Source organism: Suncus etruscus, chromosome 15 (assembly GCF_024139225.1).
Source record: "Suncus etruscus isolate mSunEtr1 chromosome 15, mSunEtr1.pri.cur, whole genome shotgun sequence".
NCBI classification, from domain to species: domain Eukaryota; kingdom Metazoa; phylum Chordata; class Mammalia; order Eulipotyphla; family Soricidae; genus Suncus; species Suncus etruscus.
The window spans coordinates 42,171,418-42,243,506 of record NC_064862.1 but is presented as its reverse complement, the minus strand read 5'-3'; positions in this window follow the sequence as shown (position 1 = coordinate 42,243,506).

Here is a 72,089-nt window from a genome sequence, read left to right as displayed (position 1 = left end):
GAAAGAGAAGGTGCAGAGAAGGTTAGATACTTTAATTAAGAATTAGACTGTGGGGCCAGAGAGATAGCATGGAGGTAGTGCATTTGCCTTGCATGCAGAAGGACGGTGGCTCAAATCCTGACATCCCGTATGGTCCCCTGAGCCTCCCAGGAGCGATTTCTGTGCATAGAGCCAGGAGTAACCCCTGAATGCTGCTTGGTGTGACCAAAAAAAAAAAAAAGAATTAGACTGAAAGAGGTTGTCCTATAACAGCAGTGAAAGAGAAAACATTTCTTCTCCTTGCTAACAAATCACTCATTAAATCCTAGTTGCATAATTACTATTACATTAAAATCTTCACAAAGGTCCAATAAGGAAGATGACTGTGTTAGTATTTCAAAAGAAGGACACAACACTAAGACTCACAAGATTCTAAACCTGAGAGAGGTTACACAACCTAACCCCCCCCCCCCCATGGCCTTTCCTACTGCCAGAGACAAGGTGAAAAGCAAATAGAGGGAGAGAAATTGAGGCACAGATTAGCATAGAAACTTGACTGGCCTTCTAGTTCTCATGAAAAAAGGTTTATATCAAAAAAGCGTTCCATCCACTGGAAATTGGAAGAATTAAACTATGCTTCTGCTAATACGATTATCCCATATTAGTGATTATATGTATCTTTTGAATAATGCCATTCCAGCATTTCTGGAGAAGAGGAGTGAAACAACAGGCCCCTAAAAACAACACTGGGTAGAGTCTGAGTAATTCAGTGCATCTGAATCACCAGAAAGAGACAAGTTTCAATTTGGAATCAGAAAATAAATGATGCAAACATTTCTGAGTCCTAGAAGGGAGGGAATGTGGGCAGGACCTGATCTGACTCCAAGAGCTGGCAGCTTCTTTCCTGTTTGCTTTTCCTTTGACCCACTGTGGCGTGCCCTCCCAGACCCACCCTGTGTTTCAGAAATTAAATGTGTGGTTGACAAGTCAGGAGGACTGTGAGTGGAAACCGAGATTTGGTGCAGAGCTGGCTCCAAGCAGGGCTATGATTCCAAGCAGAAGAAACTGACATGGCTGCTTTGGATGATGATTAAAAATCTCAATTATTGGATATGTCGAGGATAGAGTGTATATGTTCCTCCCCTACCCAAGTACTTTAGTTGCGATTTGTTTTTCCTACCTAGATCATATATTGCCTCCATGATGTGAGACATCCTTCCTTTTGAGAATTTCCAGGAAACATGGTTGCCTCCTACGTTTTTAGCTTTTATGTAATCAAAACTAAAATTTGAGCTATTTTTTCTGATCCAGGAAAAGTTGTGAGCTTGGCAACCTAAATGGAAGGAGACAAGAAAAACAAAACAAAATAAAAGCCAACCTCAACCCAACCCAACCAAAAACAGGTAGCATTTTGGGGAGAGGATGCTTTTGTGTGCATGTTTCATGAATGCATGGGAGAATTAAACTCAAAGGCAACTGCTTTGAGAGATAGAAACTCTTGTAATCCATGTTGTGCATAATGGATTTGGCAGGCCCAAGCACAGAATTTTCCAGAAGTGTTTGCGTGGCAGCAGTTCTTAGCCAATTCACATTTTTTAGCTGTCCTGGCCAGTTGCCCAGCCTACAGAAAAAGTCTTGTATCTCCACAAGTTTGGCTGGCCTCTCTGATGAGTTTCCAAACTGCATGGCAACATTGGATGAACTTATTTTCAAGTGCCAAAAAAACTCCTGCTACTTACATTGTTACTAAATACCAGATGTGCTTAATAAAGATCAAGCAGAGCCAAACCTAGGGTAATCAAATAACCTATCATTAACATTTTCTAAAAACAAAAAATGCAATTGGAACACCAGATTACTGTTTTTCTTTGTTTGCTCTACGCCCTATTACTGGAACCCCTAGGATGATGGGAACAGGACTTGGGTGGAGGGGCCACTCTGGCAGAGATGAAGATGCTGTTTACAATCATACCCTTGCACATCTGAAACATGTGTGAGAAACTCAAGGCCCTAAAGATTTCCTCTAGCCCCTTTGTGCACAAGCTACCCCACCCCCAAGTTCATCCCCACCTTCCCACCTCAACACAGACACATAGGGAAGGGACTGCTTGCTGATGTTCTTACCATGTTGTAAAAAAAAAAAAAATAGAAGGCTGAGCTATACTGGGATCTAACCTTGAAGGGAGAATGTAGAAGGAAATGAGAAGGTTGAGCTGGGACTTGACAAGTTAGAGAATATGGTAGAGTTAGTTGTGGGCTGCTGCTGCTGCTGCTGCTGCTGCTGCTGCTGCTGCTGCTGCTGCTGCTGCTGCTGCTGCTGCTGCTGCTGCTGCTGCTGCTGAAAAAGATGCAGAGAAATTCTGAAAGGCTTAAGGAGATGGGAATGCTGTATGACATTTTCAGAAATCCTGTCTGACTTTAATTGGCAAGTCTTCAGTCCTTCTTAATACAAAAGTCTCCAATCCTATCCCCAACTTCATTGCTATAAATTCCTCTCTTCTCTTCCTTTCTTTCCATTCCTTTCCCCTCTTTCATTCAATCTTTCTTTCCTTTCTTCCTTCCTTCCTTCTTTCTTTCCTTTCTTCCTTTTTTCTTCCTTCCTTCTTTCCACTCTTCCTTTCTTCCTCTCTTTCTTCGTTCCTCTCTTCCTCCTTTTCTTTCTTCCTTCCTTTCTCTTCATCCTTTCCTCCTTTTTTTCTTTTCTCCCTTCTTTCCCCCCTTTCCCCCTCAACATTTCTTCTGTTCTTTTGTCTCTTATTTTCTGGATCTCTCTATCCAGTGAGAAGGACTTGTGGCTGCTAGAGTCTCTTATTCATTCAAAGGCATTCCTGCTCCCTGGCTCCTTCCTGCCTGCCTCCTATCCTAGGTACTTCAATTGCCAGATCAATCTGCCTTTCACCTGTCTTGTCTCCCAAACTCAGAGCTCTAAAGAGATGAACATTTTCACTAGAAGTGGTTGACCCCTAGAGGTGGCTACAGGAGTAAAGGAGCTAAGTAGAAGAGTTGGGATATCAAAATTTAAAATTTTATAGAATGAAATTGAATTTTGCCATAAGAAATTTGATATGTAATAACTATTCTGGCAGTATTTTGTTATCTGCATTAAGATAACCATATAATGGGATGAAGGATGGGAGCAGGGATGGAGGGAGGACAAATTTGGTGATGGGAATTCCCCTGATTCAATGTAATATGTACCTAAGATACTGTGAAAAATATGTAAGCCAATATGGTCAAAATAAAAATTATATATAATAAAAAAGATAACCATATAAATGGAATATATGGAATAAGAAACTTGCTACTAAAAAGTATCATAATCCAAATGTGCTTTGAACATCTTTGTATCTAACCAAACTGAGCCAGAGATAATTGGTATTTCACATGTGTCATGAAACACCATGTATCTTCACATGAAGATACATCGTTGTGTAGAGTCATTAGGGGGATAAATCCTGAGCTGGGTGGAACTAGAAATGTAATGTTTTGAAAATACTTTATTTATGTCTGTTAATAGTACTGTAAAATAATATGGAGCTGATAGCAATAATATCTTCTGAACTTTCTTTTTAGTTATTTGTGTTTAACATAGCAGCTGTGGTTGTGAAAAGTTGGGTGTAAATTCATGTGCCAAGTGGAATTATGCTTTATGTTCCAGGTCTACTCATGACATGAAGGAATCAGGTGTCAATGAAGAAATCTCAGAGAAAGTTAATATCCACAATGAACTGGTCTCTGTTCCATTGAATTCCTCTACCCTGGCCCCTAATCAACTGCTGAGGACATAGCTTAGCTTCCCTAGCTTCTCACTTGCATTCTAAGGCCATGGGGAGGAAAGGACTGGTCCGAGAGAAAGGTCAGAGGGCTGTTTTGTTCTCCAGCAGCAAAAAATAAGATATTGGAGTAAACCACCCAAGTGACAAGCTCTGTAGAGGAGCAAGTGAAGTCTAAATCTAAAATCAAAAGGGAAGGAGTCCATCTCCTTGGAACTGTTTATATTATATAACTCAAATAAACACAGCCAAACTAGAATGATTCCCTAGTGTAGGTCAGGAATAAGAGGCAAAGTTTGTCTTCTCCAGTTCTGGTCAGAATTGGCTTTTCTAAAAATGACAATAACAAAAACAAAATCACGACAACAGTAATAATAATAATAATAATAATAATAACAATAAATAATAATACTCAGGGACACCCAGTATCCCTCAACAGGATATCCTGGATAAGTCAGAGAGGGGTGGTTCTAATAAAGGTATGTAAAGTGATTTTCTTTTTTAGCTAAGGAAACAGAACCTAATCAGAGCAAAAAAAAAGAAAGAAAGAAAGAAAGAAAGAAAGAAAGAAAGAAAGAAAGAAAGAAAGAAAGAAAGAAAGAAAGAAAGAGAAAGACAGAAAGAAATAAGAAAGAAAGAAAGAAAGAAAGAAAGAGAAAGAAAGAAAGAAAAAAAAAAAGAATAAGAAAGAAAAAAAAGAAAGAAAAAAAGAAAGAAAGAAAATTGGGGTCAGAATGGTTGTGTTTGTTTACAAAGGAAGAAGTAATAATAGTCCTCCCAAGCTATCTTGTCCTCAGCACTTGATGCTGCTGTAAAATCAAAAGGGAGCACAGTCATAGCTTTGGAGAAGCAGCACCTTCCACTGACGTCAGCCCTTCTCTGCCTAGGGTCATGCAGGGACTGCAATCTCTAAGAAACATCAGGCAGATGTAATGGGTTCCATAAAGAATTTTTTTTTTTTTAAAAAAGAAGAGTAACAACTTGGTAAGTGAGCACAGACCCACAGGTCCAACATTTGAATTAAATCAGAAAGTCTTGAAATTGAGAGCAGAAATTGAGAACCTCCCCAAAGCTTTCCATCAGTTGTGAAGTCTCCTGGGAGAGCAATCCCTGTCATATGACAAAGGACAGGAATAGAAATATAAATTGAGAACATGATCCTTAGCATGAGTTGATGGTATTGGTTGCCAACATTTGCCCCATTAGTAGTCCATGGGGACAGGCTTGGGAACATTTTCTCTACAAGCTGTGTATTTAAAAATATATCTGGCTTCAAAGCTGGCCTGGAAGAGTGGCTGGGGAATAAGAGGCTTCTTTGTGCTGAACAGGTGCTCAACACTCCACAATTTCCTGTAGATCACTTATATACTACGTGACACTGACTGAGACATCAGTGTGATTCCTAGCAAGTTAATGATTTAGATAATTCCTGGATCAGAACCATGCACCATAACTGTCTTCCCTAGCATGCTTGCTGGGTGCATGGAGATTGAGAGGGAAGGAAGAGATGGCCAGGACTGATAGAGTATGATATCCAAGGATAATTATTCAACCATGAACAATTCTTCCTCCTTCTCACTCCATGGATGAAAATATTCCTATTCCCTTTTCTTGTTTCTAAAGGAAAACAAACTTTCTTACCCTTAAGTGTGTTTAAGAGTAATAGCTAACAGCAATTACGCAAAAGTGGTTGGCAACTATAAAGTTCTGAACCAAGTGCTGAATGATCACTTCCCTCACCTACCCTACCTAATGCATTACCTATGTGCCCCCATTAAAATGCTTTACTGACAGATTGCCCTGTGGGCTGTGAAGCTAGCCTCGTACATAAGTCTCCAGCTACTCTAAAATAGTTTGCCTTTGCAATACCTACTGAAATCCTTACATGTCCAAGCACATGTTCTGAGTAAAAGAAAAAGCTAAACGCCAAACAACCAAGTTATGAGCTATAAAGGTTGCCAGAATCTTCCCATGGGTGTCCAGATACCTCTATCCCAGAGGGGGATGAAAGTGAACAAATCAACATGGCTGGGTCAAGTTCAAGTCAGCCTCAATGAAACTCTGGGGACCTCGTTCTTGAAAAACAACTGGGACAGTGTGACAGCTGTTTAAAAATGCCAAAGAAAAGGGGCCCCAGGGAAATCCCCCCAGGGAATGATTTGCTGGCAGGAGACTATTATGAATGACACAGAAGACAGATAGCAGGGGAGGCCCTGCCTGGCCAAATGAACTCTCTAATGAACTCCTGATCAGAAGAACCAAAGCAAGGTACAATCTGGGAGTAATGATGACAACAGCAATGCAAATAGTAATAATCATCATTGGTGTTCAAGTGTATTAAAAATAGGATCTCTGAAGTTGGGATCCCTGGGATCCCTTCTTATCATGAAGGGTTTACTAGATAGAAGTCCTCACAGCTTTTTTACTCATTGGGCATGGTGTCTTCATGAAAACCAAACACAAATCAGATTTTATGGTTGACAGATATTTGTAACTATTTTAAAATCTTGCTCATGATATGAGTTGCTCATATCATGGGTCATTGGACATAAAAATGGGTCATTGGACATAAAAAAAATTGGGAATGAAATCACCTGGATAGTTTTCCCACTTCTCACTGGAATGAAAGGTAACCATAGGGCATGTCTCCTTTGGGACTTGCCTTGCCTGTGTATGTTGCAGGCAGTTGGGATTCCTCTTTCAGAAGTCTCAGGACTTTGCTTTTGGTGCTGAAATAAGAGGTCACATCCCATCTCCTGCAGAAACCATGCACGCGCAGCTGGCTTCTGGGAGTGCGACATTGGCTCTTGCATGTTCTGCTGCCACACAGGTTTCTTGGTGGCTCTATTTTTGGCAGATTAAAAAAAAAATCCTTCCTCTTTATCACAAGCCCATTGGGCAAATGACAGAGGAATTGCAAGCTTGAATGGGCTTGTTTGACAGGCCAACTTTCATTCCAGGCACTGCTTCTTGACTCTTAAAAAGGAAAACTCTGAGCAGAGGATAGCAATTTCACACTGATTCCTGGCTGTAATTTGCTTGGGGGTTTAAAATGTCACATTTCGATCATCCTCACCATGTGGTGTAAGGGAGTGCTTGCAGCTAACAAGTATGTGTGTAATAGACACACATACAAAGGCACTGCAACAGACAAGGAAACATGACTGGCCAGCCCAGGAATAAGCATTTGCAAAGGTATTTGTATTAAATCACCAGTTCCCATGCTCATAGCGAGTTTCACATTAGAAAACTCCACCATCCTTTCCATAAAGGTTGAACTAGATGGCATTCCCACCAGCAGTGAATAAGAATTCTTTTCTCTTCACATACCCACCAGCACTGCTTGTTCTCATTCTTTGTGATGTGTGCCAATCTCTGTGGTGTGAGATGGTACCTCATAGTTGTTTTGATTTGCATCTCCCTGATGATTAGTGATGTGAAGCATTTTTTCATGTGCCTTTTGGCCATTTGTAGTTCTTCTCTGACAAACTGTCTGTTTCTTCTCCCCATTTTTGATAGGATTAGATCTTTTTTTTCTTGTAAAGTTTCATCAGTACTTTGTATATTTTGAATATTAGTCCCTTATCTGATGGATTTTGAGTGAATAGTTTCTCCCACTCAGTGGGTGGCTCTTGTATCCTGGGCACTGTTTCCTTTGAGGTGCAGAAGCTTCTCAGCTTAATATATTCCCATCTGTTTATTTCTGCTTCCACTTGTTTGGAGATTGCAGTTTCCTCCTTAAAGGTGCCTTTAGTCTCAATGTCATGGAGTGTTTTATCTATGTGTTGTTCTATATACTTTATGGTTACAGGTCTGATATCAAGGTCTTTAATCCATTACTGAAAATTGAGCTTCCATACAATACAGATATACCACTCCTAGGGATATAGGATATACACAGAACACAAAAATACAATACAAAAATCCCTTCCTCACACCTATATTCATTGCAGCACAATTTATAATAGCCAGACTCTGGAAACAGTCAAGATGCCCTTCAACAGATGAATGGCTAAAGAAACTGTGGTACATATACACAATGGAATATTATGCAGCCGTCAGGAGAGATGAAGTCATGAAATTTTCCTATACATGCACGTACATGGAATCTATTATGCTGAGTGAAATAAGTCAGAGAGAGATAGATGCAGAACAGTCTCACTCATTTATGGGTTTTAAGAAAAATAAAAGACATTTTTGCAATAATTCTCAGAGACAAAAGTGAGGAGTGCTGGAAGGTTCAACTCACAACATGAAGTTCACTACAAAGAGTGATGAGTGCAGTTAGAGAAATAACTACATTGAGCACTATCATAACAAAGTGAATGAATGAGGGAAGTAGAAAGCCTGTCTTGAGTACAGGTGTGGGTGGGTTGGGGAGGAGGGAGATTTGGGACATTGGTGATCAGAATGTCGCACTGATGAAGGGGGGGTGTTCTTTACATCACTGAACCCCAACTACAATCATATTTGTAATCAAGGTGTTTAAATCTCCACCATGCAATCATTTAAGTATCTTTATTCTCTAAACTACACTAAGTGGAAAAATTAAGGTGGTTTCTTTAAAACACTCAAAAGAAATCAGACTTGGTCAATGGCATGGGCTGAAAGAATGGCCTCCACACTAAAAATTGCTGAGTGGAATCCTCTAAGGGAAAGGACAGGAGATAATGGAAAAAGCGTCAGACACTGGTGAACTCAAGTCAGCAGCAGATCGTGATGAATTTTCTTGGTTTATCATTCTGCCCATGAAGATATCCTAACCTTATCCCTTGGATCTCACCACACTCAATTTTTTTTTTTATTTTTGGGCCACACCCTGTGATGCTCAGAGGTTACTCCTGGCTATGTGCTCAGAAATCACTCCTGGCTTGGGGGACCATATGGGACGTCAGGGGATCGAACTGTGGTCTGTCCTGGGTCAGCCACATGCAAGGCAAACACCCTACTGCTGTGCCACCTCTCTGGTCCCTCCACACTCTTTACAGAGGCTACCCTTGCCCGCACTTAATTATTTTTCATCAGAGTAACCACCTCTAATGTTTCATGTATTTGATCTTGTACCTTACTTAGATTATAAATTTCTTACAGTCAGGAACCAATATAAAGCCATAACACTGATGTGTCATGAACCTGGAGGAGAACAAAGAGCTTGATCTCACTCCTGAACCTTCAGCAGTACTCAATTATTTGTCCAAGGGGCAAGCACGTTACATATTTGTGGAAACTAATCCAAGTTTGTTTATGGTGGAACTTGGGGCTATGGACAATTTAGCACAGCTGACTATTAGCCTATTGTATTTTTCTGGCCATGGCTCCATATGGTCTCTTTGTCAGCTAAAAAGAATAAATTCAAAAAAAAAAAAGAATAAATTCTCTCTCTCTGCTCTCTCTCTCTCTTCTCTCTCTCTCTCTGCTCTCTCTTCTCTCTCTCTCTCTCTCTCTCTCTCATTTTCCCTTATTCATTCATGGACTTGCTTGTCTATTTGACTCCAAATCCAACACCCTTGCCTGAAGGGCTGCTAGCACCTAGGAGAAACACATCATTCTTGTGTCTTTAGGGTTCTTTCTGGAAGTCTGATAAGAGACTGGGCTGACTGCATTGACATCAAGTTTAAAATTGCCTAGTCAAATTGGCCTCTTCTGTCAGGCTCTGAGTGACTACAAAGCAAGACCCAGCCTCTTACACTCTCAGCCCCAGAGATATACTGTGGAATGTGAGTACACAGAAATGTGTTGGGGTGGAGGGTTTTACCGGAAAGAGAGGGTGACATTTGTTCTGATGGGGCAGGTGAGAGGAGAGGAACATCATGGAATTTAACCTGGATGAAGATATCAGCCTACCCTGAGGTGCTGTAGTGAGAGAACCTCAGTTTTCCTGCCTTTTTGGACAGGAATAAGAGTGATGGCATCTTTATCAAGTTGCTCAAATAACTAAGCAAAATTACTGTGAATGGGCATCTAGGGTGACACCTGAAACATAGTAATTATTCATTAAAACTAACTATTGTCCTTTGGAATTAGTGATAAAGTTGACTTCACTTCTCCAGGTATAAGTTGTCTGACCCTGATGAGCCAAGTGACCCCACCTTTTTAGCCTCTGGTGTGAGGACAGAAATGTTGAGGTCATTTACTGGTTTAAAAAAATTCAGAAGGTGATGTTTGTTTGGTACTTTTTGTTTTTGTTTTTGAGCCACACCCAGCGGTGCTCAGGGGTTACTCTGGCTCTGTGCTCAGAAATTTCTCCTGCCCAGGCACGGGTAATCATATGGGATGACGGGATTCGAACCACCATCTTTCCTGGATCACCTGCATGCAAGGCAAACACCCTACTGCTGTGCTATTTCCAGCTCCATAAGGTGCTTTCTTAGGAGAGTTGTAAAGTTATCTGAGTAAGGGCATTATAGAGTAAGGGTGGCACAGAGATTCTGTTTTATAGAGAACTGACAGTTCGGTAAACATCCTTTTAATTTCTGTAAAGTAAATCTTTGGCAGCAAACTTACAGCCTCTTGTTAGGCCTAAGCAAATTGTGATTCTACCATTATGATGATCAATTGTAGGTCTCAACTTGACTGAACCCTAGTGCCCAGACATGTAATCAATGCTCTCTTAGAAATTTTTATGAGGGTATTTATTAATGATATCAACAAATAAATCATAGAACAAAAGACTAAATTCTACTGGCAGACATTTAGCCTTGAATCAAAGGACTAGGTCTTCCTTGGATTTCCAGGTTGTAGTCTACCCGGCAGATTTTGACTAATCCTTATAATAACACAAGACAATTCTTTAAAACTAATTCATCTATTTCTTCTCCATATCATATATGCATGCATACATACACTTTTTATGCTGGTTCTGTGTCTCTGGGGGAAACCTAATATACCAGAAACATTTAGAATACACTGATAGTTATAGTGACTATGAATTACATAGGGTGAAATTCAAATAGGATTAATCCTAAGCCTGATTGTCCTTCCTTGTCTATTCTCTCCCATAAAAACTGTAAAAATAGAGTTGTCCATAATCTCACCACCCCCTCACCATCTGACAGACCTGATGCTCCTTCATGTGATCCTGTGTTCTTCTAAAGTGTAAGAAGTGTACGAAATCTTTCAACTTCCTCAGTATCTCTCTCTCTCAACTTGTACTTGGTCTTACCATATTTATTACCTGACCCAAGGAAATATAATAAAGTAAATTGCAAGTGCCACTCAACTAAGAAAGCCCTAGGCAGGCCTCCTAAGATAGGCAAGTGGACAATAGCCCGATTCCTGACATACTGACAGAAGCCACAGTAAGCACTCTTTTGTGAGATCTGGGTCTGATAAGAATAATAGTGAGCTTCTAAAATAGCTTATGCCAAAAGAACCATTCCTTGCAAGAAAGCAAAAACCATTATCATCATTGTGATCAGACATAATCTGACCCCACAGACAGCTCAAGTGAGCAGTGTTCTCTGTGAGATCAAATGTTTATTCAGAGAAAGGATATTTTTTGATTCTTACAGGACCCAGAGACGTCTTAGTTCTCCCATGTAGGATGTGCTCCAGAAATATTTGTATCTTATTAGCCTTACCTTGGGAGAAAATGGGACAGTTACCTGTCATGAAAGAGTTAATTTGCTCTGTGTGATTCATAAAAACGCACGATCATACATACAACTTTAGGATTTCAGCATATGAATGGAGCTAACAGGTCATTTGGGTCCAATGTTCCTTATTTTCAGAATGAAAAAAAAATAATTCTAATTAAGACAGTCTTTCATCAATCTGCAGTTTCTATTATGGAGCCCTAAATGAATCCTAATTTGAAGGCTAAATTAAAAAACTGTTTTCATCTACAACCAGTATTGTATAGGATTACTGAGTAATTGCAGTCCATCCATTCTTCTCTCCATCTGTTTATTCTGTCATTTTCTCCCTCCATCCAGCTACTCCTCATCCCAATACAAAATGGAGGCCAGTACACAGAGAACACAAGTTTGTTCTTGTTCCCCGCCTCTTTTTTAGGTTTTCTCTTGAATTCAGAATGAAGATAAGCTCAGTGCAGTGCTTGTGCACATATTCACAAGCTCTAAGTATATATATATATATATATATATATATATATATATATATATATATATATATACATATATGTGTGTGTGTGTGTGTGTGTGTGTAGGAATGTATGTATGTATGTATGTATGTGTATATATGTGTGCGCAGGAGAAAGATCACTTCTCACCAAGGTATTTTTGAATCTCTTTGTGTTCTTCACATGCCCATGATTGGTATCACCCAGACAAGATAGCTTGACAGAGCATATGTTAGAAAGGCACAAATGAAAGTGGCCAGAGTTATCTGGACTGAAGACATTCAATGTCTTCTCCTGTCAGACAAAAGGTCCACTAGCTGGGGTTGAGGACAAAGAAGTGTAAATGACACCACCATCCCCAGAGCTATTGCTTCTCTTTTTCTATGATTAGAAGTCTATTCACTATGTTTCTACTGGGAGAGAGAAAAAATGAGTTAAATAGTACAGCTGAATGTAAATGGGATTAGGTGATCTATGATCAATAATCATGTTAGTTTTTTAAACTAAGATAAGGGCAATTAAATCCAAGATCTGAGGTCATAAAAATAGATCTCTACAGGAAAGCAAGAATTCAATTCCACACACATACAACTGTACCCATCTCCTTCATGCACTTTTTATGCATGATGAGGAAGACAGTAGAAAAGCAAAACAATTTGTTCTAAGCACTAGATATTTACCATCATACAAATCAGGAGCTTTAACTTGATGGACCTCAAGGCTGATCTAGTGTGGCAAATCTAGAGCTTCTTGTAGCTTCCTTCTGCACTTTGTTTATTACACACAATCTGTAGAGGGGCTGCTTACACACTTAATGGCAATCCTGAATCACTATCTATTTCCCATCTTTGCCTGCAAAACAGCAACCCAGAGCTAGAGCTGTGTCATAAATACTGGGCCCCATAAAGCTACTGCTATATAGATTTGTCTTGGGGCATGTGTGTGTGTGTGTGTGTGTGTGTGTGTGTGTGTGTGTGTGTGTGTGTGCCTGATTCACTAGCTCTTTGGCAGCCTTCCAGACTCTAAGAGAGGTAAAAATCATCCTGAGCATCCCAACAGCCTCATTTTGATCTGTGATACTGAGCAACTCATTTCCACTTCACAGGCTCTGCTGAGCTGTGCCACAGAAAGACAAATCCCAGACGAGGAAGGGGCGGGAGAAGGTGGAGGGAGAGAGACTGGCTGGGAGGAAGGATGAAGAGAGAGAGGGCAGGAGGAAAGATGAAAGCAGAAAAGGGCTGCATTTATTAAGCTGTTTTTCTTTTTGGTGAAAAGATGCATTTATCAGTGATTTCATATATCATGTGAGAGGTGGCTTCCTGCCAATTTCCAAGAATCCAAATAACCCACTGACATCATATGCTAAATATAGCACAGCCTTTGCCTTAGGTGAATAAATAATGCTGCTAGAAAGAAACAGGTTCTCTTTGGTTACATGTTTATTATGATCAGGCTGTCAGGCTTGTGTAATTGAAAGAATAATGTCCAGTTCCAAGGAGGAATGGTGCCCAAAGAACACTTCAAACAATTTCAGGAGATGACAGATTGGGCCCCATTTCTTCCTCATTGCCTTCCCAGGTGACTGACTAGCTGAGCATGGTCTGGGGAGGGGAGGAAGGTGATTCAGTTGTTTTGAGATTTCAAATTCCTGAGAGCACAAGGATCAGAGAGCAAGTCTCACAGACACACAAAGAGAAATTTCCATTTCCAAAGTCCAGCTCTCCAAACCAGTAAGGAAAAGTGGCTGAGTGTTTCAAGAGAAAGTTAGAGAATGGAGACCTTTAAACACACCACACTTACACAGCTCACATTGTTTGTAAGGTTGGTCTAGAGAGGAGCCAAAATTGAAGCAAAAGTTTGATGGGGTTGGATAAAAAAAAAAAAGGCCAAATCTTTTAGTTTAAACAACAAGTCTTCAGATAAGGTCTATTCGCCCTCAGACAGTCTAGCTTCTCTGCATCCAAGCCTTACTGCACACATGAGAGGGTTTTTTCTTATTGTTGTTGGCGGCCCTTTGTGTCTCAGCCACCTGAAGAATTAGGATTTATGAGACCTAGAGATGTCTGCCCATGCTATCCTTCCTCTCCACTCTTGGCTCACCTTGAAGAGAGAACAAAAGCCTTAATGAAAGGCTGGTAGGTATTCTGAAAAAGAGGTGGTTAGAGGGAGAAGAAAGAGCAAGAAAATTAGTGCAGGGAGATAAGAAGATGGAATCAAAATAGCTACTGGAAGGTGTTGGATGCCTTCTAACATCTGTAAGATTTCTCTTCACAGTCAGGGATACAATAGAGATGGTTTCTATGGAAACTGGTATAAAAGCAGTACAGAGAAAGGAGAGGTTTGGATGAAAAAGGAAAAGGCATATAGCACTTTGAAATCATCAAAGAGGTATACTGCAGCATTTTCCATCTCCAAAGGAGAACAAAATTAGTGAGCTCAGAGATTGCTGAATAGTACCATCATGGGAGGGGTCAGTGACTCTCATGCACTCGAATCCCTTTCTCCCACAGGCGTAGCCTTTGAATCTGCTCTCCTGCAGTTAAGATCACTGACCAGAAAGGCATTCCCAGCCTGCCCAGGGTGGGAAACTCCACAGTAGGCAGCATAATCTGCTGTGCTTGGCCATGACCTTGGGTAATGACCTTTGAGAGATTGGGTTGTTTTTCCTGTGTGATGGGTTTCATCCTTTACCTTCTTCAAGGAAAGGGATGACTAAGCACTTAGCTTCTTTGCAAGAAAGGAATGACAGTGCTGTTGAAGGCAGGAACATAACAGAATGTCAAGAGCTTTATGTACAGATTGAACAGATGTGACCTACTCAGCCAGTGCCCTGAATTTATCCCAGCGGGACCAGGAGGAAGGCAGAGGCCCAAGCTGTGTTTATTCCTGTGCAGTTTCACTTTGTTTCAAAGTGAGTATTAATGAGATGAAGGTTTTTACTCCAGCTGAGGAGAGTTTCAACAAGTCGTTCATCTTTTATCTATAACTCAAGCACAGTCCTATAGATGCCACACTTTCTAATAGAATGATGTGATCCATATATGGAACTTAAAATTGACTTGTGGTTGTATTAAAAAAATAAAAGAAAGGCTGGAGCAACAGCACAGTGGGTAGTGCATTTGCTTTGCATGTGACAGACCTGGGTTCAATCTCCAACATTCCATATGGTCCCCAGAGAATGCCAGGAGTAATTCCTGAGTGCAGAACCAGAAGTAGCACCGTGTTTTGCTGGGTGTGGCCCCAAGTAAAATGAAACAACAAAAGGTTAAAGAAACAGAAAAAAATATATGTATCCAGATATGATTTTTAAGTATACTCATATCTAAGAAATAAATTAATGTTATTATTTTTCTTTATATCATATTTTCTTTGTATGTTTATATTCTCCTTGTCATACTAAACTTTTTTTTTAATTTGGCATGTTTTATGCTTACAAAACTTATCTATAAGCATCTCTTACAAAACATCTCAATAGCCACTTGTAAGTCTATTGTCTTAGACTTAGTAGCTCTAGAATGTTCTATTACAGAATCAGATGAATACAAAGAAAAAAGATCTATTTGACTTAGGCATTTATCAATTCTCTACTCATATCTTTTATGAGATTGATAATTTTATGTGCACACACACTTTGATCAGATGTTTAATCTTGAATGTTTCTTTTTGCCATCAAAGAGTGACCCCCTTATAATTATTTCCATCTCAATCATAATCTCATGAAATCATACAAACCCAGTTCAAGTTATGTTTCTGTTACAAAGTGCAATTTTCTATCATAGGTCTTCTTAACCTTCTTGAGTTTTCCTTAATTAAAAAATAACATACTGTTAGTTAGGTCATTGTTTTTAGGTTTTTAGGTTTAAATAAGAAAATGACCAATACTAATTTTAGAACATACTACATAATTTCTTTTTCTAAGACCTTGTTTACTAGTCTGTCCTTGGATAGCTAATTGTCTTAAGACCTCTATGAATGGAAAAACTGCAATTTCGTGATGTTAGGGAACCAATTTTAGCTGAAAAAAGATAGAGACTAAAGACTGATATTTCCTTTATTGATTCAATATAAGGTAATAGTTGGATATTTAAGCAACTATATTTTCATGATGGAAAGATACTAGGTCTTACTCAGTATGAGGAAGTTCTTCTTTTGAAAGCCAATGACTTAATTGTGAGATTTTTTAAAAAGATAATTATAAATGTTTATAAAATTATAAAGACAATGATAAGTGTCCTTTATCATTGTTCTTTATTGTTATATCTATTAGCTGCATGGGTCCATTTACATTTGCATCAATTATACTTTTCAACTTTATTTCCAATCATGTTAGCCACATTTTGGGTATTCAGTAGTTACATACAGTTAATGGCTGCTGATTGGACAATGTATATAGAATATTTTATCATATAAAGTTCTATCAGACAGAACTTTTATTCATTCAATATACAATAAAATTAAAAAAGTAGGACATCATGAGTAAGCAAGTATAAAGTCAGACTGAATGAACTTGAGCCTGACTCCATCACATTTGATGCAATCAACCTAAATTAATTTCTTAACCTCTCTGGGCCTTGATTTCATCATCTGGATAGTAGGATATTAATAGAACAAACTTTCATGGCTTATTAAAATAATTAAATAAGAGAAAATGTGTGGAGAGCTTACCCTAGTGCCTGACATTTTTTTAATGCTCAGTCATTATTAAATAACATGATTAATCATGCTACCATAACTATTTCCAATAAGAAGAGAAAACTGGGATAAAACTGAAGGGCAAAGTTTGCCCTGGGTGAACTCAAAAAAAACTTCCTGGGAAACAATCTCTTGAAATTCAAAGGAAAATAAGGGTTCTCTATTCATTTAAATACTCAATAGTCATTTACTGAGTATTTATTGAAATTCCAGGAGCATTTAGTGATATGGAGATGACAAGTTCCTACCCATCCAAAAGTACTATGTAGAAGAAAAAAATGTCTACAATGACATGAATAAAAACAATGAAAGACGCAAGAAGGACTAGGTACTAAAGAAGGACCCCTTGACTCATCTGAAGAGATAAAGGAGGACATTGTAGTGGTGGTGGTGGTGGTGGTGGTGGTGGTGGTGGGACAGTTCCTCAGTTGGTCCTGAAAAGGATGAGAAATGGCAAGCTGGAAGAACAAAGATGAGTGATTAGCTCTTAAATAGTGGCTGGCCATGTCCCAGCCTATGAATCCCCAGGGATGGTTAATCAGCCTGTTACTGATTGACATGAGAGGCTTTAGCCTGAGAACTTGTCTCCTTTGTGTGGGCAGAGGCCTTTAGCAATAGGAAAAACTACCCAATGCCACTATTAAATCAGCAATACTGGATGGAGTCTTTCATATCACTTTACCCTCTCACCTCTATCCTACAGAAAAGGTGAAAAAGTGAAGAAATCTTTTTTTCTATACATAAGAATAATTATTTCAGCATTATTTATAGCAGGGAAATATCTGAAAACAACATGTTTGACAATAAGAAAATGGTTACTTAAATTGCAGTACAGTAATATAATGCAATATTATACAGCTTTTTAGAAGTTATGTTTCTTTTCATTTTTATTGGGAACAAAATGAATTATGAATCTTTCACAGTAATATTTAAGGTACATAGTGAAAATGAATCAGGAGCATTCCCACCACCAGTGTTGTCCTCTCTCCATCCATTCTCAGCATGCATCCTATATCTCCCTCCTTTGCCTCCTGGACTGTTAGTGTAACAGGTCCCCTCTGTGTATAGCTTGTTGTAGATTGGGAATCGATTCTGTTGTCATTAACTTTGGGTTTAATTCTGATCATTTTTTATTTCTACTCAATATCCATATGACTGTTTGGTTCTGATATCATCCATTTTCCACCCCCTCAATTTATGAGGCAAAACAAGATGACTCAAGTTATGTGGTTCTATTTGAAAAAAAAAGAAAAAAAGAAAAAAATGAGAGCCTGTCTAGAGGTTATAAATATCAATTCAAAAAAGAAAGGAATAAAAGAAGAAAAACATAACAAAACAAAAACAAATATAAAACAAAAAACAAAATCAGCAACTACAAGCAACAACAAAAACAAACAAACAAAAAACAAGCAACAGCACAACAGCAACAAAAAATATTTTAATGGCTCTATTCTAATGCATGTCAAAGCATAAGTCAGGGAGACTTGCCCCATTATAATTCTGGTCGTTGTTCATTCTTCTGAAGGGGAATGTTTAGCATATATATACCAATACCTCATCTAAAAGGATCCAGCATGTCCTTGTGATCTGCAGTGACAGGTTGATATGCCAGCCAACTGCTCCCACAGGGCCAGATCAGTATGCAAGTCAGGCACTGCCAGTCAAGTTGGGAAGGAAAACCCAGAAGAGCATGCTTCTGGTGACTGGAAAACTTTGAGAGGGCTTACGGTTCTAGAATAATGATGAACTTTCATAGACCCTACCGACGGGATGAAGTCAAACCAGAGTTCAACCCCACCTCCACCCCATACAATCAGTGGCTAGGGAACTCTTGTCTTCCCTTCCCTAGAGATGAGCTATTGAGCTCCTTGATGATTGAAGGAATGAATGAATGCCAACTCCTTGCTTATGCCCATAGAAACAAAAAATTCTGGTTTTCCTCAGGATTCCTGGTTTCTTTTCTGCTTTCTTTCATTCTGTTAATAAAAACTGTTAATAGAAGAAGGAGAGTTCTTTACAAACAGATGCTTTGTGCTTCATGTCTCCTCTAGAACTACTCTGAGCCACAAAGGGAATAATGAACACAGATACCTGTAAGGTGACCAGCTTCCGAGTCATCATTGATTTTAACAGTGAATTTTTCTTTCTTTTAAATTTCCCTTGAATTTCATTTTCTCCTGAGAAAGTCCTCAATCTTGAGTCAACTGATAGGACTGATTATTTGCTCTTTATCAGTTTCTTGACTCTCAGATATCAGGTTAAGATACTGCCTGAGCACCAAATATATAGGGAGACATTCCTGAGAGTGAAGCTTATTTTTATATATATAACTTAAAAAAGAGCACTTTCTATTCTGGTTATCAAAAAAAAGTCTCCTTTGGACATTTACCCTCCTACCTCAGCTGCCTGAGCAAGAATAGAATTTGGTCAGGAGATGAAATACAAAATGAAAGATTGATCTGCTCAGCTGCACAGAGTTGGCTTGAAGTCAAGGTAGGATCCCAGCACAAGTAGAACCCATCATAAAAGCTCCTCCCAGTAAGATTTGGGTCATGGAAATCCTGCTAATGAAGGAAAACAGTAGTAGTGGAAGAAAAATGAGGCATTGTGTCTTGAGAGTCGTGTGTGCAAAGTAGGTATTTTATAACTGGCTCTCTGGAGTGAATGCTTCCTGCCTTATTTCTGCCTGCTATATGATGTCACAGATCTTATGATTATATGCGCTGCGTCCTTTATGCTGTTGTGGATTCAGACCATTCTTATGGAATGGCATAACCAGGCTTTTCTCTGGGCACTTGAAATGGGGGTTCTCCTGTTAAACCAGCAGTCCAGGGGGCTAAAGGTGGATGTATGGGATGTATGCTAGGAACAGGGGTGGTGGGTGGTCAACCCAGGTGGTGGGAATTGCCCCAATTCACTGGCACTGTATATCCTAAACTTAACTGTGAAAGACTTGTAATTCACATTGGCCTCAATGAATCTATTAGCACTTTTTTTTTGTTTTGCTTTTTGTTTATTGGGGTCACACCCGGCAGCGCTCAGGGGTTACTCCTGGTTCCTTGCTCAGAAATTGCCCTTGGCAGGTACCAGGGACCATATGGATGCTGGGATTCGAACCACCGTCCTTCAGCATGAACGGCAAACGCCTTACCTCTATGCTATTTCTCCGGCCCCCAATGAAATACATTAATAACAAAAGAAATAGGAGTTCTCATTGCTCACTTAAAAAAAGTGAAACATTTTAAATGTTTTTCAGTAGTACCTGAAAGGACTACTAACGCACTCTCTGTAAATCTTTAAATGTAAATCATTTAAAATACGAAATGAGAATTATCCAGAAATTCACGTTCCAAGTAATTGGATCAGCTCTGTGGTTGTAATTGAAAATTGTGTAGGACCTGTATTCCATAGTGAGTTAAAGCGGAATCTGGTCTATATTTTCCTATGTAAACACTTAATAAATGTAGGAAAGTGTGTGATACTGGAAAAAATAAGTAAAGGAAAGCAATCACTGTTCTTTACCATTATAAAACATTACTTTTTGTGAGTAAAATAAATTATTTAACTCCCCTTTTGGGTAAAGTATAGCTTAGAGTAAACTATAAGAAAAGTTGTCCATTCCACTTAATGATAAATAAAATAATGTTGACCAACTTGATGATGACATTCAGCCAAACTTAAAAGCTCTGGCATTTGATATTGTAGAAACTACAAATCTTATTAAGAAGCCTTTTACAATTTAAAATATGCAAAATGCGAACAAAATTTAGTGGTGAAAGTAAAATTAAATATTTAATGACATAATTAAGTCTTATTAATGGTATGTTCTTTATTTTGCAGATTAAATATTCACGATGGTTATCATCTCTTTCATCTTTATTACTTAAGGGATGTGTTTTTCATAATTATTTGTTAGGTATTTTCATTAACATTTGATGAATATTAATAGTTAAAATAAAAAACAGTTTTTATTTCTGTTGTAATGACTTTACAGTGAAAACAATATATAACTAAGTGTTTATAATGTGCTCTACTTCTTAATATTAAGATCACTGGTTTTATTGCCAGACAGTGAATGCAGAACTTTTATGTATGATAAGTGACAATCATCACGTTCTTCCATTATTCTTTATTTATTTAATCTACTATTTGTAGTGTTGCTTCACTGTGGGAGAAATATGAATTGAAGACTTTAAAACTAAAACTAATAAGCAGCATTTTACTTTTAATCCTACTCTTGTTAATAATGTCTATATTTAGGCCAACTTATTCATTTTTCATTTTTACCTCATTTACTTCACTGTTTTGGTCCATCAGATTTTCTTTGGTTCTAGTACATTATCTCTCCATAATATTTAAGGTTTAGAGACTGATGACTTTACAGACATTTTTCTTCTGGGATAAAGAATCGAGGTTTTCCATTCTGGACAATGTGGAGCAAATACCTGTGATCATCCTAGTTTTCCACTTGGACAGTGATTGCAAAGAACAGACAGAATAGGTCAAATCAACATGAGAACATAAAATGCATATAGTGACAATCCCTTCCTGCACCAAGCGTGGCCAAAACATTGCCTTCAGTATACACTGAAAAGCTTGGTCATGTAAAGGGTCTCCTGAAAAGTAAACTACATTTTCCCTGAGACTCACCATCAAGAAAATAAAGTATTCTGGGTTGCAATCACATTTCAAAGCAGTCTTTATCCATAATCCTGCTCACCATTCTGTGACTAGTGGAGAACAGGCCTTAGAGTGCAAAGTCCACTAAACACAACAGAATGCCCTAAAGGCTTTACTCAGAAAATCCTTTCTCTTCTGTAGAAGATATCTGCAGTTTTATGCATTTATTTATTGGGGGGGTCACACCTGGCAGCTCTCAGGGGTAATTTCTGGCTCTATGCTCAGAAATCACTCTTGGCAGGCTTGGGGGACCATATGAGATGCCGGGATTCGAACCACCATCCTTCTGCATCTAAGGCAAACAACCTACCACTGTGCTAAGTTTCAGGCCCCTGTTTTTATTTATTTTTTTTAAATAGAACTTGAATATGTTCAATTGGCCTCCAAAACCTCTCTACTTTATTTTTAATGCTATAATAGCTTTATCTATTTATTTTTGTGTATTTATTTATAATATCTGCATTTTTAAAGTTATACAACTTGCTCAAAAGAGCTTGAAAACACACAGATGTAAAGTAGAAGTGAATCATGTTTTTAGTCTTTCACAATCAGCAGAAAATGTAAACTTAGAAGAATCTATATTAACTTCAGTAGCAACTGCAATTAATTGTAAACCTATTGTTTTTGCCCTTTCAGGGAAATATTTTTGACTTTCATTCACATCCTGGAAAAGTTAGAGAGATCACTCCTTTATATAGTCAAAGAGAAACTCAAGAGGTAGCTTACCAGCCTAAGGTCTCACAGCTGGTGATGGATGCAGCAGGAATTTCAACTTATAAAGCCAGGTCTTTGTGATTTAAAATCCTGTATATTTCTCACTTCAACCTGACTCTCCCTCGCCAATTCTTCTATGTGGTCATATAGAACACAAGCTACAGAGAAATGTCAATGTTATGAAAATTCAAGCACACACACACTAAAGAAAATTCAAACACACACACATCCATGCATACACTTCCAGAGGTCTCACACACTTCATAAAGCTAATTCATCAACTTGGTGTGTAACAAGTCAACACTGGACATATCCCCAATCCTTTATACACTGTGCCAGCATTTTAGCCTTGGATGGAAAAATCCCACTCTGAGATGTTTATGTGACTATTTGTCTTCCAGCCAAGTACCATGAGCAGAAGCCAAAAGTTATTTTAACAATATGTGTTCAGATCATTTATACTAAAAAAAAAATACCAATTCTGGCTATTTCCAGGAATGGCCTCTGCTCCTGTAGCCACTGGAAGCTTTGCTGTGGATTAGACCACTAGAAATAAGTTAAGACCTGGAGAGAAAGGCTCAATCCACACTATGCCCTCAGAAAACCTACTGTGGCTCAGGGGGCAGTGCCAAGGACACATCTTCAAAATGATCTATGAGCCTTGGTTTCCCTCTTTTTACTTTGAGCACATTAGAAAAATCTACATGTGGGCTTAACAAGGACAAATATGGAATTCCTGCACGCTGGGTGAGCAGACTGTCCAGCCAGACAGTACTGCATAGACCACACAGGGTGACGTCAGGCCTGTACCTCATTCTCATCTGTAAAGTGTCTCCTTGTGGAGTCTGCAGTGTGACCATTGTTTATTACCTATTGAGCCCCAGTGCCATATTTGGCTCTGTGTCACAAGATTGATAGATTCTTCCTGTCACAAGCTTCACTCAGTGGCAGCTCTCCAGGGCTCCTCCTCAACCCCCTCCATCTTCCACCTTCCAACAACCCCAAGAGGCTCTGAACACTGCTGCAGAGTCTCTTAAGCTGGGTTTTTTGTTTGTTTGTTTTTGAGAAGAGGGAACTGATGACAGATACCCAGTTAGCCTTTGTGATCAGGAATCAGCTGAACCCTGGTGAATCGTCTCTGCCGGTTAAGCTTCTGACAGTAGTGAGATCTTTCTGGAATCAGCTCTCTCCTCAACTCCCCTTAGCTGTCTTGGGAAGAATGAGTCTTTGAGATTGTTATAAAGTGTTAAAATATTTGATGAAGAAGAGAGAGAAAAGCTATAATTGGTATAATTGAAGTATACTGACCTAAGGTTCAAGGGTCAATTATACCCCTGATGGAGAAAAATGTTTCTTTGGAGTGTGAAGTGTATGTATGTGTGTCAGAGAACTAGAAAAAAATTTGTGGGGTGGGAGTAGAAAGAGAATTGAATGACACCCAGTAATTTTCAGGAGCTTCTCTTGGCTCTGTGCTCAGAAATCACTCCTGATTGTACTAGGGGGGCTATATGTGGTTCTGGGATCAAACAGGGGCCAATTGCTGTAAGGTAAGTGTCTTAGCCTGCATACTAGCTTGCCAGCCCAGAGATGGAAACTATTTTAATCATGTGTCCTATTAAATTTCAGAGTGATTTGATTTTGTGTTGGTCCTATTATGTGTTGTGTGACATCCAACAAGAAAGGATACTTTGGAAAGTTGAAAGAAAGCAGTTCAAAAGTACAGTATATCTGATGACCAGGATAGTCAGACTTTATCACTTATTTTGAAGGTGACCTTAGGTGTTATGCCCTATGATTTACTACCATATGGCTCTTGATAAAAAATAGTCTCTTCTCAGACCTATGGAAATAAGTGGGAGTTGTCTGGTATTTTTCTACAACAATCATCTAGCTTAGCTCTTCAACTCTAAAACCTGTTGGGAATCCTACAGTTTAATCCAATGTTAATAATGACTCATAGGAGTTAGTTTCAGGGGTTTCAAACTCGCGGCCCTCCGTACAACATTTTGTGGCCCTGCCCTAGAGGAATCTTTTTTTATTTTGTTTTGTTTTAGTTGTTTGGGTTACACCCCCCAATGTTCAAGGCTTACTACTGACTTTGCACTCAAGAATAACCCCTATTTTGCCTCCTGCGGCCCCGGGTAAATTGAGTTTGAGACCCCTGGTAGGTTAAGCACTCAGTCTTACATAGGTCTACCCCTGTATGATATGCCAGCTGCAAGTCTACCTGTATTTCCCAGTTGGCTATAAATGCAGTGTTTCCCTGGATGTGTCCTTAGGGCTAATAATTTTCTTCGAGCATTCTCAAAACTCAGGGACCCATTATTGAAATGGTTACAGTCCCTTTAATGGACAGAAATAAATAGCCAGATGAAGGGGGTATATAGGGTAAGGTCTGGATATCAGCCGAGGAGTCTCTGTCTTTGTGGAATTGGAGTACAACTCTCCCCTAGCATATGAATGTGTTTGCCAACATAGAAGCTCCTCAAACCCTATTATTTAGGTGTATTTTTTTTATAATAGTCTAAGCATGATGGATTAGATAATTGGTTACTAATTAAATTCATTCCTCAGCCCCTCTCCTCTCCTGGAGGTTAGGACAAGGTGGCATTAGACAGAAAATTTCAACCTCTAATCACATATTTAGTTCTTTTAGTAACTCCCATGAGTCATCTCATTAAAATATAGTCCTATATGTTCAAAGGAGTTTGTTACCAGTACCACTTCTATGAGATTACAAAAGATGTTAGAAATTCTGACTGGAGTATGTATACTATTTATATGTATAAATACAGTATATTATATATGTAAGTATTACATATATTTTAGTTAGTTTCTAAATATAGATGTATAATACAGAGAGAAGAGAGAGATAGAAAGAGTAATGATAGTCAGAAATTTATCTCCCGTGTATTATAGGGCATTAAGCACAGGTGATTCCCTGGCAGAGAGCTGAGAATCCCATTGTACTAACTGGAGAGGCCAAACAAAGAAAGTAAGCAATGAACTAGATTTCATAAAGAGGGAAGAGTATCTGCAAAGGATAGCTCTGGCTATAAGACAGTAAAATAATATAATCTATGGCCTTGAACAGGTGCCCTTGAGCCTCAAAACTGTATAGAGCCAAGGTGACAATGCAACTGCAAGTACAACACTTTTTAGCAGGCCTTGTGTATATTAAACACTCAATAAATTTTAAGCGATGCATATTAGACAATGTTGTTGATAATGGTTAAGGGAAAGTCTTGGGGAAGAGTGAGAAATAATATGTGGCTGAAGCACTAGATATGTAAGAGGCCTCAATTACCTCATGATCCCTGAGACATCTGCTCACTCTGACAACCATATGCAAAACTCCAGACAACTGGCTCCAGGACAATTGCTTAACAGTCTCTGGGGTGATCAGCCCTTCAAACTGTGGTAAACTCAGATCTTTCCTCTCTGTAACAACTTCCTTGAGGATTAGAAATTTTGCTCAGCTGGGCTGACATAAGATCCAAATTTGACAATGCCCCTGATTTAAAGAAGCTTATTTTTGAAACAACATCTACAAAGAACCCTCCCCTTCTCCATTACACAAAATTTTAAAAAACAAATTCCAAGTACTTGGCATTTAATCAGTGCAGGAGGGAGGGAGCCATGTTCCTGTCAGAATTTCTGGTAAATAAACCTAAAAATAGAGACCAAAAGAGGATGATAATTGGAAGAGGGCCTCCAAATTTCATCAGGGAGAGTATGAGAAGACCCCAGGATAAGATGTGACCTGCTTTTTGAGAAATTATTTGGCCTAGGAAGGCCTTAGGGTGTCTAGTGAGATCTCTGGGTTGAACACAAAGTGAGAGTAACCGAGAGGATGGATACATAAGCAATAGAATGAAAATAAGCTCTTTAGGCTGCACCTGCCACTAAAAAGACAGAGTGGAGAATTTCCAGCAGGCTATTCTTTCCTTATATATCCCACTTCATATATGACCTACCCTTCCCTTTAGAAAAAATGTCAATTGGGCTTTAGGGCTGGAGGATTGTTGTTGTTGTTGTTGTTGTTGTTGTTGTTGGAGGAGGAGGAGGAGGACCACACCTGGCTCTGTGCTCAGAAATCACTCCTGGCAGGCTCTGAGGACCTTATGGGATGCCCGGGATCTAACCCAGGTCCCTCCTAGGTTGGCCATGTACAAGGCAAACACTCTACCTCTGTGTTATCACTCCAGCCCCAGGGCTAGAGTATTGCCTTGCCACCCACTTCTTCCCAGCATGGATAGGAGTTTTGAACCAATGTTTAGAGGTGCTGAGGCAGGAGCACATTTGGCCTTGGGGAGGGCAATGCCAGAGGTGAGGACTAGGGTAAACAGTTATGACAAGATTATTCCTATCTCTTCTCTGGGTCTAGGGAAGGCCAGTGCTAAACCCCTGAGTTTTAGCTCATTTCCAGGTAGCACTATTTTGTTAGAGAACATGGGTGATAGCTGAGGAAATGCCGGTACTTAGGGAGCCTGAAGAGTTTCTTTTGCAGTCTCTTTGGCCTGAGTTTTCTGTCTGGAGATTGACACAGGGGCTCTTAGAAAATGAGATTCTCTTTCGCATGCACATCTATGGAGACACTGTCATTTCTCTCCTCTTCTTCTAGAAGTATCACAGGAAGCAAAGGAGCACACAAGACTCCCTTGGGAGTTCTTAATAATGGATGCTAAAATTCTACCACAAAACAGTTGGCAGCTCTGTACAGAAAGTGCCAACTCACCAGGTCCAGGACCTGTACAAGCTGCTCCCTGCCAATGAAGCCATGTGGAGCTGTGTTAACTTTGAGACTGAAAGAAGGCTATAAGGGCTCAGGAGAAGCAGAAATGAGAAGGGAGATGTAAAATTGGAATCAACAAAAATACAGCATCTATAAAATGTCAATACTGTATTAAATTCTAACAAGGTCTCAGAAGTACTAAAACCATATTCTGTCAAAAAAAAAAAAGAAAAAGAAAGAAAGCATGAGTTGCATGTGCAGTCCTATTTGTGAGTTTTCTAAGGACAGACTCCTGGGCCCCATCCCTGAATTCAGCTTTGTTAGATTGAAGCTTGTAGTCTAAGAGGAGCCCAGAGGAGGAATACGCATGTTACCTCAGAAGCATGAGGTTGTAAAGATGGCTGAACTCAAATGACTCATAAAGAAGGGGGTAGAGGGATTCTTTCCATGAACCCAGATTTGTTTGATTTTTTTTTTTTTTTATTTTTTTTTATTTTTTTTTTTTTTTTTTGGTTTTTGGGCCACACCCGTTTGACGCTCAGGGGTTACTCCTGGCTATGTGCTCAGAAATCGCCCCTGGCTTGGGGGGACCATATGGGACGCCGGGGGGATCGAACCGCGGTCCGTTCCTTGGCTAGCGCTTGTAAGGCAGACACCTTACCTCTAGCGCCACCTTCCCGGCCCCTGATTTTTTTTTTTGAGGGGAAATATCTAATAGTGCTCAGGGCTTACTCCTAGCTCTGTGCTCAGAGATCATTCCCACCAGTGCTCAAGAAACTGAAAGTGTACTAGAAACTAAACTCAGGTTGACAAGGAAAGTGCCCTACCTGCTATACTTTCTTCAGCTCACTGGATTTTTATACCCAGCACCTCAAGGAGTCATTCTTGAAGACAGAACCAGAAATAAATCCTGAACATTGGCAGGTGTGGTCCAGAGAATAAAATAAGAAAGAAGGAAGAACAGGAAGAGAAGAAAAAGAATGAGGACAGGAGGAAGAGGAGAAAAAGAAGAAAGAAGAAAAGAAAAGAAGAGGTAAAGATAATGATGAAGACATAGGAGACTAAGACAGGGATGAAGACAACAAAAAAGACAAAGAAGATGAAGATGACAACAAACAAGGTGAAGATAATGAAGAACAAGATGAAAAAGATAAAGAAGATGAAAAACAAGATAAAGAAGGCAATGCAGATGAAGACAAAGAAGAAATGAAGAAGAAAATTAGGAGAAGAGAGGAAGAAGAAGAAGAAGAAGACGAAGAAGAAGAAGAAGAAGAAGAAGAAGAAGAAGAAGAAGAAGAAGAAGAAGAAGAAGAAGAAAAGAAGGGCCTAGTGATAGCATAGCAGTAGGGAATTTGCCTTGCACGTGGCTTCCCAGGATGAACCTGGGTTTAATCCCTGAGGCCCCACCAAGCCAGGAGCAATTTCTGAGCGCATAGCCAGGAGTAACTAATGAGCATCACTGGGTGTGACCATAAAAAAGAAGAAGAAAAAAAGAGTAGGAAGAGAGGAGGAGGAAGAAGAAGATGGAGGAGAAGGAGAAGGAGAAGAGGAAGAAGAGGAAGAAGAAGAAGAAGAAGAAGAAGAAGAAGAAGAAGAAGAAGAAGAAGAAGAAGAAGAAGAAGAAGAAAAAGAAGGAGAAGACGAAGAAGATGATAATGAAGAAAGAAGATGAAGAAGAATCAAGAATCTAAAGGATATTCCAGGCTAAGAGACTCTGAGATAAAACATGTTTCAGGTCAAAGAGAGAGAGAGACAGAGACAAAGACAGAGACAGAGAGAGACAGAGACAGAGAGACAGAGAGAGTACAAGGGTTAAAGTGCTTGCCTTGCAAATATCTACCACAATTCAATTTTAGGCACAGCATATGGATCCCCAAACACAAGCTGTGAGAACACTGGATGTGGTTACAAAACTAAAATCATGCCTCCAGTCAGGGTATGTAACTCAAATGGTCACACAGAAGTTGTATGGCCTACAGTACCCATTTTGAAATTCTTTTATTGAAATTGTTTTAGCTTTGAACCTGTATAACAATGAGAAAAGCATTCATACATCCAGTTCTGCTGGATTCTCAGGGCATGAAAGGATAATAGATGGGAGAAGTGAAAATGGCCAGAGTGCTAAGGTCTCCAAAAGCCAGCAGAAGGAATTCAGATTTTTCACCAGAAAGGAGAAAATTTAAGGATAAAGTAGTAAAAGTCTGTAATCTACAGGGAACACAATGGAGCTGGTCAAAGGTACTAAGTTGGATACTAAGTTGGTCACAACCAGGCAAAGACACTAACAACAGATGGAGAAAAGATAACATGGGGAAGTGGAGGTAGGGGTGAAAAAGAGAGATGTCAAGAGTGTCTATTTTTGTCAGTTTTCCATTTTCTTATTCACCGTGGCCTTTACTTAAAAAGCATGCAAAATTGCTCACATTTGTGAATAAAACTGTGCTCCACTATAAAATATAACTCATATAATTAAAACAATTTAAAGACCATATATTACATAATTGTTCATACTATATTTGTTCCAAGAACAATCCCATCACCAGTGTATTCCTACCTATTCCCATGGGTTCTTGCCCTATCCACATGGCAGGCAAAAAACAATACATTGTATATTGCTTGCTTACAAGTAAATGCTAATAAAATTAAAATTTAAAGTATCACAATAAGAAAATTTGTTAAGAAGTAATTTACCTCTCAGTGAGGTCATTAAATTGTCAGAAGCTTCCTAAGCAATTTGTTGTTAGTTGATTTTCTGTTTTTTTTTTTTCTGAACAAATTAAGTGGCTTTGAATCCATGTTGACATATAAATTGTTATGTTCTTACTTGACAATTCTGGTTTTTGTTTGTTTTTGTTTTGTTTTTGTTTTCTTGGGAATCACACCCAGAGGTGCTGAGAGGCAACTCCTGGCTCTGTGCTCAGAAATTGCTCTTGGCAGGCTCGGGGGACCATATAGGATGCCAGGGATTGAATCCGGGTCTGTCCCGGGTTGGCAGCATGCAAGGCAAACACCTTACTACTGTGCTATCACTCAGGCCCCTCAGATGACAATTCTGAAAAAATCAGGAGTTATTGAGTGGTCACATACATAGCCACCAGTTCAGGAATTCCAGGCTCCGTGGTGAATATTGTGGCCTTTGTGGGGCATAGTTTCAGCTGCTAGGGCTTCTGATGTATGATAAGATGTCAGAGGTTGCCTGCACTCACTCCAAAAACAGTCTTGAAAATGTCAACCCAACACCAGATATCTGGAGTTGTGGTTGGTTTCACATCTCTGCAAAGCTCTCCGTGATTGCATAGTGAAGCTGGGCCATGGCAAAGTGGTGGTTGTGGGAGTGGGGGCAACTGGCATGGCTTCAGCAGGGTAGGGACTTACTTGGCTTGCCCCTCCTCCTGAGATTGCTGAAAAATAACCCATATATCTTTAAGAAAAAAAATATGAGGAAAATCAATCTGATCCCAAATCCATTCACATATGCATGTTCACGGCAAGCTTGAACTTGATAGTGAAAGAGTAGATTGAATAAAGGGGCTGAGCTAGGCAACTCTAAAGTGGGTTGCCATAGAGAGAACCTACCTACACATGAGAACTAAACTTTTATTTGCTTTTTTCTGTGCTGTATATAATTTTCTTTCTTTCTTTCTTTCTTTCTTTCTTTCTTTCTTTCTTTCTTTCTTTCTTTCTTTCTTTCTTTCTTTCTTTCTTTCTTTCTTTCTTTCTTTCTTTCTTTCTCTTCTTTCTTTCTTCTTTCTTTCTCTCTTCTTTATTTTTCTTCTTTCTTTCTCTTTTCTTTCTTTCTTTCTTTCTTTCTTTCTTTCTTTCTTTCTTTCTTTCTTTCTGCTTTCTTATTTTTTTTCTTAGAAACTCAGCATTAACCTTAAAAATATCACCCATGATGATAAACATAGTTCCTGGTTGTTTTACCAAACGTGGTAAAAATGTGGCCTTAAGACGCTCTTGTCCAAAAACATCCCATCTTATCCCAAAAGAGTGTCTTATCCCATAAGGGTCCTCATCCAGATGATATGAAGCATGTGGAGTAATGAATCCATTTCTCTGAGCCACTGTGGTGGGTGTTTTTGTCTGCTTGTTTTTGTTTGTTTGTTTGTTTGTTTGTAGGACAACTCGGCTGTGCTCAGGGTTTACTTTTGGCTCTATGCCCTCTGGTGCGCATAGAAGGGAACCATACTAGGTGCAGAGAATTGAATTTAGTCCTGCTATGTGCAAGGCAAACACTCTACTGTTCTATCTTTCTGGCCTCATAAGCCCCTTTTATGCTCAAGTAGACTAAAAAATTCAGTGAAGCTTGACTTGTTCTGAAGATTTTTAGACTTTCGTAAGGCTCGCCTGGAGAAACCATTTTTCTTTAGCATGATAGAATTTGCACTTTTTGAATAACTTGATTTTGTTCATATAAATCGAGTCATCCTGAAATATATGTGATGAATTTAAAAAGAAAGAAACTAGCCTCCAGAAACCTCGCTCGCCCAGACGCCATTTTCAGGGAGGGACTTCAGAGCATAAAAACCGGCTAACCTTTGCAAAAGCTGGCTCCCTGTGTGTGACACCAGGCGGGAAAAATCCGCGAGTGTACACCGGCCCAGTGGGGCTCAGCTGTGAAAGACTGTGAGTGTGACCTGTCTATGTCTGTCTACTGTCCTCTTGCGTGAAACTCTTGCGAGTGGGGCAAAAAGAGCCTCCAGAAACCTCGCTCGCCCAGACGCCATTTTCAGGGAGGGACTTCAGAGCATAAAAACCGGCTAACCTTTGCAAAAGCTGGCTCCCTGTGTGTGACACCAGGCGGGGAAAATCCGCGAAAGTACACCGGCCCAGTGGGGCTCAGCTGTGAAAGACTGTGAGTGTGACCTTTCTATGTCTGTCTACTGTCCTCTTGCGTGAAACTCTTGCGAGTGGGGCAAAAAGAGCCTCCAGAAACCTTGCTCGCCCAGACGCCATTTTCAGGGAGGGACTTCAGAGCATAAAAACCGGCTAACCTTTGCAAAAGCTGGCTCCCTGTGTGTGACACCAGGCGGGGAAAATCCGCAAAAGTACACCGGCCCAGTGGGGCTCAGCTGTGAAAGACTGTGAGTGTGACCTGTCTATGTCTGTCTACTGTCCTCTTGCGTGAAACTCTTGCGAGTGGGGCAAAAAGAGGCTCAGAGGAGCACGGCCGCTCCGCTTCGCTACGCGGCCGTGCACTCTTTCTAAGGAAAGAACTCCATTGCAACAAGAAGGAAAAATCACACTAAGAACGGCGCTATATCACAGAAGCAAACATTTCTCTCTGGACTGTCTTCTCTGTTGCATGCTCGGGCCTAAGATTTGACCCAGTGTGAGGCTTCATCCACGGAGGACTCCCCTCCCTTAGAGGCAAGTCAGCCCATCCAGAAAGGGAGGAGCCAGAGGAGTGTGCTGCCTACATCATATAGACAATGAATACCACTACAACACGTAGAAAAACCCACAATACAAGTGTGACAATGGGGAAACAACGCAGGCCAGCATCAGACATAGAGAATGAAGATGACAATTCTGAGGACCAGATAATGACTGAACAACTAATCAACCTCTCAGATAAGGACTTTAGACTAGCAATATGGAAGGTGCTCAACAGACTCCAAGAAACCATGGATCGAGTTGAACAGAACACTAATAAGAACCAAGAAAATATGAAGGCAGAAATGACAAAACTCCAAACTGAAATAACATGTCAACTAACAGGACTGAAAAAGTCAGTAAACGAAGTGAATGACAAAATGGATAAGCTCTGGGACAGGGTATCAGAAGCTGAGAATAGACTTGGTGCTGTGGAAGATGAGATACATAACAATTCCATACAGCAGGAGAGATTGGACAAAAAACTTAAAGCAAATGAGCAGACAATGGAAAAAATTAGTCAAAGAATGGGAACAGACGAAAATAGAAGTCTATGATAAGATCAACAGAAACAACTTAAGAATCATTGGAGTCCCAGAGACCCAGGAAGAAAATTTCCAGGAAGAATCAATGGTCAAGAACATCATTAAAGAGAAACTCCCAGAGCTAAAGAATATATGTGATCAAATCCTGCATGCCCGAAGAGTACCAACCAAAAGAGACCCCAGAAAAACCACCCCAAGACACATCCTAGTCACAATGACAAATCCCACAGATAGAGACAGAATTCTGAAAACAGCAAGATCAAAAGGGGAAATCATGTTCAAGCAAGCTTCCCTGAGATTTACAGCAGACCTGTCACCAGAAACGCTCAATGCCAGAAAGCAGTGGTGGGATATTGTGACAAGACTGAATGAAATGAATGCTTCACCCAGAATACTATACCCAGCAAAACTCACTTTCCGGTTTGATGGAAGAATACATGGTTTCACAGACAAAAAACAGCTCAGAAACTTCACAGACACAATACCACTCTTAAGAGAAAAACTGAAAGACCTAATCTAAGACAAGACTACCCAAAAGACACACCAAATTTTGAAATAAAGATGGCGTTAAATCCCAGGACAATTCTTTCTCTCAACGTCAATGGACTAAATGCACCAGTTAAGAGACACAGAGTGGCTAAATGGATCAAAAAACTCAATCCAACCTTCTGCTGCCTACAAGAAACGCACCTGAATAGTCAGAACAAACATAGACTCAAAATAAAAGGCTGGAGAAAAGTTATCCAAGCAAACAACACCCATAAAAAAGCTGGAGTGGCCATACTAATATCAGATAATGCAAACTTTATACTCAGGAAGGTTGTAAGGGACAAAGACGGACATTTTATATTAATCAAGGGGTACGTAGAGCAGGAAGAATTCACTCTCCTAAACATATATGCACCGAATGAGGGGCCAGCAAAATATTTAATACAACTGTTGACAAATCTGAAAAATAATATCAACAACAACACAATAATTGTGGGGGACCTTAACACGGCTTTGTCAACACTGGACAGGTCAACCAGACTGAAACCCAACAAGAATATACTAGACCTGAGGAGAGAAATGGAAGAAAGAGGCCTAGTGGATATATATAGGACACTCCATCCCCAGAAACCTGGATACACATTCTTCTCCAATGTACATGGGACATTCTCCAGGATAGACTACATGCTGGCACATAAAACATACCTCCATAAGATCAAGAGGATAGAAATTTTGCAGACTACCTTCGCTGACCACAAGGCTCTGAAATTATTTGTGAACTCCAAAGGGACTCAGAAGAAACACTTTAACACCTGGAAGTTAAACAGCCTCATGCTCAATAACCAGTGGGTCCGAGATGAAATCAAGGAGGAAATAAAAAGGTTCCTGGAAACAAATGACAATAAAGACACAAACTATCAGAACTTATGGGACACAGCAAAAGCAGTACTGAGAGGAAAATTTATAGCTTTGCAAGCACACATCAGGAAGGAAGAAGGAGCTTACCTGAGTAGCTTAATGACACAGATAATAGAACTAGAAAATGCTCAACAAAAGGACCCAAGAATAGGAAGACAGAAGGAAATAACAAAGCTGAGAGCAGAAATCAACGAAGTGGAAACTCAAAAAAACAATCCGAAAGATCAACGAAAGCAGAAGTTGGTTCTTTGAAAAAATAAACAAGATTGATAGACCACTGGCAAACCTAACAAAGAAAGAGAGAGAGAGAACTTGATAACTCGTATCAGGAATGAAAAAGGAGAGATCACTACTGATATGACAGAGATTCAAAGGGTAATCAGAAACTACTTTGAAAAACTCTATGCCACTAAAAATGAGAACCTGGAAGAAATGGATAAATTCTTGGACTCTTATAATCTTCCACGGTTGAAGGAAGAGGATGTAGCATATCTAAACACCCCCATCACCATTGATGAAATTAAAACAGTAATCAAATGTCTGCCGAAAAACAAAAGCCCAGGTCCAGATGGATTCACTAATGAATTCTATCAAACTTTCCAAGAGGAACTACTGCCAATCTTGGCAAGACTCTTTCATGAAATTGAACAAACAGAAACACTTCCAAATAGCTTTTATGAAGCCAACATCACCTTGATACCTAAACCAGACAGAGACGCTACCAAAAAAGAAAATTACAGACCAATATCACTGATGAATGCAGATGCAAAGATCCTCAACAAAATCCTGGCAAATAGGATTCAATGCCTCGTTAAGAAGATCATCCACTACGATCAAGTAGGTTTCATCCCAGGAATGCAAGGCTGGTTTAACATCCGTAAATCTATCAACATAATACACAACATCAATAACAAGAAAAATAAAAACCACATGATCATATCAATAGATGCAGAGAAAGCATTTGATAAGGTCCAACACCCATTCTTGATCAAAACTCTCAGCAAGATGGGAATGGAGGGAACCTTTCTCAATATAGTGAAGGCCATCTACCATAAGCCAGTGGCAAATATTATCCTCAATGGAGAAAAACTGAAAGCCTTCCCTCTAAATTCTGGCACAAGACAAGGCTGTCCTCTCTCACCACTCCTATTCAACATAGCACTGGAAGTACTTGCTATAGCGATTAGGCAAGAAAAGGATATCAAGGGAATCCAGATAGGAAAGGAAGAAGTCAAGCTCTCACTGTTTGCAGATGACATGATACTCTACTTAGAAAACCCTAAAGACTCTATCAAAAAAGCTTCTAGAAACAATAGACTCATATAGCAAGGTGGCAGGCTACAAAATTAACACACAAAAATCAATGGCCTTTCTATATACCAATAGTAATAAGGATGAAATGGACATTAAGAAAACAACCCCATTCACAATAGTACCACACAAACTCAAATATCTTGGAATCAACTTGACTAAATATGTGAAGGACCTATACAAAGAAAACTATAAAACTCTGCTCCAAGAAATAAGAGAGGACACACGGAAATGGAAACACATACCCTGCTCATGGATTGGCAGGATTAACATCATCAAAATGTCAATACTCCCCAAGGCATTATACAGATTTAATGCCATCCCTCTAAAGATACCCATGACATTCTTCAAAGAAGTGGATCAGACACTTTTGAAATTCATTTGGAACAATAAACACCCTCGAATAGCTAAAGCAATCATTGGGAAAAAGAATATGGGAGGAATTACTTTTCCCAACTTTAAACTGTACTACAAAGCAACAATTATCAAAACAGCATGGTATTGGAATAAGGATAGGTCCTCAGATCAGTGGAATAGGCTTGAATACTCAGAAAATGTTCCCCAGAGATACAACCATCTAATTTTTGATAAAGGAGCAGGAAATCCTAAATGGAGCAGGGAAAGCCTCTTCAACAAGTGGTGTTGGCACAATTGGATAGCCACTTGCAAAAAATTAAACTTAGACCCCCAGCTAACATCATGTACAAAGGTAAAATCCAAATGGATTAAAGACCTCGATATCAGCCCCAAAACCATAAGATATATAGAACAGCACATAGGCAAAACACTACAGGACATTACAGGCATCTTCAAGGAGGAAACTGCACTCTCCAAGCAAGTGAAAGCAGAGATTAACAGATGGGAATATATTAAGCTGAGAAGCTTCTGCACCTCAAAGGAAATAGTGCCCAGGATACAAGAGCCACCCACTGAGTGGGAGAAACTATTCACCCAATACCCATCAGATAAGGGGCTAATCTCCAAAATATACAAGGCACTGACAGAACTTTACAAGAAAAAAAACATCTAACCCCATCAAAAAATGGGGAGAAGAAATGAACAGACACTTTGACAAAGAAGAAATACGCATGGCCAAAAGACACATGAAAAAATGTTCCACATCACTAATCATCAGGGAGATGCAAATCAAAACAACGATGAGATACCACCTCACACCCCAGAGAATGGCACACACATCACAAAGAATGAGAATAAACAGTGTTGGCGGGGATGTGGAGAGAAAGGAACTCTTATCCACTGCTGGTGGGAATGCTGTCTAGTTCAACCTTTATGGAAAGCGATATGGAGATTCCTCCAAAAACTGGAAATCGAGCTCCCATACGATCCAGCTATACCACTCCTAGGAATATACCCTAGGAACACAAAAAATACAATACAAAAACCCCTTCCTTACACCTATATTCATTGCAGCTCTATTTACCATAGCAAGACTCTGGAAACAACCAAGATGCCCTTCAACAGACGAATGGCTAAAGAAACTGTGGTACATATACACAATGGAATATTATGCAGCTGTCAGGAGAGATGAAGTCATGAAATTTTCCTATACATGGATGTACATGGAATCTATTATGCTGAGTGAAATAAGTCAGAGAGAGAGAGAAAAACGCAGAATGGTCTCACTCATCTATGGGTTTAAGAAAAATGAAAGACACCCTTGTAATAATAATTTTCAGACACAAAAGAGAAAAGAGCTGGAAGTTCCAGCTCACCTCAGGAAGCTCACCACAAAGAGTGATGAGTTTAGTTAGAGAAATAACTACATTTTGAACTGTCCTAATATTGAGAATGTATGAGGGAAATGTAGAGCCTGTTTAGGGTACAGGCGGGGGTTGGGTGGGGAGGAGGGAGTTTTGGGACTTGGGTGATGGGAATGTTGCACTGGTGATGGGTGGTGTTCCTTTTATGACTGAAACCCAAACACAATCATGTATGTAATCAAGGTGTTTAAATAAAAAAAAAAAAAAAAAAAAAAGAAAGAAAATTAAATTAAAAAAAAAAAAAAGAAACTAGATTTTTGTTTTGGTTTTGGTTTTTGGGCCACACCGGGCAGCGCTCAGGAGTTACTCCTGGCTCTACACTCAGAAATCGTTCCTGGCAGGCTCGGAGGACCATATGGGATGCTGGGATTTGAACCACTGTTCTTCTGCATGCAAGGCAAACACCTTACCTCCATGCTATCTCTCTGGTCCCAAAACTAGATTTTGCTCAAATTAGACATCATTAAATAGACAAAACACACCTGAGTCAGCTTATTTACTTGCAAGATAAACTAACATTAAGTTTAACTAAAGAAAGAGAACAGAGCAATCCGCTCTCTAATAAAAGGCATAAGAAAACATTACTTTTGGGGGAACCATATGACAACCTCCACACCACTGCTACTTTCTTCTTCTGCAGCCTCTGCCAACTATCACCACCCCTTTACTGTACACCTCTGTTTCCAAGAGCATCTCACTGAAACTTTGTTCACAGAGTTCCCAGGGAGGATGCAGCAGTTCCTGGGAAGGGCAAGGAAGACAAACAGCTGTTTCAGTGACACACAAGAACAGCCAGGGAATCTCTATGTTCACGGAATTTTCCACAGAAGCAAATCCTCATCTAAAAAGAAAATGTTGACCCACAGCTGCCACCATGTAAAAATGGCCCAGCTTTACAATTTTATGACTAATCTTGGAAAAGATGCAAGCCAAGCCACTAAAACTTACAGGTACACAAATCCTTGGACCAAAAACTCTTGAGCACTCTCATGAGCATGGTGGGCAAAGTCCCTGCCCTACTGAAGCTCTGGCAGTTGCCTCTACACACCACAACTGCCTTCATGCAAGCAATCCAACTTCACTGCTTTATAACTAATCTCTGCAGAGATGTCAAGCCAATGAAAATTCCAGGTACATCGGTTTTCAGGATGAGAACTCTGCAGTCTTCTTGGAGTGGGTCCAGGAAGCCTCCCTTCACACACACACTCCCATTCTGCTAGAAGCCCCCAGCCACACTCACACCCCACAGCCACCACCATGTAAACAATGACCCAGCTTTATAGCTTCATGACTAATATTAGAAGAGATGCAAGCCAAGCCAAGCAAATGAAACTGAAACTATCAGCTCAATTCTACAGCTTCTGGAGTTTTGGACTGTGCAGCTGCATATGTGGTCACACAACACCTCCAAATTCCACAATAGCCTGCCCAGTAAAGATGCACCCAATTAGATGGAAAAGTAGCATAGAAGCCAACTAAAATCGATAAACAAAAACAATAGAAGTCTCAACTAACAACAAAGAATTTAGTAAACCTCTGACAATTATTTTAACGCACCCATTATGAGATATAGCAAATTTAACAACTTTTCTTTTATGGAAGTATTTTTTAATAATTCTATTACTCATGTTGTTGTAACAAGCAATATAAAATAAATTATTTTGTATTGGAGTGTTTCTTCCAGTATTTGTTCTGTGTGTATGTACTATATATATATATAGTACATACACATATATATATGTGTGTGTGTGTGTGCATGTATGTACAAATGCCTTTCCTACTTATTAAAAATATAGTGTACTCTGTTTTACGCCTTGTAGTTCCACTTGGCCACGCAGAATGCACATTTCCTATGAAAATAAATGTTCTCCTATAACAAGATTGTTAATGACTACATGATTGTCTTTTGTATATATGTATAATAATTTACCTAATCTCTTATAGTGGAATGTATAAATTGCAATTTTATGTTATAAACAATGTTATAATTAACACTCATGAATAGAGATGACAATTTCCTAGAAGTAAAGTTGTATTAAAAGATATGATATGGGGCCAGAGTGATATGGTATAGCAAGTAGGCATTTGCTTTGCATACAGCCAATCCAGGTTCAATCCAGTATCCCATATGTTCTTCTTAGCTGAGTATGGAGTGATCCCTGAGTGTAGAGTCAAATGTAACACCGGTGTACTGATACGTGTAGCTCAAAACTAAAAATAAATGAACAAATTGGGGCCGGTGAGGTGGCGCTAGAGGTAAGGTGTCTGCCTTGCAAGCACTAGTCAAGGAAGGGCCGCGGTTCGATCCCTCGGTATCCCATATGGTCCCCCCAGGCCCGGTGCAATTTCTGAGCGCTTAGCCAGGAGTAACTCTGAGCATCAAATGGTGTGGCCGAAAAAAAAATAATGAATAAATTAATAAAAGATTGATTATTGATAGAGAATAGCATTGATAGATACTAGCAAATTGCCTCTAGAAAAGTCATACTGATTTATATATTCACTAATCCATGCTTTTGAAAACATGATGGGGGGCCAATAAAATTATCTCAGGTTAATGGCTACTCTAAAAAGTTAAAGATTATGCAGCAAGTCCATGGAAGAAGAGTTTAATCTACTAGTAAAGTATTTTCATATGTACTTTATTCATGTCATATTTCTTTTTTTTTTTTGGCACCACACCTGTTTGATGCTCAGGGGTTACTCCTGGCTAAGTGCTCAGAAATTGCCCCTGGCTTGGGGGGACCATATCGGACGCCGGGGGATCGAACTGCAGTCCTTCCTTGGCTAGCGCTTGCAAGGCAGACACCTTACCTCTAGCGCCACCTCACCGGCCCCACTCATGTCATATTTCAATTCTTTTTTTTTGTTTGTTTGTTTTTTTGCTTTTGGGCCACACCTGGTGATGCTCAGGGGTTACTCCTGGCTATACACTCAGAAATCGCTCCTGGCTTGGGGGGGTGCATATGGAATGCCGGGGATCGAAACAGTCCATCCTAGGCTAGTGCTTGCAAGGTAGATGCCTTACCTCTAGCGCCATCACTCCAGTCCTCATATTTCAGTTCTTATGCAAGCCCTCCAAAAAAGTTTTTTTTTATTGTTGTGGAGGCCATACCCATTTTGCTTGGGGATAAGGTGACATATGTAAGTCAGGGATGGAAGTTAGCACCTACATGCTACAAGACATTTACTCTGCCAAATCGATGATTATATATGTATATATAGTGTATATATATGATATATATATAGCCTATTTGAAATTAGTGACTTGGTAGAGCAAATGTCTTGTAACATGTGTATATATTATATATATAATATATTATATATATATATATATAGGTTTTTGGGTCACACCTGGTGATGGTCAGTGATTACTCCTGGCTATGTGCTCAGAAATTGCTCCTAACTTGGGGGACCATATGGGACTCTAGGGGATTGAACCACGGTCTATCCTAGGCTAGCTCACACAAAGCAGACGCCTTACCACTTGCACCACCACTCCAGCCCCCCAAAAGGATATTTTATCCCCATTTTCAAAAAAGAAAAGTAAGGCTCAAAACTCTTTTATTGCTGTAGTTTCCATTCATTATAGTTGTCTTTATGATCCCAAATTCTTCCATGATAATCCACCATAGTAGCCCAGTAAGGTAGTCATATAATCTTAACATGAGACCATGTACTATAAACACCAGACAAGCAGATCTTACAGAAAGTTGATTTAACTAAGCCAATGATATAAACATTCTCTTTCTTGAATGCAGCATTGGAGAATATGCTTGTCTCTGGATTTGTTCTTCAAGTAAAAATAACTCAATGGTAGTGCCCTTTTTCTTCTGGGATGAGAAGTGAGAGAAGCAAGAGAGGTTAAGGAAGATAAAAGGAATTTTCTCAGAAGATTGAGCAAGATGTCTTCTATGTCTATATGTTGGCAGACCTCCTGCTTTGACTCAGAAGTAGGGAATTTACTTTGATTTCCTGACTGGGTTGGCTTGTTCATGAGCCACAGGGCAAGAAATATGTTACCACAATGAAATTAACTTGGCTTGTCATACTGGAGAAAAGGGGGTTATTCACCAAGCTAAGTCACCACTCTGCCAAAGGTACAGAATGAGATGCTTTGCATCAATTGAGAGCAGATTCCCAGTCTTAGAGGTTGAATAACATGGAGAAATAGGTCTACAGAAGACCAATACACCATAAGTAATTTGAAACTTCTGGTTTATAAAAAAAAATACAATGAAGGGTCTGGAGCACTGGTGTGGAGCAGTAAGGCATTTGCCTTGCCAGTGCTAGCCTAGGACAAACCTTGGTTCGAGCCCCCAGCGTCCCATATGGTCCCCCAAGCCAGGAGCAATTTCTGAGCACATAGGCAGGAGTAACCCCTGAGCATCACCAAGTGTGGCCCAAAAACCAAACAAACAAAACACACACACACACACACACACACAAAATGAAAAGATGGCAAGTAGATCTATGGTTTACTCTTCATTGGTACAAAAACCTATTTCAAGGTTGTGTTAAAAGTCTAGCATCTAATTAACTATAGCAGCAATTACAGTTATTTATCTGAGGAATCTATTTACAGATTTTCAAATTTGTCTGTGTATTGGCCAGTCTGACTTTTCCTGTTTTCTTCTCGATCTACTGTGATTGTTGACATACGGCTATTTGTTCTTTGAAGAGATGGAGTAGCAGTCTGAGACCAGTACTTTTCTAGGCAAGCATAATGAAGAGAAAAGACAAGAAAACTCAGCTTGCCCAGCCAGAGACCTGCTTATTTATTCAGTATATCAGCAAGGCTCTTGAAGGAAAGGGTCCAAACTAATAAATTAGGTAACCTAACTGATAAGTTAACCACCCTTAACCTCAGTATCCTTTTCTGTAAACCAAGAATAATGATAAATTGAAGAAGCAGTCATTGGCCATTACCCTATTACAGAGATCCAGAAAAACCAGACTAGTAATTATTGCTCAAGGCTTTATCTGCTCTAGTGTTTTCTAAATTTGTCTAGATTAAACATAAGAAGGCCTTGTTTTAGTTCAGAATCTATTATTTACTATAACCTGATATGATCTTAGTGCTACTAATAGTGTAGTCGTAATAATAGCAACAATCAATCTTATTTTGTGTGTGGCATTTAAATTAATGCTCACAGTAATTTACTGATATAGGTAATAGTATTCTCATCTCATAGATTATATAATAAGGCTTAAAGAGGTTAGATAATTTACTCAAAGTCCCAGAGCTTAAAGTATGAAGCTAGAATTCACCCATGAAAACTGTTTCCAGAGACCATGCTCTATTATTCTCCTTTGAGTTTTTTAAATCAACTTTTCTACCCATAATAGGTACCTTGTTATTTGTAGTATTGAAGGTATTAAAAGTCATTGAGGGTCTTGTCTGCCTGGCCTATTAGGAAAGAGAGAACTGGTCCTTTCCTATTCTACAAGGTTTTGGAAGGCAGTGAATAAAAAGGCAAACTTGGCCAGAATATTCCACCCAACTAAAGAGAAGATCTAAGGAAAGGTCAGAGCCTTTTTCTTGAATTTATGTTCATACAACAGAAAAAGTACTTTCCTTCTGTAGCTGCTCACCTGACTACCCCAAAGTTCTGGAAAGACTTTGGTTGAAAGTTTTTCTATCTATAGATTCAGAGAGTAATAGAGTGTTAAAGTATGGATTGAGAATAAGAGATAACCTTAGAATCTAGTTCAGAGATCTTGATTCCAGTTGTTGCTTTAACCTTGTGACCAGCAAGATTAACCACCTTGTGTTTGAGTATGAGCTCTGTTTTTATCACTTGTAGTCAAAGAAGCCATCCAATAGATCAGGGAAGGAGTATGAAAGTTGTCTGTAGACTAAAGATACACAGGAATTAAATTGTTATTTTAAAAACTGCACAGAAGTCTAGCTGCAATTCAGATTTAAATGTCAGAAGAAAACTTTTCAAACATTTTGTTAGGGAGGGAGAAAGGTTTTTTGATTTATTTTTTTGTTTTGTTTTTGGACCACCCCTGGTGAAGTTCAAAGGTCACTTCTGGCTCTGCACTCAGGAATTACTCCTGGTGACCTCAGGGGACCATGTGGAATGCTGGGGATTAAACCTTGGTCAGCTGTGTATAAGGCAAATGCCCTGCCAGCTATACCAACCCTCCAGCCCCCAAGACATTTATTTAAACCAAAACCTTCCACCACCAAAAATATTACTCATAAAAAAATTGCTAAGTTCAAATTCTTAACATACAATTTATATTCTATACATATTCACCAGAAGATCCTACTATCCAACTCCAATTTTGATAGCACTGTGCCAAACATGAGATATTGAACCAAAGGCTACAACCTCATTCAGTTGGACAATAGTCAGGGTAAAACAAATCTGAAGAAATCTTAGTTCCCATGAGGGTTTTATTAAGAGAAGTGGGGGATGCGTCTGAATGGGCAAGCCCATTGCTATCTATTGGGAAAATAAGTTGGTGCACACCCTCAAGCAAATATTAGACTTATACAGACTGGAGCATCACACATCTCTCAAGTTCTTGTGCCTTGGACAAGATCTGGCACAGAATGGATCCATGAAAGATGAAAGAGAAAAAGACTGTGCTAACTTCGCACAGATAGAAAAGTTGCAACTTAGACCATATTTACTAAGATTTCTTTCTAGTACATTAACCTGTGTTTTGTCTTTTCCATTCTCTGCTGGTATGACTATCGTATCTGAAAATGCACTTGCAGTCAGTTTAAGACTCTCAATAATCATGACAACTATATTGTGCTATATATTTTGGCAATCAACTATCAAATATAATCTCTTTATCTGAACCTCTCCATAACCAAGTGAGTCATCTTACTTTCTAGATGAGTAAACTTAAGTTTAGAGAAGTTATATGACTTTCAAAAACCATATAGAAAACTCAGTGGGTAAAATTTATTTGCTGTTTTATGTAACTGAAGAAAGGGGATAAAACTGAGGTAGTAACTTTCTCTCCAGAACTGTGTTCTGTGGTCCTCTTTCAGATATTTTTTAAAAAAATTTTTTGGTGACATTTATAAAGAGCACACCAATGTCAAAGGGGTAGTACCCATCTTAGGAATTTGTTGTGTCTTCCCACTCCTCACAAGCTTTAACTTATATATTCGATCTAATTTCCTTTATGTTTAAACCATGTGCATTAGCGCTCTGGCTCCCAATACTTATCTAAGACCTTGCTCCAAATTGGGCAAAATTGTGAACAACAATGATAATGATATAGAAACTATCTTCTAAAGTCATGCTTATTGGCCAACCCTGAGTACTTTGCACACATTATCCCATTTAGTCTCATCACAGCTCTGTGAAGTTAGATACTATTTTTCCCCTATTTGACTGAAGATACTAAAGGCCAAAAACATGAAGTAATGTGCTCAAGTTCCTGCTGCTCTGTAGTGGCAATCAGAAGACCAATCTCTCTAACTTTTACCACATCCTTCAACTGTCTATCTTTCTTAGACTCAATGGCTATGTCATTCTTTATCCTCTCTGTTGTTGACATTGCACCATTTCAGCTTTGATGAAGCCAGAGCCTCTGCCAGTCTCAAAACAGTAAATACTTGTCCCAGAGACTATTAGTCCACAGGCCATGCCTCCTTGCTTACGAAGTTGACTTCAAGGCTTGACTCTATAGAAACTGATCATCTCTGCCTAGGCTCTGTTCCTGTCTAGCCAATTCTGCTCAACATACTCAGGCTGCTCTTTTACCTGGCTCTGCAGATAATGATGTAACACGGCATAGGCTGAAAAAAAAGAAGAGCAGTTCTACTACATTCAAACATAATTTCTTATTTTCTAGTCACCTTGACAAATGGTTGGACACATCTAGTACATAGTAAAGGTCAGCTGAACCTCAAAGATAACAAAAAAGGGAACATGATCCAGAGGCAACTTCTACTCCTCCTCTTAGGCTCTGTGTATTAGAGACTTCTCTCTAGTTAGAAAACCCCATTTCAGGGCTGCCTGTCAAATGGAGAACTCAGTGATGAGAAAGAACTCTACTTTATCTAATAAACTGATGTTAGATCTGACCTAAAGGGGCAAGAGTGGTAGCACAGTGATAGGTGTTTGCCTTGTAAGCAGCTGACCCAGGACAGAAGTGGGTTCGATCCCCAGCTTCCCATATAGGTCTCCTGAGCCAGGAGTGATTTCTAAGTGCATAGCCAGGAGTAACCCCTGAGTGCCACCAGGTGTGTCCAGAAAAGAAAAAAAAAACTGACCTAGACCTAGTGTTTAAAAGTTAAAAGGATTGGAAAATTATTTGAGAAATAAATTCAAAAACAATGAGAGAAAAAAATGTGGTGAATGGTATTTGAAAGGCTGCACACTGATGAACATTTATGCCCATAAACATATGTCCAGTACCACTTGTTTCTTTATTGCAAGGTTGCCTTTATAGATGACCAAGAAAGGTCCTGACATAAGATTTCATACTTAAGGGGTCTCAGAATCTCCCTTACTTATTAAAATGCACATGGGTGCCCCCCAATCTTGAGTTTCAGAGTTTGGCATAGGCAAAGCAATCTATAATATTTGTGACCAACACTACTCAAGTCCCAGATATGCTACTTCATGTCACTTGTCCTAGAAATAAAAGGCACTGCTGAGATGTTTGTATACAACTCTTAGCCAGAAATGACCACTACTTTGGTGCATATAGGGTTTGAAGGGCAATAGCACAGCAGATAGGATGTGCCTTGCACATGACATCCTATATAGTCCCCCAAGTTTGCCAGGAGTAATTTCTGTGTGCAGAGCCATAAGTAACCCCTGAATGTGGCCCAAACAACCCCCCAAAAAGAGAGAGAGGGTTTGAGTAACAAGTGCTGAGATAGGAAGAAAGATTATTCGTTACTTTATTAGATTCTTTCTCCTCTTAGCAGAGGTATAAATTTTTATATAATAAAGAATTATTTCTAAAAGTTTATTTTTTTATTTTTATGCACTCTTCAACTCAGAATTCTGGGAGTATTAAAAATTACACACACTATGTGCATCCATTGCACATATACTTTGGCTAATTTTGCAGTATTACATAACTCATAGTTCTCTTACTTTTGTATAAAAGCACTTTTAGAAAAGTAATAACTGATAAATAAAACTAAACGATTTTGTGACAGTTGTAAATAGGTTTATCTTGATAAAATATGTAATAAAAGATAATCAAATCTTTAAAAATTAAAAACCTCATATATATTTGCATAATTTTATTTCACTCCCTCCTTTTTTGTTGTCAGAAGGGATAAAAATAAAATTTTGTAAATATATAATGACCTAGAAGTATACATTCTTGTTTGCAGTGCTCTCCCATCGTTTTCAGTTGCCATACTCACCAAGGGTCACGTAACATTTTTGGTTTTTAGGCACTATAATTACACTAATGGTAATAATGATGTTTTAGGAATACAATATCATTGCAACATATTTTCCACCCAAGTGACACTATCTGGCTATTACTGGCTCAAAAATAAGGTTTCCATAATTCAGCTGTGTTCTCACACACAACTGGCTGTATTCCAGAGAAGGCAAAATTTGTTGCAGCACTAGAGGTAGATCTGGAATTATAAGCTGAGCTTGTGGGTAAAATCAGAAATCATACTTGACATTCCATGCTTGTAAAGCATGCAAATGGCTCTCCTAATGGGGGGGTATAGACCTCAAGCTCTTTAAGGGTCAGCGCCATCTCTGGATTAAGTTGTGTTAGTCATTGTTGTCATATGGTGGGTTTTAGAAAAACGAAGGGAAAATGAGGAAAGAAAGGGGAGATTCTGAATTGTTGTGTGAAGTTATTTCTGCTTTTGATTATTACTATTAGGTAGGTTGTTAGTGTTGAGAAGAAAAAAAAAACATAGGCAATGGTGAATTAGATGCAAAGATTAGTGGGGAGTCTTCTTAAAGAGGGCTTCATTTATGTCTCCCCTTAAGGTTTCTTCTTCACTGCTCATGTATGGTTTTCTGTTTCTCAAGGTTTGCTCCAAGGTTTGGCTTGACTCTTCTCTCATAGACTTGGGAGATATGACATGACAGAGACATTGGCCACTAAATAAAAAAAGGCATTATGATTCTATGCTTCTCTCATTTCAAGTTCACTGGCCAAATGGTCTGGCTCCAAGTCCCTGGGGAGCATTCCCTTTAATTAGTGACATGACTTTCTGTTTGCAATTTGTATTAAAGTTTTTTCTCCTCATCCTAATTTTTAAGAAAAAACCTAAAGTGCTAGATTCTCTACACTGTATCTTGTCGACAGAAGGTAGATTCATGAAGCTTTCTTAGCTAACATAATTTTCAGTTTAAAGAAGGCATCAAATCTGGGAGATAGGCAGAGTCATATAGAAGATTACAAATAGCTTACAGTTGTGCAAGAATTAATCAACACTGTTTTCAGAAAGAACTGATTGACATTGTAAGCAAATAATATTTTTTTCGGGGCCAGAGTGGTAGCACAAGCATTAGGGTATCTGTCTTGCACACGCTAACCGAAGACAGACCATGGTTCAATCCTCCGGCATCCCATATGCTCAGTAAACCCTGAGTGTCACCGGGTATGGCTTAAAAACAAACAAAAAATTTTTTCATTATGATACTAGGATAACCCCAAACCATTAAACAAATAAAAGAGAGAAGTAACTCTGATATAGTAATTCTATGCTAACCACAATTGTTTGCATATAGTTATATTTTACAGTTTCTTTTGCCATTTTTAGTATATAAATAATTCTGACATATGATATATAATTTTCCATGTTACTTTTTGATAAATACTGTACCATTTGTATTTTCCACATTATTATTAAATTTTGGTGCTCAGGCCTTACTCCTGGCTCTGCACTAAATGATCACTCCCGTCGGGATTGGAGTGATCAAACCAAGGGCTCTGTGAATCAGAACCAGATTGGCAGCATTAAAGACAAATATCTGGCCAGAAAACACACATTCATAATATACAGAAAACACAACACTACAAGGATGACAGTGGGGGAGGGGGGGAAACAAAGGCCTCCATCATGCTTAGAAAATGAAAATGGCAGCTCTGATGACCCAAAATATGCTAACCAGCTATTTAGCCGCTCAGGTAAGGACTTTAGAGAAGAAATATGGAGGATCTTCATAGAACTCAAAGAAAACATGGAAGAAACTGAATGAACCACAAATAAGAATCAAGAGGTTATGAAAGTAAAAATGAGAAAATTCCAAACTGAAATAATAAAACTGAAAAACGTGTGAAATAAAAACTCCACATGCCAGGATTTCGTGTGCCTTTGACTGGTATGATGGGGGCTCTGGGCAGGACAGCTAGCCATAGGACCCCTGGGCTGACCACTTAGTCCAGGCGAGCATGATTCCCCCCACACCAGGCGGGTCTTCAGGGCCACGCCTGGTTAATCGGGCCCTGGGGGGAGGGGGTGAGAAATTCCTCCCTAGGCATCCAAAAACTACAGAGGCTCGGCTGGGCCCAGAACACTCCACATGCCAGGATTTCTTGGTGTGTTTGCCTGGTATGTTGGGGGCTCTGGGCAGGACAGCTAGCCATAGGACCCCTGGGCTGACCACTTAGTCCAGGTGAACAAGATTCCCCCCACACCAGGCCGGTCTTCAGGGCCACGCCTGGTTAATCGGGCCCTGGGGGGAGGGGGTGAGAAATTCCTCCCTAGGCATCCAAAAACTACCAAACCGCGCGGGGGCATGAATACATGAATACTTCATGTATTCAGAATATTCCTTAATCTTATGTTATGTTTTGCATATACAGAATATTCATTTTGTATTCTGCCCTTTCCCACACCCCTACAAAGCTCTTTTTTACTCCTTAACTCTCTAACCCTCTCTTAAACATCACTAACCTACATTACTCTTTTTAACTTCAGTAGTGTACAATCCTAATCACAGACCAAAGCTGTGCATTGTGTGTGACAACCCCAAAATGTTTCAAGATACATAAAATGGACACGTATTTCTTTAGAATATTTTGTGTTTTTTCTCTGACAGCTATAATTCTTACTAATTGTTGTCTTATACAGTGATGATTCTAACCACTTTTTATCTTCTCTTTTTGAGCTGTTTAACAAGGAATTTTGGTGGAAGAGTCCCCCAGTTTAATGCTTATGATTGAATCATGTCATGGGAATCATTGGAATTGTTCTTATGGCCCCCATATGTGCCAATAACACCACATGGCATTGCTTCTTATTTGCATAGGCACATTAAAATGGGAAAATACTATACATACAAATAAGATCCTATCTAATAGAGATTGGAACACACAAATCTTGTAGTGCAAAGGGACCTTACACCCTGAACATTGACATAACGACCTGGCACAGACCTCAGAAGAAAGGGCATAATCCATTCTCCCCTGAACCAGGGAAGCCATCCACGAAACATCCAGGCTGGTCTATAACATCACCTGGAAGCAATCCTCTACCACAGAAGACCTACACTGTTCAGACTTCGACCTGCTCAAAAGAGACTTCCCTTAACACTGAGAAGACTTAACAACAACAACGACCTGCTTACAGGACAGGGCTCCCTGCATTGCCCTTTGATTGTGAGGTGAAAGGAGAGGATGCTCCATATCCTGACTTCAATGTAAGATATGCAGATTCCAAGATCTTTAATACAGAAACATGATACCAACAACAGAGACTGTGAAAAATAAAAGTGTGTTGGCACTACAGACAATGTATTGGATTGGACGATCTAGCTTGCCTGGAGCCTAGACTTGGTCTTGTGCCAGGAAACTTCAGGGGTCTGGTCTCTTTGTACTTAGGCCAAGGTTATTTCTTTCCATGTCCCTCATATTTTGGTGGGCCTATGCAAACAACAATTGCCACTCTAACACCATTTTTACTGTGCTCTTTTGACTCTAATCCTTAAAAAGAACTCACTTAAAATTTGAGGTTAACTTAAGCTAATATGCATGTATATGGAAATGTAAGAAAATACTATGCCTGTAATGTTTAAGGAGTTACGTAAGTTTTATGGCTTTAGATTGCCCTGTGTACTGTTAAGAAATATTATAATGTGTTACAATCTGGGGACTTAAGGGACAAAGTAATTGTACATGGATTCTGTCTTATTTATCTTAATGTTCTTTGGCTGAAATTTCAAAGTTAAGATATCAGCAAGGGGACTTCTGAGAATTATGTTATGGGTGATTGTCCTTCCACTGTAACTTTACCTTGTCCTCTTTCTTTGCACCCTTGTTCTCATAATTAAAAATAAAAATTAAAAAAAAACTCACTGGAAAGCCGCTCCAACAGAATAATAGCAACTGAGGATAGAATCAGTGAGCTGGAAGATGAGATGCATAAAAACTCATACTACGGAAGACATTGGAAAAGAGCCTTAAAACAAATGATCAAACAATGGAAAAATTCTCTAATAATATGTACAGGTGAAAATAGAATATTTTAATAAACTCATCAGAAACAATGTAAGAATAATTGGAGTCTCAGAGACCCAGGAAAAAGATCTCCATGAAGAACCAACAGTCAAGGACATTATTGCAGATGAATTCCCAAAGCTAGAAAGTGTATGCAGCTAAATCCTGTATGACCAAAAGAGTACCAACTAAGAGATTCAAAGAAAAGCACCTCAAGACACATCCTAGTTACAATAACAAATCCCACAGATAAGGATAGAATACTGAAAGCAGCAAGATCAAAAAGGGAAATTATTTTCTTTTTTTTTTTTTGGTTTTTGGTTTTTGGGCCACACCCGGTGACGCTCAGGGGTTACTCCTGGCTATGCGCTCAGAAGTCGCTCCTGGCTTGGGGGACCATATGGGACGCCGGGGGATCGAACCGCGGTCCGTCCTAGGCTAGCGCAGGTAAGGCAGGCACCTTACCTCCAGCGCCACCACCCGGCCCGGGGAAATTATTTTCAAGGGAGCACCTTTAAGATTTATAAAAGATCTGTCACAAACAATCCTCAAGGTTCAAAGGCAGTGGTGAATATAGTGATAAAACACAATAAAATGAATGCTTTACCAAGAGTACTTCACCCAGACAGACTTACATACATTCAGGTTTGAAGGAAGAACACACATCTTTACAGATAAACAACATGATAGAAACTTTACAGACTCAAAACAGCCTTAAAAGATAAACTGAAAGGTCTACTTTAAGACAAGACAGACCAATAAACACAAAACTCATACAGAAAGATGACACTAACTCCCATGACAATGATCTCTATCAACAACTAAATGTACCAGTTATGAGACAGTGTTAAAATGGATCAAAAGAGCTAAATCCAACATTCTGCTGCCTACAAGAAACACATCTGAATAGTCAGAACAAGCATAAACTCAAAATCAAAGTATGGAGGACAATAATCCAAGTAAACAATTCCTTTAAAAAGTCTGGAGTTGCCATACTAATATTAGATGACACAGACTTTAGACTTTAAAGAGTTATAAGGGACAGACATTGACATTTCTTACTAATCAAGTGACATGTACAACAGAAAGAAATCATACTCCTAAACATATATACACTCAATGAGGGGCTAGCAAAATATTTAAAACAATTGTTGACAATTCTGAAGGAAAATATCAATAGCAGCACAATAATAGAGGGAGACTTCAACACCACCCTGTCACTCTTTGATAGGTCAACCAGGCTAAAACCTACCAAGAATATACTGGCTTTGAAAGAAGACAGGATAAAAATTGTATGAACTACCTGCTCAAATAACAATGCACTGAAATTATAAGTAAATTATGAACAAACACAAGAGAAAAACTTTAACACCTGGAAATTAAACAGCTCACCACTGAATGACCAGTGGATCAGAGAGGAAATCAAATGATTCTGAAAACAAATGAGAACAAAGACACAAATTATCAGAATTTGTGGGACACAGCAAAAGTGGTACAAAGAAAAAAATATAGCTTTACACACACTTATCAGGAAGGAAGAAGGGGCCTACATAAATAACTTAATGACAAAACTTATAAAATTAGAAATCAACAAAATGAACCAAAACAGGCAGATAGAAGAAAATAAAGCTTAGAGCAAAATTAATGAATTGGAAATTTAAAAAAAATCCAAAAGATCAATGAAAGCAAAAGATGGTTCTTTGAAAAAACAAACAAGACCGACAAGCCACTACAAAACTCTCAAAGAAAGGGAGAGAAACTTAGTAAATTGAACTAGAAATGAAAAGGGAGGGGCTGGAGCTGTGGTGCGGCAGTAGGATGTTTGCCTTGCACACAGCTGATTTAGGATGGACTGGGGTTCGATCCCCTGGTGTCCCATATGGTCCTCCAAGCCATGAGTGATTTCTGAGTGCATGGACAGGAGTAACCCCTGAGTGTCACCAGTGTGGCCTCCTCCCTAAAAAAAAAAAAAAAAAAAAAAGAAACAAAAAGGGATAGATTATTACAGATACTATTGAAATTCAAAGGGTAATAAGAGACTACTTGAGAAACTCTGCCACAAAACAGAAGAACCTGGAAGAAATTGATAATTTTGTTTGTTTGTTTGTTTTGGGTCACACCCGGCAGCACTCACTGACTCTATGCTCAGAAATTATTCCTGACAGGCTCAGAGACCATATGGAATGCCGGGATTCAAACCACCATCCTTCCGCAGGCAAGGCGAATGCCCTACCTCCATGCTATCTCTCGGGCCCAGAAATTGATCAATTTTTGGAATCACATAACCTCCTAAGATTGAACCAAGATGATCTAGCACTTCTGAACAAACCCATCACTATTGAGGAAATTAAAATGGTAATCAAAAAAAGTCTTCTTGGTGCCGGAGCAGTGGCACAAGGGGTAATGTGTCTGCCTTGCTCGTGCTAGCCTATGATGGACTGTGGTTCGATCCCCCGGTGTCTCATTTGATCCCCCAAGCCAGGAGCGATTTCTGAGCACATAGCCAGGAGTAACCCCTGTGCATCACCAGGTGTGCCCCCCCCCGAAAATCCTAGCAAACAGAATCCAACTCCTCTTCAAGAAGCTCATGCACCATGACCAAGTAGTTTTCATTCCAGAGATGCAGGATGATTCAACATATACAAGTCAATCAAGATAATATACTATAGCAACAAAAGAAAAAATATGTAAACCATATGATAATATCATAGATGCAGAGAAAGAATTTGATTCAACAATATTCATGATAAAAACAAAACTCTTAACAAGATGGAAATGGGGAACAGGGTGAGTCCGGGTCACCTTTACTGAGGGCACCTGAGCACTGTGGGTTTGAGACCAACCCCTGCACAGGATCACTGAAGGAAGCAGAGACTGACGTGCCCTGGACACGCCTGAACAGGTTGAGCCCAGGTCGCCACCGCAGATGCCATTACTGAGGGTGCCTGAGTGCTTCGGGTTTGAAATCAACACTTCAACAGGTTGGGGCCAGAGGAGTGCAACCTCTCTACTTCGCTTTATGGCTACGCGCGCATCTCTAGTAAATGAACTCCACCATAAAATGCATTAAAAAAGCACATAGCAAGCGTGACTATGGGAAAACAACGCCAGTCAACATCAGAAATATTAAATGAAGATGGCAGCTCTGATGACCTGAAAAATGCCAACCACCTAATTAACCTCTCAGATAAGGAGCTTAGAGTAGAAATATGGAGGATGTTCATAAAAAATAAAGCATAGATCAAGGTGAACAGACCACAAGACAGAAATCAGAAAACTCCAGACTGAAATAATAGGACTGAAAAACTCAGTAGGTGAAATAAAAACTTCAATAAAAGCCTCTCTAACAGAGTAACAAAAGCTGAGGACAGAATCAGTGAGCTGGAAGATGAGATACAGAACAATTCCATACAGCAGAAAAGATTGGAAAAAAAAACTCAAAGCAAATGATCAGACAATGAAAAAAATACTCAAGGAATGTGAGCAGATGAAAATCGAAGTCTATGATAAATTCAACAGAAATAAAATAAGAATCATTAGAGTCCCAGAGACCCAGGAAGAAAATCCCCAGAAAGAATCAACAGTTAAGGACATCATTACCAAGAAACTCCCAGAGCTAAAGACAGCATGCAACCAAATCCTGCATGCCCGAAGAGTACCAGCCAAAAGAGACCCAAAGAAAACACCCCAAGACACATTTTAGTCATAATGACCAATCCCACAGATAGGAATACTGAAAGCAGCAAGGTCAAAAAGGGAAATTATATTCAAAGGAGCATTCTTTTTTTTTAAATATTTTTTATTCTTAGATTATCTTTATTTAAACACCGTGATTCCATATATGATTGTAGTTGTATGATTACAGTCATGTAAAGAATACCCCCTTCACAGTGCAACATTCCCACCACCAATTTCCCAAATCTCCCTCCTCCCCACCCACCCACACCTGTACTAGAGACAGGCTTTCTACTTACCTCTTTCATTCACATTGTTAGGATAGTTCTCAGTGTAGTTATTTCTCTAATTGCACTCATCACTCTATGTGATGAGATTCATGTCATGAGCTGTACCTTCCAGCCTTAATCTCTCTTGTCTCTGAGAATTATTGCAAAAATGTCTTTCATTTTTCTTAAAACCCATAGATAAATGAAACCATTCTGCATCTTTCTCTCTCCCTTTGACTTACTTCACTCAGCATAATAGATAGATTCCATGTACATCCATGTATAGGAAAATTTCATGGCTTCATCTCTCCTGATGGCTGTATAGTATTCCATTGTGTATATGTACCACAGTTTCTTTAGCCACTCATCTGTTGAAGGGAATCTTGGTTGTTTCCAGAGTCTGGCTATTGTAAATAATGCTGCAATGAATATAGGTGCAAGGAAGAGATTTTTGTATTGTATTTTTGTGTTCCTCGGGTATATCCCTAGGAGTGGTATAGCTGGATCATATGGGAGCTCAATTTCCAGTTTGAGGAGGAAACTCCATATCGCTTTCCATAAAGGTTGAACTAGACAGCATTCCCACCAGCAGTGAAAAAGAGTTCCTTTTTCTCCACATCCCCACCAGCACTGCTTGTTTTCCTTCTTTGTGATGTGTGCCAATCTCAGTGGCATGAGGTGCTACCTCATAGTTGTTTTGATTTGCATCTCCCTGATGATTAGTGATGTTGAGCATCTTTTCATGTGCCTTTTGGCCATTTGCATTTATTCTTTTACAAAGTGTCTGTTCATTTCTTCTCCCCATTTTTTGATGGGGTTAGTTGTTTTTTTCTTGTATAGTTCTGTCAGTACCTTGGATATTTTGGATATTTTGATATTTGGATGGGTATTGGGTGAATAATTTCTCCCACTCAGTGGATGGCTTTTGTATTTTGGGCACTATCTCCTTTGAGATGCAGAAGCTTCTCAGCTTAATATAGTCCCATCTGTTTATCTCTGCTTCCACTTGTTTAGAGAGTGCTGTTTCCTCCTTAAAGATGGCTTTAGTCTCAATGTCATGGAGTGTTTTACCTACATGTTGCTCTATATATCTTATAGTTTCAGATCTGATATCAAGGTCTCTAATCCATTTGAATTTTACCTTCATACATGGTGTTAGCTGGGGGGGGGGTCTGAGTTCACTTTTTTGCAAGTGGCTAACCAGTTGTGCCAACACACTTGTTGGATTTCTTGCTGCTTTATCAAAAACTGGTGGTTATATGTCTGGGGAACATTCTCTGAGTACTCAAGCCTATTCCACCGATCTGAGGGCCTGTCTTTATTCCAATACCATGCTGTTTTGATAACTATTGCTTTGTAATATAGCTTAAAATTGGGGAAAGTAATGCCTCCCATCTTCCTTTTCCCAAGGAGTGCTTCAGCTATTCGAGGGTGTTTATTGTTCCAAATGAATTTTAGAAGTGTTTGATACACTTCTTTGAAGAATGCCATAGGTATCTTTAGAGGAATCGCGTTAAATCTGTACAATGCTTTTGGAAGTATTGCCATTTTAATGATGTTGATCCTGCCAATCCATGAGCAGGGTATGTGTTTCCAATTCTGCATGTCCTCTCTTATTTCTTGGAACAGTGTTTTATAGTTTTCTTTGTATATATCCTTCAGATCTTTAGTCAGGTTGACTCCAAGATATTTGAGCTTGTGTGACACTAATGTGAATGGGGTTGTTTTCTCAATGTCCATTTCTTCCCTATCATTATTGGTGTATAAAAAGGCCATTGATTTTTGTGTGTTAATTTTGTAGCCTGCCACTTTGCTATATGAATCTATTATTTCTAGAAGCTTTTTGGTAGAGTCTTTAGGGTTTTCTAAGTAGAGTATCATGTCATCTGCAAACAGTGAGAGCTTGACTTCTTTCTTTCAAAGGAGCATTCTTAAGATTTACAGCAGACCTGTCATAAGAAACCCTCAAGGCCAGAAGGCAGTGGTGGGATATAGTGATAAAACTCAATGAAATGAATGCTTCACCTAGAATACTACACCCATCCAGACTCACTTTCAGGTTTGAAGTGATCTATACTATCTATCTAATAATATTATTATTAATGAAAATTAGATTATATTATTAATTAATAATATCTAATATTGATCTATCTATCTATAGAACCCATCTATGCATGGGTTCACAGATAAACAACAGCTCAGAAACTTTACAGACTCAAAACCAGCCCTAAAAGAAAAGCTGAAAGTTCTACTTTAAGGCAAGCAAGACCAACAGATACACCAAACTTCTACAAAAAGATGACACTAAATTCCATAACAATTATCTTTCTCAACATCAATGGACGAAATGCACCTATTAAGAGACACAGAGTGACAAAATAGATCAAAAAGCTGAATCCAACGTGTTTCTGCCAACAAGAAACACATCTGAATAATCAAAACAAGCATAGACTCAAAATCAAAGGCTGGAGGAAAATCATCCAAGCAAACAACACCCTTAAAAAACCTGGAGTGGCCATATTAGTATCAGATGAAACAAACTTTAGACTCAGAAAAGTTATAAGGGACAAAGATGGTCATTTTGTACTAATCAAAGGATATGTACAACAAGAAGAAATCACACTCCTAAACATATATGCACCCAATGATGGACCTGCAAAATATTTAATACAACTCTTGACAAATCTAAAAGAAAATATCAATACCATCACAATAATAGTGGGAGATCTCAACACTGCCCTGACACCTCTTGATAGACTACCAGGTTGAAACCCAACAAGAATGTATTAGCTCTGAAAAGAGAAATGGAATAAAGTGAACTAATGTATATATATACTAATGTATATATATATATGTATATATATATATATATACATACACTCTAGGATAGACCACATGCTGACTCATAAAACATATCTCCATAAAGTCAAGAGGATAGAAATTGTACAAACTACTTTCACAGACCACAAGGCACTGAAATTAGATGAAATTAGTGTATTAAATGAAATTAGATAAAATTAGGCACTATAAAAAACACAGATAAAAAACTTTAACACCTGGAATCTAAACAGTTCACTACTGAACAACCAGTGACTCAGAGATGAAATAAAAAAGGAAATCAAAACATTCCTAGAAACAAATGACAATGGAGACACAAATTGTCAGAATTTATGGGACACAACAAAAGCAGTACGAAGAGGAAAATTTATAGCCTTGCAAGTACACATCAGAAAGGAAGAAGGGGCCTATATTAAGAGCTTAATGACACAGTTTTCAGAACTAGAAAATGATCAACAAATGGAACCAAAAATAGGTAGGCAAAAGGAAATAACAAAGCTTGCAGCAGAAATCAATGAAATGGAAATCCAAAAAAAACAATTCAAAAGATACACAAAAGCAAAAGTTGGTTCTTGGAAAAAATAAAGATAGATAAACCACTAGCAAAATTCACAACGAAATGGAAAGAGAGATATCTAATCCACCAGATCAGGAATGAAAAGGGGGAGATCACCACAGATACTGCAGAGAGTCAAAGGGTAATCAAAGACTATTTTGAGAAACTCTGCCATGAAACATGAAAACCTGGAGGAAATGGATAAATTCTTGGACTCATAATCTTCCACGGTTAATCCAGGATGATCTTACTATATTAATCTGAGAAGCTTCTGTACCTCAAAAGAAATAATGCCTAGGATATAAAAGCCATCCACAGAATGGGAGAAGGTATTCACCATTAGATAAGGGGCTAATATCTAAGATATGCAAGGTACTGACAGAACTTAACAAGAAAAAAAATCTAACCCTATCAAAAAATGGGAAGAAGAAATGAACAATTTCTCAAAGAAGAAATAAAAATGGCCAAAAGGCACATGAAAAAATGCTCCATTTCACTAATCATCAGGGAGATGCAAATCAAAACTACCATCTCACACCACAGAGACTGGCACACATTACAAAGAACAAGAACAATAGTGCTGGCAGGGATGTGGAGATAAAGGAACTCTCATTCACTGTTGGTGGGAATGTCGAGTCCAGCCCTTATGGAAAACAATATGGAGATTCCCCAAAATACTGGAAATTGAGCTCCCATACAATCCAGAATACCACTCCTAGGGATATACCCTAGGAATACAAAAATACAATACAAAAATCTCTTCCTCACACCTATATTCATTGCAGCACTTTTTTTTACAATGGCCAAACTCTGGAAACAACCAAGATGCCCTTCAACAGCTGAATGGCTAAAGAAACTGTGGCACATATACACAATGGAATATTATGCAGCCATCAAGAAAAATAAAGTCATGAAATTTTCCTATTGGTAGATGTACATAGAATCTAATCTGCTGAGTTAATTTAGTCAGAGGAAGAGAATAATATAGTCTCATATAGAATAGTCTGATTCATCTATGGGTTTTAAGAAAAATTAAAGTCATTGAAATAATTCATGGGGCCGGCGAGGTGACGCTAGAGGTAAGGTGTCTGCCTTGCAAGCGCTAGCCAAGGAAAGATCGCGATCCCCCGGCGTCCCATATGGTTCCCCCCAAGCCAGGCGCAATTTCTGAGCGTTTAGCCAGGAGTAACCCCTGAGCATCAAATGGGTGTGGCCCCAAAAAAAAAAAAAGAAAAGAAATTATCCCCAGAGTTGAGGACCAGAAGGACTGGCTCAAGATATGAAGCTCACCACAAAGAGTGGTGTGTGCTATTGGAGAAATAACTACACTGAGAACTATCATAACAATGTCAGTGATTGAGGGATGTAGAAAGACTGTCTTGAATACAGGTGGGGAGGTAATAGACGGGGTCATTGGTGATGGGAAGGTTGCATGGGTGAAGGGGGGTATTCCTGTTATGACTGAAACCCAACTACAATTATGTTTGTAATCACTGTGTTTAAAGAAGATATTTAAATAATTAAAATTATAAATTAAAAAATTAAAAACAAAAGAAAAATGATGGGGATTGAAGAAACTTTTCTCTAGATAGTCAAGGCTATTACCACAAGCCCATGGCAAATATTATACTTAAAAGAGATAAACTGAAAGTCTTTCTTCTGATATACAAGGTACTGACAAATTTAATAAGATTTAATAAAAATTAATGTAATAAGAAAAAATCTAACCCCATCAAAAATTGGGGAGGGCATTGGTGATGGGAATGTTGCACTAGTAAGGGGAAGTGTATGTTTTTATAACTGAAACATGTTTGTAATCATGGTGCTTAAATAAAGATATTAATTTAAACAAAAGAAATTTCACCTCATGGACAGACATTTCCTCAAAGAAAAAATACTGGGGGTGAAATTGCACATAATAATGTTCCACATTACTAATCAGGGAGCTGCAAATCAAAACAACAATGAAGTATCATCTCACGCCACAGAAATTGGCACACATCACAAAGAACAAGAACAACCAGTGCTGGCATCAATGTAGGGAAAAAGGAACTCTTATTCACTGATGATGAGAATTCTGTCTAGTCCAGTTTTTCTAGAAAACAATATAGATATTCCTCAAAAAAACCTGTAAATTAAGCTCCCACATGAAATACCAGAAATACCACTACTAGGGATATACCCTAGGAACACAAAAACACAATACAAAAATGGCCTCTGCACATCTATGTTCATTGCATCTCTATTTACAATAACCAGAATTTGCAAACAATCCAGATGCCCAACAACAGAGATGCATGGCTAAAGATACTGTTATATATATATATATATGTGTGTGTGTATATATATATATATATATATATATATATATATATATATATATATATAATGGAATGCTACACAGCTGAACCTGTCAGGAGTGATTTCTGAGCTCACAGCCAGGAGTAACCCCTGAGTGCCACTGAGTATGGCTTAAAAATTAAAAAGGAAAAAGAAAAAAGAAAACAGTCAGAGGGAGAGAAATAGACACAGAATAGTCTCACTAATCTGTGGTAATTAATAAAAATAAAACACATTATTGTAATAATACCCAGAGACAATAGAGATGAGAGCTGGAAGGACCAGCTCATGATATGAAGCTTCCCACAAAGAGTGGTGAGTGCAGTTAGAGAAATAACTACACTAACAACTATCATGGCAATGATATCAGCTAAGAGAAATAAAATGTCTGTTTTGAAGACAGGCAGGAATTGGGGGGGGGGGGACATTAGTGACAGGAAGGTTGCACTGGTGAAGGGGAGGTATATATTTTATGACTGAAACCCAAATACAAACATGTTCGTATACACAGTGCTTAAATAAAGAAATCATTAAAAATAAAGACAAATTTCCTTCCCACTGTACTAGCATTCCAGCTCAAATTTTCCACATTATTATAGCCTTAATCCTATCATTTTTACCTCCTGAATAATATTCCATTAAATATTTCCATCAATATTTACTAACTACATAATTAATGTGATTCAATGTACCAGGCATTGAATTATTCTAAAGTTTTACAAATATAATTTCACTACAGTTATAATTTACATGGCACATAATATGTTTAGATTTTTTAATTTAAAATGCATAACAATTGTAGTTTGTGGCTATTTTTAAAGAGATATCTAACAGGTAATACAATAAATGTATGCAATGAATGCTCTCTGGGGAACAGACAGCAACCATTCATCATCTGCCATGGATTAAAGACATGAAAGCATCGGAGAGTCCTTTCAGAGGGCTCTAGAGTTCCAGAGACCAGAACATGGGACGACTCACCCTGTCGTCACACTATAAGCATGGGCAAGTGATTTTCTTCTCAGCGTCTTAGCCTCCTTGTCTACGCTAGGGATTAGTGCCCAGTCCAGTGTAGGATTGTAGTGAAGGCTGAATAAATTCTACGGAAGCATTAAATTGGGCTCCTGTACAAATGTGAAAAGCAATAAAAAGGGGGCCGGTGAGGTGGTGCTAGAGGTAAGGTGTCTGCCTTGCAAGCGCCGGCATCCCATATGGTCCCCCCAAGCCAGGGGCGATTTCTGAGCGCATAGCCAGGAGTAACCCCTGAGCGTCAAATGGGTGTGACCCAAAAACCAAAAAAAAAAAAAAAAGGCAATAAAAGGAGATATCACAGTCTGCAATCAAAGTGGTCAAGGAGCTGGCCACTTCTATTACTTGCTGCTAGGTCTGAGCCTCATATACAAAGGTGTCTAGATATTCAAAAGGGATAAATCAAGCTAGCAGACTGACTTAAAATTTATGTTCCATTCTCTCATTTTAATATACTTAACAACTAAAAATATATTTTGAAATGCTATGTTTTATTTATAAATGAAATTAATAAAATCTCAAAAAAGGACTTTTATTAATTCTAAACCAGTTGAGGTGTTGTTTGACTAGCAATGTTTTAATGAGTAATAAGGATAAGCACATATAAATTCATAAATGATGATATATTTATTTAACAAAAATTTCTTGCCATTATTTCAGCAAAATCATAATTATATTCTGATAATCAAGATTTTCACATAATCTGTATTACACTGATAGCAATAATCTAATAGATTAAAATAAGTGCAATTATACTAAAATATACAAGTTTGAATATATTTAATCAACACATAAATTAATATTAATGTAAGAAGATACAAATTTAATTACCTTACATCTTTTCCAAGATGTAGCTTTCTTCAAAAAACTTCAAAATTATCCATTGTAACTAAAATGCAAAGTAAAAATTGATTAGCAACTGCCAAAAGTTAAAATTATTTATGGCTAGGAGGATGACTCAGAGGCAAAAAGCACCTGTATTACAACTTCAAAATGTAAAATTATAACAAGAGCTAATGTTGTCACAGAAGTTATAGGAGACTTTCATAAGAAATATATCTTGATAAGTGAAAGCAAAAAATTGTTTTTGGTTCTGGAGCCACACCTGGTGGCACTCAGGGGTTACTCATGGCTTTGCACTCAGAAATTAATCCTGACAAGCCCCCAGGACAATATGGGATGCTGGAGATCAAACCCAGGCGAACCACTTGCAAGGCAAAAGCCTTATCCACCATGCTATTGCACCAGTCCTAGAGCAAAAGCCACAAGCAATTTTGTGGAAATTATTGTATCTCCAATGAGGTCATTAAGACATTGACAGAAGGTTTAATAAGCTCTGGTTGCTAGCTGACCATTCTATTATTTCATTTTTTTCCAAACATTAAGTGACCTCAGCTATACATTGGCATCTAAATTGATGTGCTTCTATGAGGATGAAAGCATCAAATAAATGAAGTTGTTGCATTGACACAAAGACAGCTGCATAGTCCAGGAATTCAAAGCACTATTACTTTGATGCTGAGGCTTTTGTGGATGTGTTCTCAGCTGCCTTGACTCCTGGAAGTAGGAGAATGTGATGAGGGTGTGGGGATGAGGGCATCTATACTTGCTCTAAAAAAAGTCCTGGTGATATCAGCCCAAATACCGACATACCTGGAGTTTGGTCAGATGGATGCGTCTGCAGAGAATCAAAAAGGAGTTGTGAAACAGGCTATAAACAGATCATCGATAATGAATGTATCAGTGATGAATCTAGCAGGCATGGCTTTGGCAGCACAGATTTCAAATTCATGACCCATGAATTTGCATGGCTTGGATTACATCTCTTTTGAGAAAAGATTGATCTATGGAGCTGGCCCATTGCAAACATGGCAACTACATTTGTGGGTGTCCCCATCATCTTTAAATTAAGGTAACTTGATTTACAAGGATATGCAAAATAACAAAATCCTACTTTTTCAACCAGTACTCACCTTCTTTCTTTATTTTCTCTTAATCAAATACCCTATTTGTTCTTTCCATACTCTGCAATCCTATCCCATGCTTGTTTGGTCTCCTCTGCCCACATAGATTTCCCCACCCTCTTGTTGATAGGTAACTTCTCCTCTCCTTCCAAACCATTTCAAACACTAACTGCATGTTTTGTGATGGGAGGGTGTCTCCTTTTAGTGCCCACTCTAAGAAGATGGTGCAAAAAGGCTAGTGTTTGAGTTAGATTAAAGGCTGGTACAATTCCTATGGGAAAGGCCAGTGGGCACACAAAAAAGTTAGAAACAAAGTCTGAAAGGCACAAAAACATGACACTTGTGCCCAGAATAGACAACCTTTTATTCTTCAAGGTTCATAAGCACTTAAACATTGATTTTCTTATAATGAGAAATCTAGTCTAAATATTTTAAATAATCTTTTCATCTAAGGTAACTCTGAGGGCATGTGAATAATGCAAGAGCAGAATTTAGGCTTCCTGCTTCTCATTCCAGAGCATGCTCAGGGAAGTTTATTTGATCTCTTTCATGTTATTTTCAGAGAAGTGTCACACATCACCTCCATGTTCCCACAGAATAATTTTAAATATGTACTAAAAGTCCATATCATGGCATATAACTATTTGGCTACTGAGTCAGGGATGGGTGTGCTGTGTACACATGAAGTTGTGCATGCATGTGTGTATTGTATACATGTCTGTATTTTTGCACATGCACATGTTTTTAGATGCATGTGGTAGGCCAGATCAAGCTGGGAGGAAGACCTAACAGGACAGAACATGTTGTTTTCCAAACTCCTGCAGCATTGTTAGTTCTGACATTGATCAGTGATTTCTTAAATCAGGAGTACCTATCCTTCTGAAGATGGAGAATAAAAACATTTCCAACAGCTATATTTCCCAAAAGGGAGAGACTTTCAAGGGAAATACTGCATGTTTATATACAAATAAGTCCCCTGCAGGAGAGATTTTTTATTATTTATTATTTATTTATTTATTTATTTATTTATTTATTTTGGGTTTTGGGTCATACCCAGCAGCGCTTAGGGATTTACTCCTGGTTCTACACTCGGAAATAACTCCTGGTAGGCTCGGGGGACCATATGGGATGTCAGGATTCGAACCACAGTCCTGCATTCAAGGCAAATGCCTTACCTCCATGCTATCTCTCCAACCCCATGGAGAGGGTTTTTTTAACTTTATACTTAACTAGGATTCCCTTACAAGGTTTTTGAAGGAAAAGAGTGCCAAATATCTTTGGAAAACCTAGAGAAAAATATTGACATTGACATCTCACGTCCCACAACAGAGATGGGAACTTGACCAAAGGAAGATGAAGTCTCAGCTAGAGGAGCTACTAATTCCACTGGGAAGCCCATGGCCAGTCCAGCAGTGAAACTGCCCCAGCCCAGCCCCCTACCTGACAGAGCCCCTCTCCCACTGGGTTCCTGCTTCCTGCTAGAACCACTCAGGCATCTTGTCCACTCCTCAATCTGTCTTATTTTCAAGCCATCCCAAAATAACAACATCTGATATCAACTCTCTGAAGCTTTTGGCTTGGGTCATGTTTCCAAATTCTTGACTCAAGTATTATAAATGAAAACTTCCACTGTTTTTTTTTCTTTTTTTCAGGCAGGCTATTTTATCCCTCTTTTTTTTCTTTCTTCTCAGGATGTTGGGAGAACCCCAAGCAAGGACTCAGTGCTTAATGGGTCACAGGGTATAAATAGAGTCTTGTAACACAAGGCTCTTTGTACTATCATGCAAGTAAAACTTAAAAAAAATAAAGAAAAAGTTTCCAAACAAGCCAGTTAACATACCAGCATGGAGTTCTGTGGGGGAGTACAGCATTGCTGAGTACAGTTCCATTCTATATTTGTCTGCTTCAGGCTTCCACTGCTGACATCTATTTATAGTCTATACACCCTTTTACTCAGGATACCCTTTTCACTAACTACCTGCTAAAAACATTCAGGCCATATATATTGTTGTTTTGCTTTTAATCCAGACACAGAAATTAAGCAAACCAAGTTGATACTGAAGTTTGAAATCTGAGCCCTGGATTCCCAATCCTTGCTCAATAATTGTCATTCTACGTGTTGATGGGCAAACAATAAGCCTTTCTCATCTATAAAATGGAGACCAATGGACCCATTCACTGAAAGTTGACTCTAAGTGACATGTAGCATTGCTTTGAAAATTAATAGGTAAGACCTGTGGACATCTTTGCTTTGAGGTACTCTATGAATATGAGATATTACCCTAATGAACTTAAGTTTTCATCATGGGGTCACTTCTTTGATAAAGTTAAATGGGAAGATCCAGAGTGTCTATTAATTTGCTATCAGCTGTTGTATTTGAAAACCCTGAGGAATCTTGAAAATTTATTAATTTTGACAGGCCTGACAGTATATTTCTGGATGATTAGGGCAAGCTTTGGGTGGTATTATAAGGGCTGCCAATTTTTATGTGACAGTGAAATTCATAGGCTCTAACAAAAGTACTATTATACCAGTAGAAGAGGCCAGGCTGAAGGGCATGTGACTTAGCAGCTGACAAGTGCAATAATTCTCAGAATTTGTGGCTCAGAATGTGTGTTGGCTACTAAGTAGTGGGATTTTAGAAATAGAAAGTTCAGGTTACAAGTCTGCTGGGCAGAAACTTGAACTCCGGGTGCTGGCATCATGCCTTGGGCACTCAGGAGTGGGCCAAGGTTTTAGCTATTCAGTGGGCTATGTTTAAATTCTGAGCCAGTAAGAGAAAAAAAATGTTGGAAGGATTCCCTTACCTTTTGGAAACTGCAAAATAAGATCTCCTTTGGCAAAGTGCCCCTTCTTTTGTGGCATTCCCTACACAGCTTCTTGGGTAGGATTTATTTCTAGGCTGCCATGATCTCCCTTTTCCAGCTGTCTAAAAGTCCATCTTCTGCTGTGTGACAGGCAGGAGTGGGATGGGCAGAGGCACACAAAACTAACAATCCTGTTTAAGTTATTGGATTAATCAGAAATTAGCAAGAGAACAAAAAGAGTGGGGGTCAAATTGGAGTTCAGGCTGTGCTAAGGAGGTATAAACAATTATACCTAATAGTGAAATGGTGTTTCAGGAACTGGTCTTTAAGTTGAATTGGCAGGAGACAAACTTTAAAAAAGTGTAGATATAGCTCTTTTTAATCTTAGCACTCACAGTGAAATGGAATGGCCACATTCTGATAGATAACAAGGATCCTGTGTGCCACATTCTGATAGATAACAAGGATCCTGTGGCCTTCCACTAGTAACTGATCCAGCACTGCACAATCTGCATTCACCAAGCACTCATTCCCTGTGCAGACTCCCTAGGAGACTCCCTTTTACCAAGGGAGCAGAGCCTGAAAAAACTATACAGTCAGAATTATATAGCCAATGACTGTGGAAGCAGAGTTTGAGTCCAGTTTTTTGAATGTCAAAATCCATCTTATTCATGTCTTGCTAAACTTTCCCCTCTTTCTCTACCATATCTCACTCAACCTAGACATTGGTCGGCAACCTTTTTTTTTTTTTTCCACTGAGCCAAATCTCGTCAAAACCACGATTGAAATTTATTTTAAGAGCCACACAGGGCACGCACTGACAGAGGCTAGGAGCAGAGTCCTGACTCCTGGAGCGGCCGCCCGGCACACAGAAGAGCCAAATTTAAAGTGTGAAGAGCCACATGTGGCTCGCGAGCCACAGGTTTCCGACCACTGTTAGGGAAACAGGAGAGAAGGTGGCAGGGGAGAAGTGTGAGTTACTTCAAGGATAAAAGATCATAATGTCATACAGAGATAAGAACTGATTTGGGAAAACAGAATTCCTAACTCGTGACTCCTGTCCTTGCGTACATGCTAGCAGCTTTGTTGGACAGAGCAAGAACGTCTGAAAAGATGACTTAAGTGCAAGGTTGAACTACCATGTGATGTTTGCCTCTTCTTTTCCACCTTCACATGCAGCAGCCTACTGTCAACAGGAAGAGGAGTTACTATGAGATCTTGCTTTTCTCAATGCATAATGCATAAAAACATGTCCTGTTCAGCTCTGATGCTAGTGACCTTTGAGGGGAGATTTGAGCTGGCTCTGTTTATGTTAGAAATTAATTACAAAGACCTTCATTTAATAACATTTATACATACTCATGTAATAGCATTTCTAAGTATGCTATTCTGTATAGACAAAATTAAGTTCATGGTGCAGAGGAAGCATGAACTCTGCATTTTTCCCTTCAGGAGCTGCACTGGTTATTTTCCTCAAGCTGCTGTAAGAACAGATTTAGACTTAATTCTCACACTTCATCCATCACACTACCTCTGCTCCTGTAATAAATTCTGAGGGAAGGAAGATAAAGGTAACATCATTACCCTTTTCAACCCAAAACCAATGCAACACTCTGAATAAATGTTGCATTAAAATTTTTAATTTGTTTTGTTCGGGGCCTCACCCAGTGGTGTTCAGATCTTACTCCTAGTTCTGTGGTCAGGGAACATTCATGGTGTTTGTGGGGCCATATGTGATGCTATAATTGAACTGGAGTCTGTCACATGCAAAGAAAGTGACCCCTGTGTTATCTTTTGGGTCCTAAGCATTAAGTAGTCTAAATTTCTACCTTGAATACTTTCCTTGGGTAAAATGATTTTTTTTATGTTTTGAAAGCCATTTATCAGGGCTGTATTTCTGTCATACTTTCCTTTGTTACAGCACCTAATACAATGTCTGGTACAAGAGAGGACTCAAGTCAAATCAGATTGAATGTAGGCCTCAGAAGAGGAATGAAGGAACAAGCAATGCTCAAGCAGCACATATGTGCATACAGATTCTCGGGGTGAATGATCTAAAGGACCCTTATTTTAAGTACATCTAAAGCACCATCAGATCCTTGATTTTGCCCAGTGCAACTTGACACCTTGTACACTAGTCTACTTCATGTGTTCTGTGACTTGGTCTCATCTACTACTATCTTTGCTTAACTCTGGGGAATGAGGAGGAGGAAGAGTTTGCTTGGAAGCATGGCCCAGCTTCACATGAACTTGTTTTTTGTTTTGTTTTGTTTTGTTTTGGGGCCACACCCAGTAACACTTAGGGGATACTCCTGACTATGTACTCAGAAATCGCTCCTGGCTTGGGGGACCATTTGGGACACCAGGGGTTCAAACTGCGGTCCGTCCTAGGTCAGCCACGTGCAAGGCTAGCACCCTACCACTGTGCCACTGCTCCTGCCCCTGAACTTGTTTTTATTCACTTTTCTTTCCCACTGGGTAAATGACCCACAGTTGCTGCCTTGGTATTGTCTTCTTTCTTCATTCAGGTCCTATATCAGATCAGTCTTCAGGTCTCATCTATTAGCACTTTCTCTGCTGCCTTGCTAGTCTAGCTCTTAAGTACCAGAGAACTCTAGTGGACTGACTGTAACCTCAGCTCCACAGGTCTCTTTTTACAAACCTTTATAACAACACAGTCATCCCAGACCACTGCTGGGTTCCTGGTGCCTTACTGTACTTGAGTTTCTGGGCCTTTGAAGAACTCACCTTTGATTTTTAGTCCAACTTCATTTGACATTGCTCCCCTCACACAATTCCCCCTTAATTATCCCCAGTTACAAAAAGGTGACTTCTTAATCACAAAATATACAAAACTCAAACCACACACACAAACGCAGCCACCATGTTTGAACTGAGCCAGCTCCATAGACTCTTTTCTCAAATGATCTGTAAACAGAGCAGTGTTAAGACCCTGGGTACAGTGGCCCATGGAGCAGAAAGCTAGCCATCTCGGGAGGAGAGGGTGAGCAAAGCCCCTGACCCAGAATCACCATTTCCTGATGGCCCTGCCTCATCACTGACCCTCTATGATTCACTTTGGGGACACCAATCTGATCACACTTCAGGTACACCATTTGGAGGGCTGATATTACCAGGGCTCTTTGGAGCAAGTATAGGCACTCTACTGTCCTCATATCTTTCTTCTTCCAGGGAGCCTGACAGCTGGGTACATGCCACTAAAAGCCTTAGTATCAGGAATAGTGCTTTGAATTTCTGAACAATTTCATTTGTTTAATGATGTCATCCCTAAAGGAACACCCCAATTTAATAGAATGGACAGCTAACAACAAAATCTTACTAAACCTTCTGCATTGTATTAATGCTTTCATTGTAGATCCATAGTTTTCACAAATGTACTTACTTTTTTCTTCTTTTCCATTTTATTCTTTTCTTTCTATTTTTCAATAACTTTGCTTTCACTTACCTGAAACAAATGTATTATGATCAACTATATCAACTATGTGATATATTTTCTTTAAAAAATAAATAACTTGTGAGTACTGCTTGTGTGTGTTTGTCTCCTGTCCTGTCTCCTAAACCTCTTGGGAGTGGGCCGAAAAGGGCCCAGAAAATTTGCTCTCCCAGAGGCTCCAGAAGAGCACTTAGCTCCGCTTTGCTATGCGGCCATGCGCTCTTTCTAAGGAAAGAACACCACTGTAACAAGAAGGAAAAATCACACTAAGAACTGAGCTGTATCACTGAAGTCCAGCATCTCTCTCCCAGACTGTTTTCTCTGCTGCATGCTCTCGCCTAAGGTTTGAGCCTATGTGAGGCTTCATACATGGAGGGCTCCCTTTTCTTGGAGGCAAGTCGACCCACCCAGAAAGGGCAGAGCCAGAGGAGCATGGCCAACAACAGCTCAGAAACTTTACAGACTAAAAACCAGTCTTAAGAGAAAAACTGAAAGACCTAATTTAAGACAAGACTGACCAAAGACACACCAAATTTCTATATAAAGATGGCATTAAATCCCAGGACAATTCTTTCTCTCAATGTCAATGGATTAAATGCACCAGTTAAGAGACACAGAGTGGCTAAATGGATTAGAAAAACTCAATCCAACCTTCTGCTGCCTACAAGAAACACACCTGAATAGTCAGAACATAGACTCAAAATAAAAGGCTGGAGGAAAATTATCCAAGCAAACAAAACACCCATAATAAAGCTGGAGTGGCCATACTAATATCAGATGATGCGAACTTTATATTCAGGAAAGTTGTAAGGACAAGATGAACATTTGTGTATTAATCAAGGGATATGTAACAGCAGAAGAAATCACTCTCCTAAATATATATGCACCGAAATGAGGAGCCAGCAAAATATTTAATACAATTGTTGAAAATCTGAAAAATAAATCAATAACAGCACAGTTGTGGGGGATCTCAACATGGCTTTGTCAACACTGGATAGGTCAACCAGACTAAAACCCAACAAGAATATACTAGACCTGGGCCCGGAGAGATAGCACAGAGGCATTTGCCTTGCAAGCAGCCGGTCCAGCACCAAAGGTGGTTGGTTCGAATCCCGGTGTCCCATATGGTCCCCCGTGCCTGCCAGGAGCTATTTCTGAGCAGATACCCCTGAGCACCGCCGGATGTGGCCCAAAAACCAAAAAAAAAAAAAGAATATACTAGACCTGAGGAGAGAAATGGAAGAAAAAGGCCTAGTAGATATATATAGACACTCCATCCAAGAAACCTGGATACATATTTTTCTCCAATGTACATGGGACATTCTCTAGGATAGACTACATACCTCCATAATATCAAGAAGATAGAAATTTTGCAGGCTACCTTTTACTGACCACAAGGCTCTGAAATTTATATGAATTCCAAAGGGACACAGAAAAAAATACTTTAACACCTGGAAGTTAAACAGCCTTATACTGAATAATCAGTGGGTCCGAGATAAAATCAAAGAGGAAATCAAAACTTTCCTGGAAAAAAATGATAATAAAGACACAAACTATCAGAACTTATGGGACACAGCAAAAGCAGTACTGAGAGAAAAATTTATAGCTTTGCAAGCACATATCAGGAAGAAAGAAGGGCCTACCTGAATAGCTAATGACGCAGCTCATAGAATTAGAAAATGCTCAACAAAAGGAACCAAAAAAATAGGAATACAGAAGGAAATAACAAAGCTGAAGAGCAGAAATCAACGAAGTGGAAACCAAAAAACAATCCAAAAGATCAACGAAAGCAGAAGTTGGTTCTTCTAAAAATTAACAAGATTGATAGACCACTGGCAAAACTATAAAGAAAGAGAGAGAGAAACTGATAACTCGTATTAAGAATGAAAAAGGAGAGATCACTACTGGATATGGCAGAGATTCAAAGGGTAATCAGAAACTACTTTGAGAAACTCTATGCCACTAAAAAATGAGAACTTGGAAGAAATGGAATAAATTCTTGGATTCTTATAGTCTTTGACGGTTGAATGAAGAGGATGTAGCAATATCTGAAACACCCCCATCACTATTGATGAAATTAAAACGGTAATCAAATATCTGCCCAAAAACAAAGCCGAGGCCCAGATGATTCACTAATGAAATTCTTTCAAACTTTCCAAGAGGAACTACTACCAATCTTGCAAGACTCTTTCATGAAATTGACAAAACGGGGAACACTTCCAATAGCTTTTATGAAGCCAACATCACCTTTGATACCTAAACCAGACAGAAATGCTATGAAAAAAGAAAATTACAGACCAATATTACTGATGAATGCAATGCAAAAATCCTCAACAGAAATCCTGGCAAATAGGATTCAATGCCTCATTAAGAAAGATAATCCACTATGATCAAGGTAGGTTTCATCCCAGGAAATGCAAGGATGGTGTATACATCTGTAAATCTATCAACATAATACACAAATCAACCAGAAAAAATAAAAATCGGGGCCGGGTAGGTGGCGCTGGAGGTAAGGTGTCTTGCCTTGCAAGCGCTAGCCAAGGAAGGACCGCGGTTCGATCCCACCGGCGTCCCATATGGTCCCCCCCCAAGCCAGGGGCGATTTCTGAGCACATAGCCAGGAGTAACCCCTGAGGCGTCAAACGGGTGTGGCCCAAAAACCGAAAAAAA